The 60948-nt window shown below is 37.2% G+C and overlaps 1 protein-coding gene across 2 annotated transcripts; it reads right to left on the bottom strand.

The window, feature by feature from the left end:
* Positions 1–860: 860 nt before the first annotated feature.
* On the bottom strand, positions 861–30489 carry SNX2 (sorting nexin 2). 2 transcript variants are annotated; one of them, XM_059491984.1, is made up of 15 exons: positions 30365–30489; positions 23354–23471; positions 15937–16100; positions 14652–14718; positions 14408–14451; positions 14185–14326; positions 10929–11007; positions 9652–9727; positions 8291–8404; positions 7970–8063; positions 6101–6306; positions 4938–5081; positions 2337–2417; positions 2158–2229; positions 861–1349 (listed from the first exon to the last, which is right to left on the bottom strand). In XM_059491984.1, the coding sequence occupies exons 1-15, from the start codon at positions 30470–30472 to the stop codon at positions 1299–1301; spliced, it is 1560 nt and encodes a 519-aa protein (XP_059347967.1). In that variant the 5' UTR covers positions 30473–30489; the 3' UTR covers positions 861–1298. The 2 variants fall into 2 exon arrangements, with proteins under 2 accessions (XP_059347967.1, XP_059347969.1); XM_059491986.1 differs by lacking the exon at positions 2158–2229.
* Positions 30490–60948: the final 30459 nt, after the last annotated feature.

Genomic DNA, 60948 nt, shown 5'->3' with positions numbered 1-60948 from the left:
TTTATTGTAAAAATAGAGTATGACCTTCCAGTCGAATCGAGGTTTCCATTCTGTTCAGAAATGGTATTATGTGCTTTTATATTTGACCCCAAACAATACAAATTCATGTGTTCATCCTGCAGTCTTATGATTAGCTGAAAGTAACTGCTTCTCATGCTTTTTTATGTGAGTATATTTGCCTAAAATTTGTTAACATTAATACTAATATATCAACAAGCTCAGTATGTCATTAAAATGACAGGACATCACATCTTACATTAATATTGTGTATTTCAGAAAAATGTTTACGTGCTCTGATTTCATGCAAAAGGTATAACCAGTCCCTTCAAATATATTTTCTACTGAAGAAAATCCAAACAGAATACTAGCTCTTACAACTATCAAACAGTCAGCTAAATTACCCACTTTTTTCCCTCAACTATTACCAGAATTACTGCAAGATGTTTTTTTTCATTTTTGTATCCTGAGATGACAACTGAATACAGCTGATGCAGTGTGTCAGTCCAGTAAGATCAAAATCAGTATTTGACCAAGCAGGTGATTTTAATTCTGCAGAAGCTTTGTAAAAACTTGAAGAAGATTTCAGTTTACATGTCTGTTGCCCAAGCATGTCTTTTGACCCTCTGAATACTAACACAGTAGAATTCGCCAAGGCAGTGATAACTTCAAGTGAAAAGAACATCGAAGAGATTTAGAATTAAAAACCGGAACAGTTTACCATGGGTAATTGTTTGTGCATCTTTAATACCTTCTCCATCACTCTTTGCAAAATGCTGGGTTTGCGCTGGATACATCTTAATTTGCTCTAGACAGTACTCCTAAGAACACCAGCAAGTATCAACAGACACAAGCACACAGTGTTTAACATTTCACAAGGTACATCCCTTTATTATTGTAATCACAAAAACATGATTTTGTACAGGAATGTTTAAGTGAACATTAACCAATGCAATTAAATTTGTTTCATAAAGATCAGGTAAACATACTACAGAACATTGTGTTGTAGAGAACAAAAATATCAGCTTTCTGGCCTTGCAGTGCACGTTTTAGTGCAAGGATTAAGACACAATAGTGTTCAATTCAGCAATGTATTGCAGAACATCATGCCACAGTCCACTTCAAAGAGGGTCAGGACATGCAGCTTGTTAATAAAATGCTGTGGTATATAAAAAAAGCCACATGTTAATTCATAAAATATATAGTGGTTTATTTAGATGATTTAAAGTGATTTCACTGTGGAATTTAGTTTTAGCCAGGACAAACATCCAGAGTGTCTTCTCATTTGGAATATTCTTCTTTTACGCAATGGCTTTGGCTTCAGGTAGGAATGCCTCCCAGTATTTTATTAGCTTGAAGGAAAGGGAAAATCACTCATTAGGTACTAAATGTTGAAAACCACAATGCATACCTACCTCCTCTTGCAGTAAACTTGCCTCCACGAGACAAAGTTAGAATGTAGGTACTTATTCATTAATATTTTTACATAGTGCAAGAAAAAACACAAGTATTAGGTACACAAATCTCCTCATAACTATGGATATGTTGCCACATGTTGAACACAATGTTATAGAATAAAATGCTACAGATTTTTTTGAAAGATCAGCCACTTCTTCTTACCACTGAAGACACTGTTTTTCAGGTTTTTTAAATTAAACAAAGCTGGAGGGTTCTATTCCTGCCATGAGCAGAAAAAAGAGCCTGGACTTTTTCTAGTAACAAGACCCACTTCTCAGACACTGAAAACTGTTTTAATACTTTCCGATATTCAATATTTAATACTTTCCAATATTCAATATCCAATAATATTTTATATTTTTAAAAAAGAGCAATAAACATTTAAGAATCCAAGTCTCTTCAGTAAGTGTAAGTACATATTGACTACAATTTACTCCAATCTCAAAGTAAAAGTACTAATTCAGTTTGAAAAGATAACATGATAACCCTCTGCTTGCCCATATCCCTAAGGGAACTTCTCTGTTGCTTCATGGAATTACAGTTCTGCATGGGTTGGGAAACTGCAATCATTCACCAATACAGCACAGACTAGTAGCTCTTAATGTTTTAGAAACAGCTGAGCTTAAAGCCCATATTTTTCTAACTAAAATAATACAGCATGTATTATTTATTAACTTGTACAAAGCTTAAAATTTATCTTACCTGCTGTTGTGTTTGCACTAACGACTCTAAGTACTCGATAATAACAGTTTTAAAGTCTTTCACTCGTTCCTTCTGTTAATAAATAAATTATGGTGTATTAACTTCTTAACAAATTTTACTTATATTGTTAATATTATGTACAGTAGAACTGTCATTTACTTGGAAAAAATTATACATGCCTCAAATCTTCCCACTTCCTTGCGAATGGTTTTGGAGATCTGTTCAAAATCTTTTTCCCCTTGCTGAACTTTTGTCTCCCACTGGCAAAGGAAAGACATACAGAGGTAAGATTTTGTGTTGTCCATTCAGTCTACCTGTAATTTTTTTAGCACACTGATAGTCACTTAAGAGCTAAAAGGACCTATTTGATTGTTTTGGCCTATTTAAAAGAAAATCTTACAGTAACAATTTCAGCTTTGTGTTTTAGGATGTCATCAGATCAGTTACAACAAAGGTATCTTTAAGCCAATGCTATCTTGTAGATAAAATGTTAAAATATCTTAGTACAGCTATTAAGAACATTTAAAAAATATTATTTAGAAAACAAAATGGATCTGGAAGGCTTTACTTACTATTCCCTTTATAAACTTCATACAAAGGAACCTAAACCTGTCCAATCAAGCTTGAAAGAGTCTCAAGTTAGTTCCCCATACTTTCCTAATTCCAGAAGAGATGAGTAAACCTTCATCTCTGCCTCTGGTCAGGTATTTGATTATTGCTATCATATTTCTGTTGCAAATGACAAGCCTCTGAGGATGTGCTCATCTGCTTTCCAAAGCACAAGCCATCTTTTTCAGTGGCAACTGTTTTCACAGAAAGCTGGACTAGAAACATTACTGCAGGTAAGAAGATCACTAGAGGAAAATTCAGAAGAAGAGATGTTTGTTATGGGTTTATGCCATATTGGGAACATTGTATTCCTGTAACAATATATGACACCAGATTGCTTCTCCTGGTTTCTGTGAAAAGAACCCAGCTAGACAAGAAGAATCAACAGCATCTATGTGGCCCTGTAACTGCTTTTACACATCTATTTGCATTGTTAAGTTGGTTGCGTAGATAAACGGAGAGCCCCACGGCAGGCGAGCAGTTCTTTGAAATGCAACTGTATCTGTTCATCTCAACATATTAACTGAGAACAAATACATTCAGTAACATTCATCATCATCAGAAAAAAGTAGCAGGGAAGCAACATGCTTCCATGTATCATCTGGCTGTTAGCAATCCAGGGGTGCTACTTATTTCACAAAAGCATTTTGTGATGCAGTGTCAAGTTTCTACTGTGGTATGAGATAAACATCATCTATGTTCCAATAAACATCTCCATATTTATATTTTTAGTATATATTTATTCACAGTTCCCTGACTGCCCTTTTAGATATACATTATGAAGCTTTTTAGTAAGTCATAATAAGTATCTTCTTGGAAGATCAGCCTGAACAGTTAGCTAGTAACTAAATAGTATAAAACACAGTTAAGGATTGCCCATACCTTCCTACCACTTCAAACAGAGGTGCCTGAGATTTCTGTGAAAGCTTCCATAGGCCTAATGAATTCTACATTTCAGTTTCATCATGCCCAGGTCCTATGTGAATTTTTACTGGGTAACAGTTTGCCATTTTATAGTATCTGACCCGAGAAATTTCTCATTCAATAAGGTATCTCTAGGACCATCCATTGTCCTTTTACCCACAAAAACCAACTGAGTCATGGATGATGCTCAAGCTGCTTAGGCTTCCACTTTGCAATTCTTCTGCCAGAGGGTCCACTATTACAGAATTCAGCAATTCTCAACACATTTCAGTTCCAGTGAGATTTTCAACTGGCACACTCAAACTGTGGGTTTACTAAAAATGTTCTCTAGTTATCCAATAATGCAGGAAAAATAATTCCTTGAGAAGAAAGTAATTGCTTTAATATCGGGACTGGGAAACAACCACTATTTCCCACTGCTACCAGTAATCAGGAAATTTACTGTGCATCAGTAGAGGCAATCAACAAGAATGTGGTCACGCAAGAGTAATTGCAGGTTTTCTCAGTAAACAAAGGACTTCTTTAAGGAAAAGAAAATCAAGTTAATAAGTAATTTAAATACTGTATGTGAAATATATCAAAGGGCAAAAAGAACAAAGGAGCATGTGGTTAGTGACCAATGACGAAGCCAAACAAAGCAACTGTGTAAAAGAGCTTGAAATCTGCAATAACATTCTTCCATTATTTAATGGGAGAGCACTAGAGCATACTCAGAATGCATTAGTGTTAAATAATTAAGTTGTCCTACCTCTTCAATTTCCTTAGTGAAGCATGATAGAAAAAGTGTATAAATTATGACACTTCAACATGTTAGATTTATTTTTTACTGAAATTACACCATATATACATGCACATATATATGGGTAGAAAAGCTGCATATTTAAGCAAAACATAGGAATAGCTCTCTATTAGCTGTCTTTGCTGGATTTACCCAGTCAGCTTAGAAACCAAGAAATGCTCCTCTGCCTATCCAAGTGAGCTGTTAGCAGTTAAAAGCATCAACTTGTCCATGTTCCCTCCCTCCCATCTCCCAGACTGTAGAGACAGTATTAACTGTCTTACAGATCTTATAATGAGTAAAAATTGCACACATTTAGTGTTTTAAGTAAATTATTTTTTAAAATTTCAGTAAATATGGGAAACAGCAAGTAAGTGAATTGTAAACAAAAATGGCATAAAGCAGCATTAATGCAGAATGAATGAGCTGATGCAGAAAGTCTGACCTCCAAAATAATTGATAACATTACCTCTTTTATCTCATCTTTAGCTTGCTGTAATTTATCAGGTTTGTTGGCTAGTTGGAGCTTTGCTTCAGCTTCACGTTTTTTTTGTAAAGTGACCTGAGCATCTTGCCACTTCTGCCAGCATTTCATTCGATGGTCAAACACACCCTGTGAGAATAGACAAACTTCTTGAACAACTGGAATTGTTAGGCCTATCTAAATTCTCAGTAGGAAAAAAATAATTCTAGCATAAAGCTGAAACAAGTAGTATACTCAAAGAAACCTTAGCGTGTCTACCATGTATTGCATTTCACTTGACATCATGCTTGCACAGTTCAATACCTTCCACAAATGACAGGCTGTTCAAGAACCCTTTTCAGAGCAGACACTTCAGTGCTCCAAATCATTTTATTTCCCTCATTTTATCAAAGCACTACCAAAACAACCACTATAAAGTGCTCTATCATGCAAACAATTCTCTAACTGCAGATACTAGCAAACTGTTCATGCGTATGTATTACATGCATTTTTAGCAACACGTTTATGTTAGCACAGACTAAGGCAGCAGAAGCGAAGTACGCATATAAAAAAAAAAAAAAAGAGAGAAACAAAGTCAAAAGAAAAACATATACTTCCAACAACGTGGTAAGTTCAAAGGTATTTCTGGAAGGAATTCACAGATACCTGTTCTCATGTCTAAACATAATCATGCTGTGCAGCATAGCTTACACTTAAATTGAATATTTTTTAAAATGAAATGTAGATCCACAAATTGAGGTTTTTTCTCATTTAAAGACATTACTGGCTATCTGTTAAATATAGAACACTAAATTATGTTCTCCTGTATTTATGTATGCTTACTGTAACACTAAGTCATCTGAAATAAACAGGTGCTGTAGGCTTAGACACAGTATACAGTAAAGTATCCCCAAATACTGTACAAAATCAGTATTGCTCAAAGTAGATTTCCATTTTTTCTGGATCTAACCACTTCATTCACTTCTTTGATCACAGCCATTTTTATCACTGGAATAACTCCTGAATGCTTTCACTTTACCCTGCTAGAACACCAGGCAAAAACTTAAGTGTGTTACATGAGCAAATGCACACATTAATTTACCCTAAAACTATATGCCGAGGAATGTGACTTTAAATGCTAAATCAGTATTTTTCCTAGTAGTACTCACTTTTACTGCAGCAATCAGACGAATGTAATCACCAAGCAGTTCTGAGAACACATAGAAATCAGCAAAAGCTTGTTCTTGATGCAACTGATCTATCTTTTCCTCAACCTCTGCAAGCTGAGACAAAGCTCTAGACAGAGCAGTGTGGTCCTCCGAGTTACCTAACATGGCAGCACTTTTAGCAAAGGCAGCGGTGTTGGCTGAAAGCTCTGAAACACAGAAGTAATGTTCAGCATGATTTAGTTAATTTATTATATTACTCTGCAGCATATATCAGTGGAGCAGAGGTTTACTTGACCAACTGAAATTAAGGTAAAGATCACAGTAAGATACACAAGGACATCACAATGAAACCACAATGAGGAGAAGTCACTTCAGTATTATCCAATTGCCTACTTCAGAGAAAATGCAAACTGACAAAACAAAAGCTAAGTCACCCACAGAGCAAATTTTCAGAACAATTTTAACACGTTTACAGCACAAATTTTCCATTTAGTTCAGCACAGAAACAAAACCAACCCTTTCACAAAATCACCACTCCCATGAGTGGAATTTACTTCTGTTGGGCTGTTTATTGACTTTAAGTAACTTTTACATGTGCATACTGTAATGCATTGTCACATTCTGACATGCCTTAAAATAAAAAACAACCAAAGCTCACATACTATCAGCATCTGTGGAAGTGAAGTTTTGGGCTTATTTATTAACAAATACTGGTGCAATTGTCTCAAATCCCATGTAAGTAATCCTGTACAAAGTTTAGTTCCATGAAAGACTTTTGAACAAATGTTTGGTCCAAATTACTTCAGGTTAGTTTGCAATTTTGCTGCTCCTGCAGAACCATCAGAACACCAGAAGTGATTGCAGAAGGAAGCTATCTTCAGATATTAAAAAACCTTTACAATTTGAACACAACTCTTAGAAAAAACACAATGATCCAACACTTCTCCAAATCTATAAGGTGTCAAATTAACCGTAAATAAAGATTTCCATTTTCCATTACTTCTTAAATACTCCTTAGCCTTGAAGATAGGTGGCTAAAGATATTCTTACTGCAGAGAGCAATTCTTGATTAGAATTATGAGAAAGCAACTTATGACATTTTCAAATATTTTGGAAGTATTCAAAGGTAGCAGCATATTTTAACATACTAAAATATTATCAGAAAGCACACTTAGGGTCTTCTTGAGCTACAGATTCATAATTGTGGTATGTTTAGGGTTTTTTCTCGTTTGGTTTGGTTTTTATTATGTTTGGGTTTTTTTAATAACCTGATAGAAATCCATCTCTGTCAAAGAGCAGCACAGGTTATTGCAACATAAGCTTACACGTTTTGCTTCTATCAAAAATGAGCAAACAAAAAGCTGATATTCTATGACTACTTATCTTCCCAGAAAAAGTCTACCTTAACAGTAGCTTGAGGGTATATCATTATGCAGACTAAATCAAGAATAAGATATTCCTGTGTAAGCACTTAAACTCAGTTAACAGAGCAATACTGAACCAAAAGATGTTTAAATGGATTTATGCAGCCACTTTTTGTTCAGAAAGAAATTACTCTTGCCATGAGACCTAAAGATAAATTTATGGATGTCTACTGTAGTAGAATCATTTGCTAGGTCTGATAATGACACTGTGCAAGGGAAAAAAATATGCTAGATCATTAGAGTGACTCTAGGAATGACAGATACCCTGGTTAAATTTAAAATTAAAGGCAGGTATACAAAAATACTAGAGCAGTTTAAAATAAAAGATACAAGTAGAAAATTTTTGTACTAAAATACATTGTGTAACTATTTTAGTTAAGAGTTCTGACATGCTCAGCTCTTGTTTCATCACCATTTCCTAAGGTTCATGTAAAAGTAAAGTTACCTTTTCTGTGGCAGACTAATGCTTCAACACTGGCATGAAGCTTCCTAAGTTGCTGATCCAGATTCTCAAATTGCTGCTGTTTTTCTTCAAACCACTGACAAAAGATGAAAGAGTCAAGCATTACAAATTAGATTACCAAAAATATTTCTGGTTCTAAAGAAGCAAATTATCCAGGTACTTCCAGGGTGGTCAACTGATACAGCTAAGAATTCAAGCCAATAAGGAAATTAATAACCCATTTTCTACTTCTACAGCTTTAAAATGCAATTGTTGAGGCTCATTAATTCATCTCATTATTCAAGCCGAAAAATCAGCTCTTACTGCATCCGATTCATTCATCTTGATTGTCATTTTGTTGACAGCGTCGGCAGCCTTGTTCACCATTCTCAATATTCCTGCTCCACTCAGAGCCTGGGTGTTAACTGCTCTCGGCAGCTGGAATTGAATGACAAATAAGGGCAAAGAGACTGGTTAAAAGGATGGAGGTTTAACTGGGCACAGGGGGGAAAGAAAAGGATATAGTGTTTTCTTTAGTCCTATGTGTTTCAATATAGTGGAATCTAATTTCTCAAATTTACTACTTCTACATTCTCAAGAGGAAAACTTAAAAATATAGACTATTTACTTTTCTTCTACATCTTTACATTTAAATGGAACAAACAAACCACTTGTCCAAAGCTGTTATGAACTAGCCAAATGTCCTAAATGGCCACCTATATGCTACAATAAACAAACTGCCACTACAGGAACAGAAAAGCTGAGATTTATAACAAATTAGACAAAGGAAATTCTGTTACACATTTAATTGTAATGCAGCACATGCACTGCATGCTGATAATAAAAGGTTGATGACTTTTTGCTTTTCAATATAAAGCTATAAACGTACCTCAAATATGTTATCTTCTTTGGTACTGAGACACACTCAGAATTAAATTAACAAACTTTAAATTTAATTGATATTATTATTCAGGCTAGATTGTATATGCTATACAAGGTGGTCCCTATGTCAGACCATTTACCCTTCATGTGATGTTTTGTCTGTCAGCAGCATTGACAAACCCACTGTAAGTTATCTATTGATGCTTTTGTCAGTAGGGAGGCCTCTGTGACTTATTAATATAACTAAGATACTGACATTAGCCAAAACACAGTTCAGTATTAGAGTGAAAACACTATGCACATTTATAAAGATATACATTGTATCTTTAACAATGTATTTAATATTGTGAAAGGTACCAGATGAATAGTACAGGCAACTGAAATCCTTATTTACAAAAATACCTAGCTTGGTGAGCAGTACTGCCAGCATTTTCACATTATCCTACCAATATACCTCAAGCTGAATTCCTAGATGTGAGAGAGCTGCTTCCAAGCCAGCTTGGAAGTTTAATTTTGGATCTTACTTAAAAAGCATCAGAACTGATAAGACTGAATCATTTGAGAAGTCACTATACAGCAAATCGCATTTTGTCACTAGCCTGTAGGTTTTACCAGAGCCTGAGGCACACCATTACCTAAGTAGCCTCTGCCATTCTAGTCATGAAGGGTATGGTCCAATTTGATTTCATATTAATTTAGAGGATTAGGTCTCAATATAAAGTGAATATATTGCTTGGTAGGATACCATATCTAGAAATAAATAAGAGAAGTTAAAGGAACTTTAATATAAAGTTCTAAAATACCTCCGAACTTTCCAAGAATTGTCTCAAATCTGGATCCTGTAGCAAGGTTGGGTGCTTTACTGTACGTTGTAGATACCTATGATTTTAAAAATTAAAACATCAGGTAGCAGAACAGATCTAATGTGCCTGACTGAATCTAATACAGTGCCATGCACTCCATACCACAATGTAACATACTAAAAGTTGGGTAGTGTTTCACAACACAGTTTGTTTACACCAGAAACTCCTTAAAGTGGGGCCTGTCATATCTATGTTGCACAGTGGGAAAACAATATGCTTCTTATTTTAAACAGCTGAGTGAGGACTCCTTTATTAACCTGCTTATTCCAGAAAAAAAAAAGAACTTGTTTAAACATTTTTGTGCACTGCAGTGGATAGTCTTTTTGATACAGGTAATTCTGGCTGATTTACTTTAGAATTATAGGGAATATTGGACAAGTTAGTTGATTCTAGTCTACATATAAACTATCTATGTGCTGGATAGACAAAAGTCTTCAATCCATTTAGTTCTCATACACGCACAAATACAATTCAATGTAACTCATTCCTTTTTTTCTTCCGCACATCTGCTTAGACCTCAAGCGTAATTTTTATCCACCCTCCACTAGGTATGTTTACCAGATCCTTATCTGTTTTTTTTCCTGAAGAAGGTAAGGATTGCAGTTAAACTATTTTACACATCAGATTGCTCAACATTTTTCCCTTGTTCCATACTCTGTATGAAGTACAAGTTAAGGTTAAGGTGGCAGTATACCAGGGACAGGACCCCTTCCTGACAAAGATACTTTGACAGTATCAGCTATATATCAGTGCTGGGTGACAGAGATGCAGTATCTCTTATGCCAAAATTCAGCAAGTCACATCAATCTCATCAATGCACATCATCAGAAGCCTATTTGACTTTCAAGTGATTGAAGGCCTCTTCACCTGCCTTTCTGCCCAACAGCTGATTTGCTATGGGATAAATACATTACTCTAAGTGTCTTAATTCTTTCAACCCAAAATGTCTATATAAGATTCTAATGGTAGTTTTATTTATGTACCTCTGCCATCTTAATTTTAAGCCTGAAACATGTCAGCTATAATCTTTTCTATGAATAGAGCTACTCTTCCTGTTATTAATGGGAATTAGTCAATTTCTACTAAAAAATTTGACAGTTCTATACAGTCCCCAGGATTCACTTAAGTACAGATCACCAGTGTTGCAATTACAGAACCCATGTAGTATACTGCAAGTAATTCTGAGCCTAAATAAATTTTAGTTAGACACACATTACCTTTCTAGAGCTGCTCTTCTTTTCTCCACAAATTCAGTAGATGAAGAATCTTCTTTGCCTACTTTAACCTTGGTCATGCCTTGAAGGAAACAGCATCATATTGATTTTATTTTATCACAGATAAATCATTAACATAACTGATGTGATTAGAATATAAGGCTCATCTAGCTTTACACATTTAAATCAAATTACAGTGAAAAACACTACATAGTGTGTTGATTAAAAAAATGAACTGCAAGGTGCACGGTTTTGTGAAAATAGCTCTGTGAAATACTCAATTTCCTGTGACATATTAGTTGCGACTAATAGTTAAGTAAAACTAGGTTAACTTGCATTTATGAAAACAATGTAAATGCTGCTCAGAGTTGTACTGGCAACTCACATCCAGAAAAAGAAAACAGTTAGCTATATAAAGCAGAATACAAAAATGTTCTCAGATTATAAGCCTATTCACTGGTAAGCTTGGTACCATTATTTTCCTTTACTATTTTTTCTTTTAAGTTCTAAAACTAATAGTTTTTTAATTAACTAATGCAAACTAACAAATTCTGAAAATTCTGAACTGAATTGCAAGGAGAACAGAATCAGCAGAATAAAATGTATATAGCCTTACAGCGCTTTCTCTGATCAAGACAAGAGTGGCAACTAGTTATTGATGTGTCATGCCATAGGAAATAAATTCAACCTCAGCAACAGAAGAACTAAAACAGTCAGACTGAACTCACTATTTGTCATGCTAAAGATCTAAACTTGGAGTTTAGCAACCTGAGTCCAATCAAAAACACAGGACGTCAATAATTATTATTTTCTGAAAAACAAGGTATTTTATTATACAAATAATAAAAGGTATTTTAAGAAAAGGTATTGTATTATACAACCAAGATGTCTGTTTTCTAGCTCTAGTATTTTTCTTATCTGTTACTTTTGTGTCTCTTTAGCTAAAAGTTTTGAGATTCTGATGATGTACTCACTGTCAACAGTTCTCTAAGTTTCTCACCCAATCTCCCTTCTGGACACAAAAGTTTCACACAGTAACCCCTGGAGGAGATAAGCAGTAAAGGCCTTACAGGAACAAGACTGAACTCTTAACCTCTCAGCCTTAGTTTTTCCCTCCTCTGCAACATGATGAAAATAAATCTGATAAAGATTTTTTCCCAAAATTATTCTACACAGCATAATGTAATTAAATCCATACGTTTGTCAGTAAAATTGAGTATGTCTTCAAATAGAAGTGATTTAAGTATTCAAGGGAAGTTCGGGTAATTCACATGTCTCATCTTTTTACATTACAGTATTACTATACAATAATATTTTACTGCAGAAAGAAGGAAATCCTGGGGCTTAATAAAAAAGAGCCTTCATAGATGAACTTTGAACAGAAGTTCCTAGGGAGAAACTGAATACACAAACAAATGGCACAAATGAGGAATTCCTACCCTGTAAAAATATCAGTTATTTCCAAATGTCTTGCCACATTTCTTTCTCTACTAATATAAGCCTATTTAAACACCAGTGCAAAGACTGTTTCTGTAGACCAAGCACTCTTCCTTCACAGGAAAAGATCCATGACATAACAGATTACTTTCTTCAAAAATGAAAATGTGATTTTCATACACTTATCTAAATAGTGAAGTACCTTAATGAATGCTAATTCCAGTTCACAATTGACCCATTTTTACCCTTTTGTTCCACAGTCAGTAATTGATGGACTTGAATTTGTAGCTAAGATCTAAAACTCCAGTCTCTACCACTCATCAGCACAATAAAACCAGAGCTTTAAACTCCAGGTGTTACCGACAGTGTAGCAGAATTAACAGACAAGGGACTTCTTCACAACACACACTGCTTAACACTGAATGTATGACATTATGTATTAAGACTTTAAACATAAACATGCATAATGTAAAGACTATAATCTTACTTTCAGTTGTTTCCTCAGCTCTCTGCTTTAAGATGCATTATTTCAAAACAGACCAGAATCAACTCCTCCTTTTCTCCAGAACTGGAAATGTACTGACTACATGAAGTTCAGCTTTAAAGAGGGAGTTTTATGATCTTTTGGAAATATTCTACAGCATCTGAGTTTTTCCAACCTACCTGTAGGTTAAAGTCTCTACACAAGGCTTTGAAGCAGCAGCCAGTGCTCGCTTGCACTGCAGTATGTCCCGCCATTTTACTGTCTTCCAGGTGCATCAATTTTTATGCTGTTTGGTTCAAGTGGTAGCTGAAATCCAGTCTAAGCTGAATTTGACTGTGATGCAAGCACTACGTTTTCATGTAAATGCGCACTGTCATAAATGCCTTAAATTTTGTATCATCCAAAAGACATGATCAGAAACCTCATAAGCCCTGTTAGCATTTAGAATTAAACTTATTTTTGTTACAGGAAAAACTGATTATTACAGAATTACCCATAAACTTGAAGAATTACCAAAAATTCAGGTCACACTTTCAGTCTCACAGGCTTAAAAACACAGTGCTTTTCTATAGAAGTAACATAACGAATTTTCCAAGCCTCTTGCTGCCTACATCTACTCAATCTGCCCACTCCTGCTTACATGAAAAACTGTTGCTCTGATTATCTTTACAGACTAAATTACTGAAAAGAAGTTCTGTCATTACCTACATATCAAACAACATTCTAGATTCGAGTCACTTATTTATATGAGTACCGCAAAATTCTTTAACAAGCTTTACTGTTTTAAATATTTACCTACTTTGAAAGAACCTCTCCTACTTAGAGATCACAAAACTGAAGACTCTTAATGCACCAGGCATGCTTCTTAGCTCATGGAGAAAGGATTTAAGGTGTTCAACTCAAAAGTAATTTTTTGCATTAAAACCCTGCAAAATTTATGAGAGGTTTTGCATTCACCACGACCAAAGAAACAAAAAGAAGTATCAGAGATCTGAAGCATGTATGAACCTCTATATATTGCAAGCAATCGATAACAGCTTAACTTAAAAATAAACTCTCTTTCATTCTTGTTTTGGTAGACTAATCAGCTCTTGAAGGCATCAGCAAAGAAAGAATCACAGGTAAGAAACACAAGGCCATGCATTAGGATATCCTTCTCATTATCAACACTACTCTGAATTTGGAAGAGGCCATTACATATCTTTCCAATTTAACATGAACTTTTAGAAAATACAGAACATGAAGAATATTTGGACCACCTGAGAAGTAAGCAGTATTTATGCAGAAGAGTATTTTGTATTCAGTACTTAAGTGTCACCTTATTGGAATTGCACTTACCTACAATACTTTTTTCTGGAGCTGGAGGCACAATATAACCAATATGCATGTATTTTGTTGCTAATTTGCTGTGCAGGCCAAGAAAATCACTGAATCTTCTTTTAACAGAGAATTCATTTTTGTGGAATATTGAAAGTGATGTCTTAAAAAAAAAATGTTGTAAATTACTGATTCATCTCAGCTACAATACAAAGTATTGACAAAAGTTTGTTGCACTACCTACCTTTGTTGTTACTCTGTATGCCATATAAGCATTCATGCCATCCCCTGTAAGAAAATTAAAATACTTAGGTAGTGTAATCCTGCCATATACTTTTCAGTCCAAAAAAATACATTAAAAGAGATTTCCATTTAGATACTAAAAATTGCCAAAGAAAAACTAAAGAGGAAATCATGCTTATATCTAGGAATAGTCTTCAAGGAATAAGACAGTCTACAATCTGAAGTTTTAGGCTCAAGGAACTTACCAACTTTCTCTGGGTCTGATACATTGATTTCTATATCAAACAAATCTCCATTTGCTTCCTCTTCAATCTAGGACAAAGACAGACCACATTTAACAAGGTAATGAACACCCATATTATCTATGGATACAAGGATAAGAATATAGAGGAAGGAGGAGAAAAAGTCTATGTTTGTGTAATTATGAAACATTTCCAGTTAATATACTTTCTAATGTTGATATACTTTCCAATGTTAATAAACTTTCTAACACTGACTGTGACTGCAACCAAAGTTTTTGGGGTAAACTTGGTAGTGCTAAGTTTACAGTTGGACTCAAATGATCCTAAGGGTTTTTTCCAAACTAAATGGTACTGTGATTTCAGTTTTAAGACCTACTGCAAAAGCTTTCAGTACAAGAGATTTAGGGGTCTGTTCATTGTATCACCTACAATGCCAGCAGACACTGTGGTTCACAACCACTCTCATTTACAATGCTTCCATGTGCCTGTAATCGAAGAACAGACATTCCTTTTCGGTAACAGTATCTGTAGCAGAAGAGCTTGGGAAGGAAAAAGCATCAGATAAAAAATTCTCTGATACTCGTCTGAGTTCCAGAATTTCATAATCCTTCATGTACTATACCTAAGTTTGATAAAAACAGATATCTTAAGAAATGCCATGGCAGAAGGGACAGAACCAGGGCTGAAGGGGGCAAAATCTGAATCAAATGCCATCATGTGGTATCTGGGGAAGCAGGCATCATTGAGTCATGGGTAGGGTCTTATATGCAAAGTTACTGTCTGGTAAGAGAACTCTCTAGAATGAATGGCACTCAGCAATGTTCATGCTTTGACTGGAACACCAAATGTAAACAGAAATGTTAAGAATGAGATTACCCTCAGCTGTTTGTTTGCATGCAGGATAACTCTAAAATCTGCTTGTTCAATTTCCCTGTTAGGAACAGCTTCAGAAATACAAGTTGAAACTGTAACAAGCTAGTTAGAATTATTTTAATTAACAACATTTCTTATGTATCAAGTTCACATCTTACTCCTACACACACTTTAAAAGTATCTGTTCTGAAGGAATAGAACTTCTTATTCCTAATAGTACATATCTCAAACGTAATCACCTCAAGAGTGAATTCTCACAGTATTTCCATAAGTCAAATTCACACTAAACTCTTTTTGCAAAATAAACAGCAAGGTATAACGCCATGCACCAATATTTAGGAGCTGGCATTTTAAAACAAGGCAAAACTTAAAAATCCAAATGAAACATTCACATAGTTTAGAGTTTACAGCATACCTCTTCTCTGGATCTATCAAAAATCACTGGGGCTGTTACACTTTTCGATTCCATTCTGGGAGCTATTAATGCGGTAGGTGTTACAGGAGTGACTGCAGGAGTAGGTTCTGGTGAAAGTATTGGATCTCTCTCCGGACTGTCCAATGAAACTTCTTCTGTTGCTTCTAGATAAACGTATTGAGTTAGCAATAAATTTCCTGTGCAACACAGATGGATATGCATCACAAAGACAACAAACATGCATGATGACAAAATAAATAGCACCAATTTGTGCATGATAACGTTCTTCAATATCTAGCTAAAACCAGATATGGTTTTTGAACTTGTAGTACAGAATGGGTTAAATTAAGACCAGTATTGCCTTTTTTTTGAACACTGTTCAGTAAAGAGTATTTTAAAGCAGTCACAAGCTACAAATAATTTATTTCCATATGACATATTGTTATTTTTTTTATCACAGGAGCAAAGCTTTTTCATCACTTGTTTTGCACTCTGAACAATAGCTGATTTAGTCATATAGGATGGTAATTAAGCAGACTAAGCCATATAACAAATTTGGGAGTATAACAAACTCCCACCCCTGCCAAATACTCCACAAACTGTAAAGTAGCAGTATGAGCCAGTGAGGATTAAGATTATCTTTAGTCTACCTCCATGCTCTTTGGAGCTTAAAACAGCTCACTAGAAACTGAGTACTCCTTTAAACTATGGACAGTTCACCTACCTTTAAAGACAACACAAACCCCTGCTCTACAAATCTCACCGGCCACTGTGAGATTCTGGCCACTGACAAACTACACATTTTCTGGGTATACAGAAGTTCCTGTTCTAGCTCAAATAAACAAACAATGTTGTGTTCTCACTAGACATGCATATTCAAGAATTCCAGTTTCTTACAAGATAACATGGACCACAGAATAGTCATTTGATACCAAAACTGACTTTCCAATAGACCTCAAGTCCTTTCACAAACTAGACTTTTGTGGGTAGTACTTACCTAACAGGTAAAAAGGCAATAAACCAAAGCAGACACTCATTCTGCCTTGAGGCTAACAAAGTTTACTGTCATCATTTTATTTTGGAGCATATCACACAGAATTGCTGAGTTTGGAAAGGACTTTTGAAATCATCTAACCTCCCTGTTCAAGCAGGGCTCTAGCTAGAGCAGGCTCAAATGGATCACATGAGCATCTCCAAGGAGAAGAATCCACCCCTTCCTTGGATAACCTGTGCCAGTGTTTGACCACCCTAACCAACAAGAGGAAAAAAACCCAAAGCCAGCATCATCCCCTCACGCCCCTCAAAGACAAACAAACAAAACCGTAAGATTTGTCTTATATATTATCTGGTTTTCAGTGTGTAGCCATTGCCTCCTGTTCTGGCAGCAGGCACTACTGAGAAGTCCGGCTCCCCTTTCTCCATTCCCTACTATAGAGTACTCATACTCAATATATGATCCTCCCCACCCCAAGACCCTATTCCAGGATGAACAGCACTAGCTTTCTCAATCTCATCTCTTATGCCATAAATTTTGTCCTCAATCATCTTCATGGCCCTGCACTGGACTCCCTCCCATCTGTCCATGTCTCCCTCGTACTGGATAGCTCAAACCTGGACTCAGCACCCCAGGTGTGGCTTCAGCAGGGCTGAGCCAAGTGGAACGATCAATTCCCCCAGCCTGCTGGCATTGCCTTTCCTAATTTCAAATTACATAGTATTTTCACAGTATTTTCAAACTAAAGTAAAACCCAAGCACCTCATTATATTTTCCATTTTTAATATGAATGAAGAATCTACAGCCATTCTTTGAAAACAATTATTTTCATAGCATTGCTTTATTCTTACTGCTAAATCTTAAAAAACATAAGTATCTGCTAATGCTTCCTTTCCTCAAATGCCACAGGAAGGACACTGAGTCTTAATTTAATAAGGAATTTTGATTCAGAACCTAAGATCAGGTGGGAAGTCATACTGAGGCAGTTGCAAAAGAGCTTTTAGATTGGCAGAATAGGAACATTTCAACAAGAGGCAGTTTTCTCCTTTGGTAGCTAACAGCATGCAACATACATGTTATATAAATGAATATTTCACAGAAACATTTCTTGGAAAAATATGCACATACATACGTAACAATGTATACTATATACATGATGAAATGTAAAATACAAAATATTTCTAAAATAAAGCAATTGCACTTCAGTTCTTCCTTTTTTCTATCACTAGCTGTATTTCAGCACATTCAGGAAACAAATCATTAACCACCACTTTCTACTTCTCTATATCTTCAAATTTTAGGTTAATAAAACAAGTCATTAAACAATTCAATCATTAGCTGAGAACACAATCCTCTTACTGTAAAGTATAACTTCCTGAAAAAACTAAATTTAATGTAAGAAAGCAGCAGTGCTATCAGATTAATCAGAAGCACACTTCTTCTCCAGGCTTTTTCAGACTTGCATCCACATACCCTCAGTATCACAAAGTGATCTAGGTTGTGCATCAAATTAATTCCAAGCAGGATTAGCAAATTTTTAAAGCTGCTGCCTGGTGCTTCTTTTTTATTTTCCTGAAGGTATTTACCCACAGAAAATAGTATCTGTTTGTTTGATAGCAGTAAGTCAGTTATTTAAGGAAGAATTGGGAATTTATGCCTTTCTCCCTCTTGTTACTTCTCACCCCAGGTTTGGCACGCCACCAGACACTATGCAAATCTAGAAGCGTGACATGGAAAAGATATGGGGAGGGGCATGATGGGACTCAGTTGGACAGGGAGAAAGTTTTTTTAAAACAAAAATATTTAAGGATTCTGAAAGGAAAAAGAAGCATTAGCTTTATATAAAACAGCAGGCTCTTCAAGCTATTTTACCCCCCTCAGAAAAGCAGTCTTAGAGTACATGAGCTGAAGATCTATTTCTCATGAAATAGAGATGAACTCTGGCATTTATGCTTCTTACATGTCCCTTTACTTTGAGTAATCAGGTGACGAAGTCTGATTAAAAGGTTTTACTGAATAATTCTTCTGCTTATTTTACGGGTGTGCTTTTTCTCCCCATGGAAACATTAATATGGTAGGCTTCACAGTAGAAACTATGGCACTTCCAGAAACAGTTGTTTAATCTATTAATTTTAGATCTTCACCTGAAAACTTAGTATGAAGTTGTGGTTTTGTGGTGTAGTTTATTGTTGGTTTTCGGTTTGAGAGGTTTTGTGTGCTTGTGTGGGGTTTGTTTGATTTTTAAAATATTCAGTATCTTTATTAGCATGAAAAATGAAATCTAGATGTCTTCTTTTCCAGGACAGTTCTCAGGAGCTTAAGTTCCCACTTAAAGAGGCAAGCAACTGCTCTGTCCAACTTTGGGGAGGAAAATAATGAGATCCAACACTTAATATCAGTTATGGGAGTTACCAGAACATATTAGGAACTCCCACCAACCTAATAGTGTAGACTGCTAGACATAAATACATGCTTTACAATCTATAAACAGTCTTTGTTAGGGATCACTGTCAAGTTGCTTAGCTCCAAAAGAACATGAAAGCATTCTGCTGTAGGACACAACTACATATGCTTAATTAACGTTTTACAGCCAACCACAAGTTTCTATCAAAACTCAAGCACAGGCCTTAATCTCAGCATTATACAGAGCTCATTTCTTTATTTTTCACCAGCAGGTTTTGTGAAATACCATCTTAGAAAATGCAAGTTTGCAATTCTTCACTAGCAGCTACCTTTGGCCACATGTTATTTTCACTAGTCACACTTTCAAATGTCAGATCATTCTGATATAGCTTGAACGATTAAACTGGTTTATTATCTTTGAAAGTTTGTCCATGTTAACATATAAATCTGGAAGTAAACTTAAGCAGAAGCTGTTATGTAGAACAGAGGACAAGGTATTAAAAATTGCTTCTCTGGGCACTGCAATATTTCAGAGACTTTATTGAACTGAATTGACTGTAAGAACTACTACACCTAAGTCATAGCCCATTGTCCTTATTTTTATATCAGAGGTATTAAACACAGCCTTAATGAGAACAAGAATAGTTTTAATGCAACAGCGACACACTAATACAACCACCTTATGACTTCAAAACTGTAGGTTCACACGCTTTTGTGCATTTATTTTTTGCAAAATAACTGAACAAGCAGATTCTAAAGAGCAGCAAGGCATTTGCACAAACTCTTCATAGCAGACACATTATATGACAACGGTCTGACAGACACCATCAGCTAGAAGCTTTTCTGTTCAGATGTGCCTGAAGAACCTGTCTTGTCCGGATCGGAGAATTATCACTTCCTTTCCTGTCTCATATCCCAAGAAAAAAACCCTAAAGGGTAAAAACCACAAACCAAACAACACAAAACCCCACTAAACAAAAAAACAACCCAATGAAAACAAACATCACCCCAGCCCCTAGAACAGTGGCTTTTCCTCAGGACACAATAGCTAGACACTTCCATAACATGATCCATTCCCAAACACATTTCTGGCCTGAATAAACAAAATAACAGTAATCTTTTACCCAACAAAAGAGAGGAAAAATTATAGTTTTCCACCTTTTTGAAGAAGGTGACAAAAAACTGATAATACTTTACAGATGAGCTCACCATCTAGTGCTTTTCTATAAGCCCCAGATATAAAAAGCACAGACAACTGTGTCCTTCATGGGCAGTCCATGGCACATTTGTGCAGCTATGCATTGAATTTTGGATCAACATTTTTGAAGACTAGTTCAATACGCAGCTCTTTATGTACAATAGCAGTTTATTGACCACCAAGCTTTAAGATGCATCTCCAAATTCCTTAAGACACACCTAATACTGCCTCATTTGAAGCACTGACCATTAAGGTCTCTGCATGTAAGAGCTCTACGAGGTAAGATAAAGTAATTCTTCTGGCCAAATAATCAACATAGTGACTTTTATTCTGAGGGTGAAAGTTTAAGTGGGTTTAGCAGGACAGTTTGCTTTGTTACAGAACGAAGAACCACAACAAAGCAGAAAAATTTACTCATCTCCAATGACAGCAGGAAAACTAATTTCTTCAATGTTTGAGACCCTGTTTTAATAGTTCAGTTATAAGTTGCCAGAGTAAAGGTAACGAATATCTATATTGCACATATTATTTTGCAGCTGCCACAGAAACACAATAGCAAAGACATTTCAAGCATAATAAAAAAAGCCTAAACCATTTCCCAGGATTCTGTCCTGCATTAAAGCCACAGAGAAAATTTGTACTGCTTCACCTTCTTTTCCATTATGCTGCAATATGAGGTGGAACAATGGAAAAGTTTTATTATGTCTACAATAGCTACAGAGGCATACCATCACAATTTTTAAAAGTCTGAAAAACTATAATTGTTTCTGACCCTGAAGAATGGCAATCACTCCTCTCAGGAGCCACAAACATGATTTCTTTTAACTGGATTTTAAAGCATCTACTAATTCAATATGAAGGAACAACAGAAGCTACAAAGCTGTGGAGCTTCATATTTTTCTTCTCTTCACTTAAGTGTTCCTCTAAGATGTGCCAAGTTAAGATTCTTTGGAAAAGAATCTTAATGAATTGTCAAAGAAAAACTCTGTCACAATCATTTCAAAATTAAATTGTGCTCTCCTAGAAAGCCAGACTTTTGCAAGCATGTTGGGAGCAAGAAATTAGCTATCTCATCTTGCCCTTCTCATGCTGTTTCTATACTGTCTAGCTAAACAGTCCTAAGAAAGAAAAGAATAGTTTTACTTGTGAGTGCACAGCACTGAAACACAAATTCAACAGTTTTTTCGCAATGGCATTTCAGAATAGCAGTGACACAAACACTGAAGTTCATTACTTGAGTTCAACAGCTTTAAACAAACTTTTTGCTTAGAACAGGAAACTGTGAAAAACATCGTATTTTATCTCATGCTACATAAATCACATTTGTTTTTTCCTCTGTTTGAGAGTACTAGACTCTGTACTATAAATTGAACCTCAAAAGACCAGTCTCAGCTGAGGTAGAAGTGAAGTACTAGATGCCTTCAGTTCAGTGCTGCAAGTGCTCAGAGAATGTCCTACATGGCAAAACCCAAACTCATTAAATCAATTCCTTGTGTTATTCTCACAGCATTCATTTCAGTTAAAACAATCTGGCTACAAACATTTGTTCCTTATGTCTGACTCCCCTCAATATTTACTCCAGTCTCCCTTTTTCTTTTCTTAATATTATCCAAAGGAGAATTGGCTTTCTTAAAATATCCACTCCAGATGGCTCTATGGTTATAAAAAGCTGGCTTTATATACTGAAGCTAAATAACCAAATTACGTACTAGTACTAGAAAGCTAAATTGCTAAAGCACTTTTGGTCTTTGTAAGCTATAAGGCAAAACAAATGCAGAAAAAGAGTAAGATCACCCCTCTATCCTTCATTCCTTTTTTCTTTTAAGACACTTTCAGAGGGGTACCAAACTTGTCAATATATTCTAACAGTGTCATGAAGAAACAACTTCAAATACATGGAAATACAAATTATGGAAGTTGAGAACAAATGTAATGGGCATGTCAATATATGCATTTATACAAAATAACACAGAACTAAAGGTTATAAAGTTTCTTTTGGAATGACACATCAGGTAACCAATGAGGATGAGATTACTGTATTCAAAGCAGACTGTCAGCTGACTAATGCAACATGAAGTAATAGGGAAAATGATAGTATTGAGATGTAACATTCAGAACCATCTTATGCACATAATATATTTCAAATATTCCAGCTACTTTCTTGGATAGTTAATGTTCCTACAACTGTAATTGACAGCAACAATAACCCATGTTAGGATAGTTCAAAACCGACACCGAAGTAGCTACTGATTTATGAACTTTTAGAAATGTTCTGTCTTTTAACATATCATTTTTCAGAACTTTCATATCTTTTTCTAAAGCATGCAATACTGTCAACTGTCAGAGACACAATCATGCACGATAGGACTTGTCCCTTCTGCCAGTTTGTTACCTTTCCACTAAAACAAGAGTAGTAAGAAGGAAATAGTTGCAATACAATCTGAATTATCTCTCTCTTTATAACTGGAAAAACGGCTGGGACAGTTTATGCAAGACTATTAAGTAGAAAACAAGAAAGTAACTTAAGTCATGCATTTCCACACCAACAGATTTGAACATTTTGAATCACAAAATTATAAAGACTATTCTTACTAACAGCAGCAGTTAGTGTCCAGCTTAACATCCACACTACACACTGGCAGTACACATGACAGAGAAACTTATAAACAAACTCAACTAGCCACATTTTTCACAAGAAAAGACCTCTACAACACTCTCAAACTACTTTTAAGGTTTCAATCCTCCCTCTCAGAAAAGCACATTTCCTTCAGTCCAAGGGTGAAATGGTTTGTGCAGGCATGCTAGAAGAAAATAGTCATTACCAGCAAAGAGATCTTCTCTGTCACCATCCAGCATGATTTCTGCTGGCTTTGGACCATTGGAGTTTGTGCTGAGGTCTTCGGCAGGAAGACTTGCTGGCTCTGGAGATGAAGGACTTGACTGTGTTTAAAAAAAAAAGAAAAAAGTGAAATGATTATAAGAGAACAAGTTGCCATGTGTCAGTATATAAGAATTATTGCAACACTGTTTCATTGCAAAGAAACAAAAGATTTACAGAAAGGGAACTCTGTCAGCTATTTCCATTTCCCATTCCTAGCACAGCAACAATGAATACAAGACATGAGCAAGTCAACAGCTATTAATTTCTTTCTTTGAGAGAAAAAACAGTCAACAGTTTCTTCAGGTTTATTAATATGAAACAAAAGCTACTACAGAATGACCTAGAATAAGTTTTTAGTGATGCTAAATGTAACTTGATTATTAGGTTTCTCCTGGAAAGGCTTGGATTTAAATCTGGATTTGTACATAGCCAAAAATCAATATGGAAATCTCCAAGTGCTCTGTGATTGAAAAGAACATATTAATGCCATCCAAATAATTAAAGGCTGTTTGGAGCTGTAAGAAATTTTGTTAGCTTTGCAACAGGATTACTGCCACTGAGGATCAGAGGATCACACTGTATTGTACATAGAAGCTGGGCTTATCACAGACACGATTTTTTACTTCACTAAAGACTAGAACTTGCCCTGTTGAAGACACTAAGGAAAACTAAAGCAATATTGAAACTAGGCCACAAATGAGTATGTGTTACACCTCATAGCTGAAGGTTTTAAGCAATTTCACAACTGAGAAGTAGCATATTTCAGAAGAAATGGTCTGTCTCTCCAGCCAGTGCTGCAAAGAAGTGCAAGTTCAAAACCTTGCATTCCAACTAGAACAGAAAAGCATGGAAATGCTTGATTTCTCAATGATTGAGGTTCAAAAAGGTTAAAGTTTTATCAGCAAAAGCAGTTCTTCCCTGAAACATGGTAGGTACTCATTCCAAACCAGTTTTGCTGCTATTTAGCTTTGAACAGCAATCTACTTACATTTTGATAGACTGGAGTTTTAGGACACAGTGGGAGTCTCCCACTGCCACAGATGCAGAATGCATGTAGGTTTGTGCTTGTCAAGTCACTGTCACAAAAAACAGCCATAGGGAAGAAAAGCCTTCCTGAACCTATACAGCACATCAGCAGAGAGCTTTCTGCTTTATCACTTAATTATGCTGTTGCTTAATGAATGGTGGAAGAGAGCCCTTGGAGAATGCTTATACCTTCAAGCTATTCCCTCAGTCTATCCTCTGAGTTTTAGTGGAAATAGCTATTTCAGTTACTAATGGTTATTTTTGACTATACCTGGCTTCTAATCACAAATCTATTCTATCAGACACAAAATTCACTTTGAACACTTAAATCTGATCAACCCAAGGAAAATATCTGCATGCCTATAGTTACAAATTAACCAAAGGTCAATACAGAGGTATTCCCACTTTAAAGAGAGATACAGATTCCTCTAGGAATAGCTATAAATACATGACACCAAGTCCCTTTCTGTTACTGAGCTAGGAAAGGACCTGTACAATGGCACAGAAAAAGCCAATATTTCTGCACTGCATACCAGGCTTCATAGGTGTAGTTAGTAGAGCAGTTACAGGCAGCTCTCTTCAAACTTCTTATGGGAATATTTGCAAACAGCAAGGGCTCAAACAGACCTTATGGGCACCTCAGAAACCTGCAGAGGAAAGCTGACCAGATGGATATCCCAAACCTTGTAAAACCATGCTCAGCAAAGCTGTGGTGAACAAGGACAGAGAGGATATCCAGAGTTAGAACACTTGTTACACTTCTCTCTTCCTGAAGATGGCCAAGCACAGGCCTGCCCATGGAAGAGGTGAATAACTGCAACTTTTATTCCACCCATCAAATTCTCCTCATCTCTGTCTACTGGTCTTCTCGTTTTTACCCTTGCAATTTTTCTCTCCCAGGTCAGGGGGAGTCATGAATGCCAGACAGAAATAAACTTCAACAAGCTGACAGGTGATAAGGTCCCTACTGGTCTATTAATCTTTCTGTGGCTCTTTGGTCCTTTTAAACAGCTGTGTTCTCAGACAAGATTAATTAAGAATAGAACTAAATATATTCACTAAGAGTTGTGACTTTATAAGAAAAAATGTGTAGAAGCATCTTAAAAATTATTCATGGTCTGAACACTGCATTAGCTTGTTTAAGAGTTTTGCAATGAAGTATAGTTTCTTCTCTTCAAAATGGGCATACTTCTCAGAGAACTACAAAAACCCAGCAAGGCACTGCTCTTATGTATGAAAAACTGAGTCAATAATTTCTAATAACCTGATTATTTTGCACAGCCAGTGGGTCAGAAAGTGCCTCTCAAAAACCAAAGAAGCACCCATGCCTGTGAACAATATATTAAGCTGTTTCAGTTGCAGTCTTCTATGGATCAGAGCCAGAAGACAGGACCCCAGCTTTGCTTTTTTATGTCTACAAAATACAGCTAAAATGGCCAATGAAAAATGCCTGTCAAAGGAGTCAGCAGTCAGTGCAGTGAAAATCTCTTTATCAGACAAGACATGGAGATGAGACTAACAAAAACCTCATGGCACAGACAAATAGCATAGCCATTTAGAAACTTCAAATTTACTCGATGCCAAGGATTCACAAACTGTCATAAACACATCCATTTCCTGAAATGTGCACAGCTGTGAAATTTCTGAACAACTCCTGAGCTGAAGGTTTGGTGAAGCTTCCAATAACCAAGATACTCAATAGCCAGGACATGCAGGTATCCAGGACAGTCAGGATCCTGCCATGTTTTTCTTGAAAGCAAGTTTCTGGTAAGATGCCCATGGGCCCATTTACAACATCAGTAACAAACTCTATTTTCTGTTCTTTTATTGTTCCTTACATCTGGAGGCAATAACCAAGTATTTCACAGCTCTGACTTATGAAGAAACAAGAACAAATTCTTGCATTTTCGGCTGGTTGAAATTATAGCTCTAGACATTTGGACATCCTCCTTTCTCTTAATAGCAGGGTACCCCCAAACTAGTTCTGCTTGCATGAGCCCCTCCTCGCTTCCCTCAGTCAAAACACAGAGGGCTGACAGAAGGTGGCCATCATCATATTCTAGTTGTTCAGGTTAACCCAGCTCACTGTCTGAAACAGTGTTACAGGAGCTCACAAATCACAGCATGGGCAGAGACAACACACTCAACGGCAGGACAGTCTCATTTGCACCAGAAAGGAAGATGACACAAGCAGCCACATTGGAATGAATTTCCACATACTTCCATTACAGTCTGGATTTAACATCAAGCAACAAGACACACATTTTCATTGGAATTACATCAATTAATCTTGGATACAGACTTAGCTTTCTGCAAAGGTATAATACAGTATTGAAGGACTTAGTGCTTTTCTCTCTGATATTCCAATGGGAGCTTTACTGCTTCCACAGTAACGGCCACTGTTAAACTGAATGGATATTATTAAAGCCATCTAGACCTCTGTGGCTATCTAGTGTTTTGCCTCATGCACAAAAACCAAATAGATACTGCAGATCTTTGACAAGAACAGATCAACTGGCAATGAGATTATTACACACTCTGCCCTAAATTACAGCCCTTGATAAATTACCACATCTACTGCTTACTAATTATTTTCAAGTTTCTCCATATATTTTTCCATTTAAAAAACCCAAAAACACCAATAAACAGGAGTATGGGAGTGAAAATGTAGGTTTGAATGAGGCAGCCTAGGTTCCTCTGTTCACATGGCAACTTCATGAAAGACAGACCGGCAGTACAGAGATAAGAGAGAAGTTTAGGCAAAGTGAAATAAGAAATGGTGCAATATATAAACAAGAAAGATGACAAAGACTGGTGCATGAAGGAGGAAGAAGGTAGAACTGGTGAAAAGAGAGTAACAGTGACCATTTTTTCAGAAAATCTAATGTATATCTTACACATCTGTCACCAAATTTGAGTTTCATGCAGTTGTTTGTGGACCCTTCTAATGGGAGTAGAGTACACAAACAGCAAATTAGCAGTTTGTTGATTAAACTTTAATATGGAGTGATTCTTCTCATAATACACAATTAACTTCCAGAATTTCTTGTGGTGCAAATCTTGGACACTCTTTTTAAAAAAACAAAACCCAACAATGGCCAAAAACCAAAACAAAACCAAAAACAAACCTCAAAAAAACCCACATCATGAAAAATACAAAAAAAAAAAAAAAAAAAAAACCCAACCAAAAAACACCCAAACAAAACCCCACCAAAATCCATGCACTCGAAATTTTAGCAAGTAGGTAAAAGTCTACCTAAATGTCAGAAAGATATTGAGCTACAAAAACCTGTTACCTAGGAGAGCACTGCAGATGCCAACCAGCACACATGCGTAATAACCAGCAATATCACATGGAACTCACCACTGATTATCACTGTAAAAGCAATTTTGGCTTAAACCATTTACATAATTCATCCCAGCTGTTCTCACTAATGAAAGCTACTCTGGCAGTTGAAGGGAAATCTCTCAGTAACCCTGTATGTAAGAGAGGCTGTGGTCCAGACTCACAATACAGTTGGCACAATGAAAGCAAAATAATCATTCTCAATCTGCTACTCACTGTGGATACCTGACAGTAAAATGAGCATCCCATCAGCTCAGACAACCTAGTTCCCAGTTCACTGGTGTCCAAAGACCATAGGAAGGAAGAGTTCTCATTCTCTGCCATACAGCAAATTTTCAAGTCCTAAAATGTGTTTCCACTACACCTCAGAAATCCCAGGTGTTACAGCTCAGCGAGATCTTTCTACTATTTAATTTTCTACAATTGAGAGAGTTCAATTCAACACATTAACTTTTTTGCAACATGCACAGAGAAAATATTTTCCATTTGAAGCCACTTAAGTAACTAAGCCTCTCTGTACTTAAATGCTACATATTTGCCATTCACACTGTACAATGAATGTATACTTTGTCAAAAGCAACTTAGCCTGTGTTTTCCAAATGGAGACTTTGTTAATATGGAAGCTATTTGAAAGATGCATTAGAAAACACACAGTTTTTCCTCTGCACAATCAAATTATAGACAGGAAAGGCTGAGCACACATTTTGTGAACTGCAAAGAGAATGAAAGCAAGATAAAATAGGAAGGAAGTGAAATTAATCATGCTAAAAGCAAATAGCTCCAAGATAAAGCAGTTGGGAACCCTTTCAAAGTACCAAAGCCCTCATGTAAGTTGGGTTTGGACCTCAGTGTCCCTTGCCACACTCTCACTTCTGGTATCAGCAACCGTATGCATGATTAGCTACAAAAAGCACGACACCATTCTGTTGTTACTATACAACTCCCACTGCCATTTATAATCAGTTTGTCCATGAATATTTACCAGACTAAAGTAACACTCAAGACAAAAGTTTAACTAGGCCTACATCATCAGACAATCGCTCTTCTCTGGACTATGGTATTCTACACACTGAATCCTCCAATTTATATTCAAGCTAGTAAGAAGTCCAAAGTCAATTTTCATCACCTCTCTCTTCCAAATCTGCAGGAAAATCACAAGATTAAGGCAGTTCCCTAAATGCTGATGCCAGAAAAAGCTTACTGACACAGCTTTTAAAAGCTTCTCCTTAAGCAACAAGGCTTCCCCTTTCCCCTTAGAGACTCTATCCCAAACAGACTGTGTACACAAACAAAGCAGCAGAGCAAAATTGTCAGCAGTTGATACAAAGCCCATTTCTTTGCCAACGTCTGCAGTTAGAGGAGTTTCAGTAACTTTTTTATCTCATGGTAACTGTGATCTGGACACTAAATCTATCTTATCTCCTGCAGCTTTAGTTCCAGACCACATCAATAAAAACATTGTTTGTGTTACACTGCAGTCTTTCTCCGGGCACTGAAAAAGACTCCAGTAATACACACTGTGTCACACAGAGATGCACAGAAGTCTACTCATGCAATTCTTGTCAACTGCAGATTCACATAATTTCTTATTCCTTCAGTGCATTTTTCCCATAGATCTTTTTCTACCAATGCACAGATTATGCATCTATAAAAAGAAAGAAAAAAAAAGGAGCTTAACAAAAGGCAAGTGACTTTAACATACATTTAAAACCCTCTTTGTATACTGCAGGGTTTTTTGCTAAGGACAGACAACAGCCAGAGCAAAACCAGAGAAACATGCACCAATCCTATTTCTGTAAATGTCAGGGACAGAAAACTCTTCAGGAAAAGAGGAACAGAACAATTTTCTTCTTAGATGGCCATCTATGCACAGGAAGAATAAAGTTCTTCCAGAAGATACTGGCAAGACACGTAGGTGGAACGTGACCACAACAACGTGCCAAGAAGGCTCCCGCTATAACGAATGAACACATAAGCGTTTCTCATGTCTCCTCCAGCTTCTTTCCCGGCAGGTCCCAGCAGCCGCCGCAGCACAGCACTGCGTCAGCTCCCTTGGAAAAAACCTCAGAGACAAATAAGTTTCTACAAGATCTGCAAACTGAAATGGAGTGAAGCCTCGGAAAGAGGCCAAACAAAGAAAATGGGTCGTTATTAATCCACTCTTAAGGCGGAGACACACACACCCACACTCACACCCACACCCACATACCCCAGCGAAATTGGAAAGAGGTAAGGTGAGAATATTCCCCTGATAGCAGAAGAAAAGGGTAAATGAAAGGAAAACGGAGGTACTTGGAGAAAAGAGGTTTGAGCTTCTCCTGGCAGCAGAACCCCCTTCTCTCCGTGACGGAAGCACCGAGGAGAAGAAGCAGAGGTGTGCGGTGGGGCCGCGACCTGGTGGAGGCCAGGTCGGCAAGGGCAGCGGCGGGGCGGGGGCCCGCGCAGGAGTGAGGGGGGCCTGGGCAGGAGCGAAGCACCGGCGGCGTGCCGGGGAGGGGAGGCTACGGGAGGGGAGGGCCCGGCGGGCGCCGGATCGGCCACGGCGCGCAGGACCTGCAGCCGAGGGCGACCTCTCCTCACCTCCAGGGTGGACACGGTGCTGGTGAAGAGGTCCTCGCCGTCCTCCAGCTCCTCGAGGTCGGCGGGCCGCGTCTCTCCCAGCGGCGGCGGCTCCCGCTCCGCCGCCATCTTCCCCTCCGGCCCGGCCCCCGCGCTCACGTGACTGCCCGCCGCCCCGCCGCACGTGACCGCGGCAGCCCGGCCGGGGAGGGGCCGGACAGTGTCCGTAGGGCCTGCGGCACCCCGACAGCCGCCACAGCCCCTGCCGCATCCCCACAGCCCCTGCCGCATCCACAGCCCCTGCCGCATCCACAGCCCCTGCCACATCCATAGCCCCTGCCACATCCATAGCCCCTGCGACACCCCGACAGCCGCCACAGCCCCTGCCACATCCCCACAGCCCCTGCCACATCCCCACAGCCGCCACAGCCCCTGCCACATCCACACAGTCCCTGCCACATCCATAGTCCCTGCCACATCCACAGCCCCTGCGACATCCATAGCCCCTGCCACATCCTCACAGCCCCTGCGACATCCCCACAGCCGCCACAGCCTCTGCCACATCCATAGCCCCTGCGATATCCATAGCCCCTACGACACCCCCGCAGCCGCCACAGCCCCTGCGACATCCCCACAGCCATCACAGCCCCTTGCCACATCCATAGCCCCTGCCACATCCCCACAGCCGCCACAGCCCCTGTGACACCCCCACAGCCGCCACAGCCCTTGCCACATCCATAGCCATCACAGCCCCTGCCACATCCATAGCCCCTGCCACACCCATAGCCATCACAGCCCCTGCCACATCCCCATGGCCATCACAGCCCCTGCCACAGCCGCAGCCCCTCATCAAACCCCTGCCACAGTCCCTGCCACATCCACAGGCCCTTCTCAAACCCGTGCCACAGCACCTGTCGCATCCACAGCACCTTAGTCTTCCCAAGAAGAGGTAAAGACACAGAATTCCCTAAGTTAGATTGTTTGGTTTTGGGCACTCATTAAGAAAGGTGTGTGAGAAGTTTAACTTCTTTGATTCAATAATGGGCTAAAGAGAACTGTGGACACAGAAACCTATTATAGGAGGGGTTTTTTTTATGTCAGAGGGGACAAGAAATAACCCAAAGATAACTACAGAACCTGGATTTTTAACTAATTGATATTCAGGGTTGAAAAACTGGATTAGTAAATATGTGTGGAAAAAGAACCAAAATTAGAGAAAAGTATTCAAAGAAATAAATTGGAAAATAATGAATGCTGCAGGAAAATTCAATAATGGGCTAAAGAGAACTGTGGACACAGAAACCTATTATAGGAGGGGTTTTTTTATGTCAGAGGGGACAAGAAATAACCCAAAGATAACTACAGAACCTGGATTTTTAACTAATTGATATTCAGGGTTGAAAAACTGGATTAGTAAATATGTGTGGAAAAAGAACCAAAATTAGAGAAAAGTATTCAAAGAAATAAATTGGAAAATAATGAATGCTGCAGGAAAATTTAGAGGGACTGCAAAAAGCCAATCACATATGAAATTGTGATATGTTACTGCAAAAAACAAAACCCCAGTTTAAACCCAAGCCTTATCCTTGTCAGTGTAGATATTAATATGTATGTCATTTGACAAATACCTAAGAGCTACCTCATTCTACTAAGTGAAAATCTAAGAGGAAGGTACTCATGGATCCTAGTGGAAACTACAGCCACCCCTTCCTCTGCAGCCAATAAATCCACCACTGTAATGCTGTGTGAGATGGATATGAATAAAGTTGCAAATCTGCTGAACAGCAGAAGTAGAAATACCAAAGCTAAGTTTACATGTGGAGCTTGTGTATATGCCGCATGCCTACTTTAATTATCTGGTTATGTGATAAGATTTTACAGGAGCCTTCTTCCCAAGGAGCATTTACTACAGTCACAGTTTTCCCCTGTTTCCTAACTGTTCTGCATTCATTTATTATATGCATTCTCAAGTCTACACTGAAGACAAAAGGATTTGTCTTCTCACATCCATCCATTTCTCTGAGGTTTGTCAGGGCCTGTTTCACAGGCATTGATGAATTTTATCTTGAGGGTATGATGCCCATTACACAGGCACTGAGCAGACATGGAAAAAATTTAGCCTAAACTATTTACTGACCTGGATGCCCTAATTGAGATCACAAGGATTTGTGGGTTTTTATTTGCTAGAATACCTAACATTTCAACAGTTTTCACCTAGGCAGGAAGCCCCAGTATCACAGTACTATCCTTACCCCCACCCATTTTCAGGAGCAGCCTTTTATTTCTTTCCTTCTCTATTGTGTCACTTTCTTCCCTTTATTAACCCTTGTCAGGTCCCAAACTTTCTTGATTAGCCTTGGGAGCCATTGAGAACCCTCTGAAAAAGGTAATTTCTGGTTTTGGCCCACCAGCCAATAGTTCCTCCAAATCAATACACCTGCTGCATGAAACTGTCACCGTACCACTCCTTCTTCTGCCCCCAGCATCTGTGGGCTCTGCAAGCCTCCGTAGCCCAGCACTTTAGAGGACATATAGAAGTCAAAAATGTACTCTGCATAAACACTCCTGGGAGCTCTTACACAATAAAAAGCTTCATTGTTTTTTTCCCGCAGAATCAGGTTTCACTCAGGAGTATAATACCCTAGGTTTTAAATTGTTTTTAAAATGAACAGTGTAACAGCGTTAGGGCTCCATATAATTTCCCTGGTTCAGCTCACAGAGGTGCTGAAGCCTTGAGATAGTTACAAGAAGTAATCTGGGTTTAGGCATTATACTTTTTACTACCTTCTGCCCATCTGTCAAAAATGATTAAATTAGATGCAAAATAAAGATGAATATGCTCTAAGCAATGTGAATCAAGGTTTGCAATCAAATATGTCAGATTTTTAGTGTCTTATTTCACTGACTCTATTTTAGGATTGTACTGGTACAATAGCCACTGTAATGTTGTGTTATTTTAGTAACTGAAATATCAGTGAAACTGAAAGAAAAACATGACTCATGACTTAGAAATAGCTGTTTTGGGAGAGAGAGTGATAGTGAATTATGCAAGTTCAAGGTCAGCCTGTGTGGTTTGGATCTGGAGGGAGCCACAGGAGATCACCTAGTCTGTTTGCTGGAAAATGTTTGTAACCTTTTCTTCAACAACTCCAGTGATGAACACTCCAAAACTTCTGCAGCAAAACTGCTTTAATGCTTTGCTCTCTAGGATCAGAAAAGCAATTCCATCACTATCCTACCAGTCAAACATCTTCAAACACATATCAAGTTTAATTTTGCAGCAGCATGACACTGGCCTTGTTCAGTTTGTGACCATATTCAGGACAGCTATTGGCTTCACTTTATGTAGGAAGTGATTATTCAGACTGGATAAAATCTCTCCCTCCTGAATTTTGTATTTTTACCAACATTTACTCCAGTTTGTTTTGATGATTTTAAATTCTTTAACTGTGCTACTACTGTTTTGTGGCACTCGTAAATACAGCATGCATTTTCCACTTTCTATTTCTGTTGAGAATATTTAATTGTATCAGGCCTATGTTAGATCACTTCATTCATCTTTCATTCAATTCATCCTTCCAAAAAAATTGTGATCACCGAAAAATAGCTTTTGACTTTGTTTTCTGCACTGGTTTTGTACCTACTCTATAGTAGATTAACATATATTGTTTAATAAGCTTTCTTATGAAGCAGTCATAAAAGATAAATGTTCTAGAAATACCAAAGGAATGTTTCCTCACTGAGATTTTTCAAGAAAATGGCTAAATACGATGGGGGAACAACAACCACCAGAGCGCATAGAATTAGAGGAAATACATTTTTTGAGATTTTGTTTTTCCCTTTTATAAAATATATTAAAAGGAATATTGTGTTCTTGTATATTGACTGCACTCACTCACAGCAGTAGAGACTTTCTGTGAGTCAGCCTTCCTAAGAAAAATCACAAAGCACAAGTATTTACCAAATCTGTATATTTGATTTTGTGCCCACTAATCCTTTCAGACAAATAAACTTTACACTTCGAATTATGATGACTGTTCTTTTGTTCTGTCTTTCCATCTCAGTATTTAATTGCGTATCTTAAAAAAAACAAACCTTTTCTGTCACCTTTTTTTGCCAGTGAGTGGTCAGTGTTCTCATATATTACAGAAAAATATTTTTAATGTATGTGAAAGAAACCAGTTCTTCTATCAGTTAGATATTTCATTTGCCTTTGGAGTAGTGGCATGTTCTGCCCTCTAACAAATAATGGAATGAGAATTTCTATTCCCTAGTTCATCTAATGTTCCAGTACACTTAAATATAGAGCTCTACTGGCACTAGCTGGGTATGTTTACCCTGTTAGAATGATGTAGAAGTACTTTTTTTTGAAGATTCTTAAGCACTAACAGCAGGTGAGAACTAAGCACTGGTTACTGTTACATATGCTGACCTGCTATTTAGATTTTCCTCCACTGTTTATTATTTACAAGAGAGAGTTTTGAATTTATTTTGCACTGCTAATCTTAGGTAATCCAGGTCATTGCAACTTAATAAAAGACAGAGTAGCCTCTGAGATCCTGATTTGCTTTGGGCTTCAGAGTCCTGCTGCTTGACAACTGTCAAATTTCATGGGTTGTGTTCTGATACAGGAGTCATGCTCGAGACAAATACCAGGATGTTGTTAGCAACATTTTACCTGATGTTTACCTGATGTCTCAGACTAACCTGAGACATCTCTTGCCAAAGTAGAAAATGTGTTTTAAAAGATCCAGAATGGATGGAGATGGGACAATACTTGAAAAAAGCATAATATGCAGCTGCCTGAAGTTAACACTTCTTCAGTGATCTGCTTTTGTCCACAGAGAGAAGCATAGTCTTAATCACATTAAAGGAAACTATGGGTTCCTAAGTGCCAAGTAATTCTGGCATATTCTGAGTTGGAAGAGACCCACAAGGATCATCAAGTGCAATCCTAAGTAAATGTCCTGTGTGGGTATTGAACCCACAACTTGGTGTTACTAGCACCATGCTCTGACCAACTGTTAATCTCATCTCCCTCACCTAGTTTGTCCAGTTACAGCCCAGTTAAATTTTGTGCCATGTAATTTTAAACCTGTGGTGCATGACTAACTCAATTTCATACATTTCTATAACTATAAACTGTCTATAACTGTCTTGACCTGCTTTCCTGCTTTCAGAGAATGTAGCAAAATACTGTAAAATGTGCAGCTTGTCCAATGTAGGGCATGATCATTTGCAGCATTTTATTTATCAGCTTTAACTCATTTTATCAAGGATAAATTTTACAAGGTTTTTTATGTCAAATCACTGAAGTCAACATACATTTTTTACCATTCTCTGACTTGCTAGGACTTTCAGTTAGATATAAGAATATTAGAAGCCACCACTCTCTTCAAAGATTCATGTACAATCTTAGCTGTCATCCAAATGATGTTTGTATCCCCTAATTCTGGTTGCTATTCTTTGACACCATTTTTTTTAGAGCTATCTCTTCATATTTATGCTGTGAGTTGTCTTAATTCTTTCATCCAAAACTGAATGACACAAGAAAAAGGGAACAGTGAGGGAAGGAGTCTGGACCTTCCATACAATGTCAGAGACAAGTCACTGCACAGTATCAGTTGGTGCTGTCCCTGAGTGGCACATCAAAAGTTACCATTGGGAAATTCCTCCAGATAGAGAAGAGGTTTCATGTAAGGGAGGCCTTGATCTGAGCAATTTTTCTAGATCTTTGGAATTTTTTCTGTAATGGATTCATGTTTCTTAAACTGTGGAACATTTTCTTTTCCTCAAATGGGAGACAGGGTCAGAGGCGATCCTCTTTTCTGCAGCTAATTTCTGGTACTACACTAGGAAATGCCCAGTGCCTCCTAACTCTTGCTGCCACCACTTCACCAGTGATGAATGTAACATTGCCATTCAATTTCATCTAATTTAATCTAGTGAGAGCTTTGTGGTCATAACCATAATGAAAACAGTTTCAAGGGGAAAACACCAAATCAAACCAAAACTACCAACAACAAACAAAGCAACAATTCATTTCCAAGTGTCTATTTGTAGGAGAATTTTTAAAAAAATTACCTGCTGAAAGCACACACTTTGAGAAAAAATTTCTGTAACCAGATCTACATCTCATTGTTTCTCTATCAGCCAGCAGTACTATCTCCATCTAGCACAGGACTTACTAAGATGAGAGTTTAAAATGATTTTGTGTTATCACTTGATAGATGAAGAAGGTCTGTACTGTCTTTCTCTTTCAAAGTGTTATGATTCCTGTGCCGATCTTAGTTTAGAAGATTTGAGTAAGGCAGAATGTGAATGAAGTGGAAAATTTTTGCATATTTTTTCTTCATTGGACAATCATGGAAGAAGTCTAAGGGTAGAGAAGGTGGCAGTATAGAAGAAAATGAGATTCGCATTTTTGATATGCAGAAAATGAGATATGCAATTTTTGATATGCAGCAAAAACCAGTATTATAACCACTCCAGCTCACTGCTGTAAACCTTGGCAGAACTGTGCTGTTCCATCAGGTCTGCAATCTGTGGGAAGGAAGCTTATTTCCCTGCTTGCTTGGCACCAAGTATGGGCTGCTATAAACATGTACACCAGCCTACTGGTGTTCTATGGGATCACAGTAATGGGGCCTTGATCCATCACAAGGGGACTGAGAGTTTTCAGGTGTTACCATCAGAATATATGCAAGTTTTACTGATGACAGTCTTTTTCTAAAAGATCTGTGTCCTCAAAATATTAAACTATAGTGCTGGTTAATTAATTCATTCATAAAATGTATGTGGAAGGCAAAGGTGACATTGCTACTATGTCTTTGGAATATATAAGGAATAATATTTGTTATTTATATTCCAGATGGTGGACACAATGTATTTTGTATGTTCTCTGGCCTTTGAAGTCATTGCTAGGGAGTTGCCAAGAGGATTTCCAAAGAGATTGTGGAAGGTCAGCTTTTTGGCTTCCAGGTGTTCCCTTGCTGCAATTACCCATGTACAAAATAAGGGAGTCGTTGCATCAGGTCTTATATAGGTTTTTAGTGCTTTTATATAGTTTGTCCCTCTCAGACTGCTGAGTGTGGTTTATTTGAGATAATTCACCTAGATTTTAAAGCAGAAAGTAAGAGAATGGAAATCTGCTCTCTGAAACCACAGCTGGAATTTTAAGAACATGCATATCCAACACTTCTTTCCAAAATCCTGCACTTCAGCTCTCCCTTAGGTTTTTCATACGCATTTGGGTACAGTTCACATCAAATAACTTCAGGATAAAAGGTAGCAATCTAATGAAAGCTATTCCACTTAATTTGGGCTGTGGCAGGAGATAATAAAAATAAATAGATGATTTCTCAGGCATCCTATCCGTCTTTAACTCCTACACTAGGAGCAATTTAATGATGAGTGCCTATTTTCATTGCCAAGAGAGGAAGTTTATACTTATGTAGAGGCTTGACTTTAGACCAACTGTGATTAGGTGAGAAAATCCCATTCTGCAAAACATATGCACATAATCTAAATTATAAATTCTCCGAGTTGATGAGCCTTAATCTTAAATTTAGCTTTCTGGCTGATTATAGTATTTAGCATAATAAAAATTATAAAGTGACTGCAGAATTAACTTGAGAAAAAATAGTATTAATAATACTCCAAATAGTCCAAAATTAGCCTGAGAAAAAATTTCTACACTCCGTCCAGACGCACTGGTACACGTCTGCCGCTGCTTTAAAAGAACGAGAGCCCTAAAATAAAAGAAAACAAAATACACACTCCAACTTACAAATATCTCTCAAAATGTTTGCATTTGCATGGATTATGAGAGCTAGGAACAAGAAAGATTTGTTTCAAATATTTCCAGTCATTTTTTTTCACAATATAGCCTCCAGTCCACAGAGACTTTTTTTCCCCACTTTTTGGACATACACGATAAAGGCACGTGAAAACAATTTTGCATTGAAAATTGCACAGTGGATATGCCTGGACCAGAATTTGCTTTATTTCAAGTTTCACAGCCCAAATGCAGCTGTAATTTGCATCATTTACAATTTTGCTGTAAACTGACTTGGGGCATCTGTCTACATTATAGCCAAACCAGGCAAAAGATAAGTAGGAAAAATGGAAATCTTCCAGCATAATTGATTTCCACCAAATAGCACTGTCTCTGGTTGTTATAACAATTAGTTTATCAATTTAATGTTGATTATGGCTTTCCCATTGAGGAATAGGAAAGCTTGCAAAACAGCAATGCAGAAGAATCTGGCACTGTTGCCACTAGAGCTGATACTGTATCTAATACATATATTTACTTTTCTTTAAGATATTTTCAGACATGTTAAGCAAAAATCTGGTTTTGCAAGACAATTCTCCTTTGACAAATTTTATTTCGCTCTGCTCTGGCTAATTTTATCCCCTGGAGGCATAAATCTGGGCTTTGAGAAATCTATTTCCTTCAAGCTTTTAATTCAAGTGATAACAGATGCTAAAGACAGAATAAGAAAAAAAAATATTAATCTCTCAAAAGTGTAGAGAAAGTGATCAACATAGTTTCTAAAGTTAATAAACATATTTTCAAATTTCTTCATAAGAAAACAGCTTCAAGAGCTCGGTGAAGTAATAAGTTAGGAGGAATCCATTGATGAATAGATGGGAACTTAAGTAAAAAAGCATTGAAATTAAATTGATATCTTAGAAGGGATTTTTTAAATGCTTGGCCTGCATAAACTACAAATTTAGCTACAGAGAGGGTGTGTGGCTTTCTAATAATCTATCTATTTTACATTGCATCCTACAGTATATTTTATTTGTCTTGATTAATTTTGTGTTGCATATATCAAAAAACAGGACACCAAGCCTCTCATTTCAATAACAGAGGTTACAAATATGATTTGGCAATAAGATAATTAATGAAATCACTGAATCTGCTTAGAAATAATTTTTGTGTAAACTGAAAGTGGTACTAATAAAATTCAGCATGACTATTCCAGAGTAGCCCATAGTGGGACTGTTTTAACTTCAACCCTTAAAAAACCCAGCATCACCATAAGGAAGCTCATTTTATCTTAGGTTTATTTTCACTTTCAGATAAAGACAGATAGTAAAGAGCTTTTGCTTACCTGTTTTTAAGCATGATATTGAATTTCCTTTAATGTAAGTATCCTCAGTTTTATGTTTCCCTTTTACTTAGGAAATACACACCTTCAAAGAGGAGTCCCAATTTACTCTAGATCACCCTCCCTATCTCTTGTACCTCTTTTAAATGACCAAGCAGGGAACTTATAGAAAGTGTCACCTTATCTTTGGTCCTTTTCTTGGGTAGCTGAGGTAGATGTCTACTCTGGCACAAGCTACATTTTAGCCTTTTTAGCTTTGATCTTTTACAAAAATATGCATTTTTTACAAAAATACCCACATGGAAAAATCCACTATAAATCAATACAAGAGAGTGAAAGGATGTGGAGGTAAATATATATCACTGCATATAGATGAAGTACTTATATATAATGTATAGTCTATATTTGTGATGAAGTACTTATACATAGTGTATAGTCTATATTTGTGATGTATACAGAGTATATATATTTTCTCTATATATTCTCTCATTTGAGTACTAGATATGTACACACTCTCAAAATATCTATATATATACTCTTCTGGTATACAAAATATAATTCTATCAATGTATATCTATCGCTGTGTATTTTATATATATATATATATATATATATATATATATATATATGTATATATATAATTCAAAAGATAATTAAATTAAATAATCATTAATTAAAACAAAAAAAGCTTATTGTGGAGATCACCAAGTTGTCTTCCTGGCGTTGCTAGTGTTGTACTGGCACAATAATATAAAGATAGTGGACTGATGTCTCAGTTCCTCCTTTTTTTGCAGTTGTAAGGTTAAAATGGAAGAAGGAAGAGCAGCCTCCCACTTCCTGCCTGATTCTAGGAATATAGATCTGAAACAGCTGACATGCTGATTTCTCCAGAACAACAAACACAACCAGTCCATGGAACTAATTATTTTAATGCATTTGAAATCCTTGAAGATTTGGAATACTTTCCTCCAAGAAACATGCAACTTTCTCTTCACAGGTCTACTGAGTTTCTGCAAAATATGTGCTGTTTTGAAGCCTTTTTTCTTCAAGAGATGCTGAGATCTGTGGTGTCACAAACCTGTTTCCCCAGCTGCTCACCTGGAGCTGCCTCTGGCCACTTGCCTCAGTGGACCTGCCTGATGTGCCAGTGGGAGTGATCACTTTTGGAAGCCATCAGGTGAATGATCAAACAAATAAGATCTACACACTGGGAATCACTTTGTGGCAACCAGCAGTTCAAGGTATGGTTTGGGAGCAGTACCTTCTCTGGGCAAATATGTCACCTTGCTCAGCTTAAGTTTGGCCCAGGTTCTTCTGTGTTAGCAGAGGATGCGCTTGTGCTCTGGGTTTTTTTGCCCTCTCCTATGGGAGGTTAATTCCTGGCTGAACCAGATAGCTGAGAGACATAGTTAGAAATTATTTTGGTAGGCCAGGCAGGATCCAGCTGGGTTTGCACTCCAAAAAGCCTGACTGATTTTGTCTCAGGTAGTCACTTGCACTTGGTATCAGAGACACAGGACTAAAAGTATCATATAAGTAATATCATCAGTAATTAATAAGTAATATCATATAGTTCATAAGTAATATCATAAGTAATATCATATCACAAGTAATGAATAGCACATGTGCATAGACATGAAGAAAACATGATAGTTTTGGAACAATTGTTAAGAATCAAGATTCATGTTTAGAGACTATTTATTACATCATACCTAATGATTGAACTATTTTTCAGTTGCAGCACCTTTAGATCTTTAAAAATTAAATATATATGGCTCACTACTAAAATCTGGATCTAGACATAGTTGTTGAAATTTTCAGAAAGGCTTGGACATTCATGTGGTGTAGTGTCACTCCCCACAAAACCAACTTAAATATTTATAATATTAATTAGTCTTCAAGTTTTAAAATATAAATGATCCAGTTGTTGAAATTTGGAAGATTTACCATGCATTAATTTTGGAGTACAATTTTTTAGTGGTTAGGATAAGACCATAACTTTGTTTGTTGTGGCTGTTGTTCTGATCCTACTTAGAAAGGCAATATATACAACTCTGATTTGCATAGACATGCAGTGGCATCATGCTATTTTTATCTAAAAACTTGCTTAGCATACCCAGGGTCTTCCAGGTACCTGTTTTCTAGTGACATCAAAAGGATTGTTTGTGCACACTTGTGCGGATTCAACATTAGTTTCTTTGACTTTACCTAAACACTCCAGAGAGTTCATGAAAGTGCATACTGCCATGCTGGCAGCAGCACCTGCTGGGAAGGGGCCTGTCTCCATAAAGTTCCACTCGGGGCTCTCAGTGCAGCAGGAGCCACAAGCAGAGCAAGCAGTGCCTTCTCTGTGTTGTCTGGAGAAGTCCTGTCTCCTGCCCAGAAAACAGGGCTGGTTACATTGAGCAGAAAAGGATGAAGCACAGTCCGTGCAGGCACAGGACATGGTGTGCCCCCTCAGGAGACAGTGCTGGTCCCTGTGTGTTGGTCTTCCAGGAAGAGACTTCAGGACAGTCTGTGTGATCCTCACCATCACTGCTGTCCCTGACAATACATTTACAGGGGTATAAATCTGTTAGGTATTATTACTTCATTTTCTGATAGTGGTATGTGCCCCAGCATTTGCTGTCATCCATCCAGTCCATGTGCCAGGATGACTTCTATGTGCCTATTCATCAAGGAAGGGCTGGAAAAGCAATTCTGGCACATACTTCTCTTGCAGCAGGCTGCTGCTGTATCACGGCTTGTCCAGAGGCCACAATGTCTGTAGAAATGATGTTGGCTGGAGGGACTGGAAGAAATGCAAGTGCACTTCTGGCACCAGTGCTTTTGCACAGGTGTTCAGGCAGCAGGAACCTATCAAGAGAGATGTTTGCTGTGCTCTGCAACCTGGTACAGGTTGTCAGGTCCAGGCACAGACTGCTCATGAGATGAGAAGAAAAGATGAGGAAGGCTGAGCATTTCACAAAGAACTGGATCCTACCCCTGCTCAGCACTCGCTTCTGTCCAAGCTCCAAGAAAAGATGTAGCAGGACCCCTTCCACTCACTGGGCACAGATAGGTGGATGGGGGTTGAAGAGGAATGCTGTATCTTGAGGTACTGTGAATTCTTGAGCCTGTACTTATGGCATACTGAGGATACAGCTGGAGCATTCAGGAGATGCCTTGAAAGCTGCCAATAAGAACATAGGAAGGTGTATAAAAATATGGTTATTCACTTAGTTTTTTGCATATCCAATGTGGGATTCAGGGTAGAATTTAAAAATATATAATACATCTTTCTATATGATCTAAAAAACTTATGTATGCTGAGATAAGACCATTATCAGTGTAACCTACTTGAATATTACATGGATGACTCAATTTTTTAGAGGCTAGGGTCATAAATTTGTACTTAAGTCTTTTAAAATATAGGAAATTATAGTAATCTCTGATGTTCTGATGGATAGAATACTTAAATGCTGACATTGTGCTACTTATTAGATCCAAGTATCAGAATATTCAAATAAAGTTGAATGAAAAATGTTAGTGGATTTGTAATTATGACTTCAGAATGATGAGAATGCATTATGGGTTTTCTGGTTTAGAGAGTAAATGTTGTTTCAAAGTCACTTCTCTTAAAAGATTCTGAACGTAAACCATCAGCATTAGGACATTCCCATACTATGTTTTAACCAGAATATAAAAAAAATAAAGAAAATGCTAACTTGGACTAGTGACCTTTTTGTTCTCTTATAACAGCTCTAAGCTATTGCCCACAATACATTTCTTTTTGCCAAGTCTGTATGTTGACATGGAACCTATTACTTTAGATGAGAATGTTACTTCTGGAAAAATTCATTGGTCTCAATCAAAGGATTTTATATTATTCTCTCTCAAGGAAAAACAATGTGTTGGCTTTCATTTTTATCAGACAATTATGTCAAAACTGGCATAAGCAGCAGGTTACTTCATTAATTCAGTAATTTAAGATACATCAACTTGCTTTTCTAACAGAGGTGTTTACATTACACTTGGTAACACAGTTTGTATTCAGAACATACTTCAAGGTTGCCACTCACGTTATTATATTTTGTATTCTCAAACTTCTCTGTAAAATCTATGGTCTGAAATTGTGAAACAGAGCATATTTTGTCCTACATGTGGCACTAGGTGGACTCCATCTGCTGATAAATTCCAACCTGAACAGTACAGGGTTTACCATCTCTCAATGTTGATCAAGTAGCTGCACTGGCAGAGAACTATGTGCACTAAAACTTGCTGTAAAAATAATGTGACTGGAGCCTGTCTTTGTCCCTCTTTACAAAGTGGGTAACAAAAGTCACAAAGATGAACTTCTGTGCACCCCTTAGGTAAAAAATACTTCTCACATTGTCTGTCCCAGATGATGAGGAATATACGAATGAAAAAGGAGTAAAAATAACTTGCAATATTGAAAAAATACAAATCAAAGCCATTGCATGTTACTGAACCAAAACTAAGTAGTTTTTTTCTTTAGAAAAACCATTTCCCTTGATAGCTATGGGTAATTACCATAATATGCATTCTCAAAGACACAACAGCTTCCCAGAAAATCTATCTGAAACTGTTGGGAAGTGGTCATCCCATCCATCTACCACAATAGAGAGTCAAGAAGCCATATCAAAAAGGAATGGTCAACACTTGACCACAAGATGATATAAAGTAAATAGCACAGGTCTTGGCCGGTCCTTCAAATGTGATTTAGTTGATGAAACAGGTTCAGGTTTAATAATTTTATACTTACGCTATAGACAAGTGAAAAACAAATTCTTAAAAGTAAGAACTTGAAAATTGTCTGCTAGAATTTTTAAAAAAGTATCAGTCAGAAAGAAAATATTAAATAAATTTTGCGTATAAATGCAAAACGAGAACTAACCCATAATAAAACAAAATGTCATCTGCAGTTTCATTAAAAACAGCAGCATTTTACATAAGGCATGAGGAACAGATTTTTTTCCTTTTTAAATATTTAATATTCAAACCCCAGGCCAAGAATACTTTGTTTCTGCAGAGGACAGCAAAAAAGATCTACATCAACTAAAAGTACTTCAAAGAACAACAACAAAAAAGACAAAAATTAAATTACATAATCTCTGAGGAAAAACCCAGGAAGCAATGAAAGATGTGATACTAAGGTAATACATGAGAAGTTTTAAAAAATGGTAACAAAAAATGGTAAAAAAGGTGATGGTGAAAAATTTTACATTTCCCTCACAATGTTGCAAGAAGTAAAGTCTTATTTGCATATGGGAAAGTTTGGGACAGATAATAAGAAAACTTCCTAATATGTGCAGTGTTGATGAAATGTGAACCAACTCTTTCAAGAGATATTGTACAGTATTTTGGACATGTTTTTCATGACTATCTGGGTACATGTGGCCTTAGAATAGGGAGTGGATTGAGTCACTTTCTTCATTCTGGGTGGCAAGGTGCCATGTTCTAATGCTAGACCTACACAACTAGGGTACCTTTCTCCAGGGTATGCTCAGTTTTAGACTGTAGGTCCAAATGCAAGAGCATCTGATTTCTCTCATTACGTTGGAGATAACCACATTTTATGGATTGTTGAAAAGTGCTTATCAAGAGACACAGAATTAAACTGTCTTTTTTTCTTGCCTCAGAGTTTTCATAAGAAAGGTGACTATTCGGTAATGCTTGTTGTAAAACTTACTTGTTATGTTTGGCATCTTCTGCCACTGAATGGTACCAGGGAGTCTGGATCTGTTGTTTTTCCTCCTTCAGCCACACTCCACATTTTTTTTTCAACTTTATTTATATCTGAGAAAGAAGCCGCAGGGGATTTGTTTAAAAGGGAAGCATCCAACAGAAAGAGGTGTTCCAGTTCACGTGAAGCAAATAGTAATCCTGAAACATAAACCAAAATCACTTAGATCATTCTGTCACAATATAAATCCTGCACAGTATTTTCTTAAGAATTCTTTAAAGAATGATCTTGTCTCTTTCATTTGTTCAGCATGATCAGTTACTTTTCTCAGTTTGGTATCTGTCTCTGATAACATTCTGCCTTATCATGGGATTGTAGGAGATGGAGTTGGAATGGACCTCAAAAAATTTCTGGTTCATCACACTGCTTTATGTACATCTGTCTCCTATCTGACAATATGAACAGATCAATTTTTAAAATGTACAATTTATTTTAAAATTCTGATTATTGAAAAAAGACCAATATGAAAATTAGAGAGAGAAGTCCTTAACAGCACCTGGGACACTATGGTGATCCTCCCTGTCTGCCTTCCAGCATTCTGCTCTGTTAAATGTGTATCTTGTTTTCCTTTTACTCCTTATGCTGTTTTACAGATTATTTTCCTAGAATTGTTGTTTTCTAGCTTCTGTCTTTCTTTTACCCTTATTTTCTGTTATTTTCACAGATGATGGTACAAAGAGAACTCAGTGAAATGAGTGTCCATAGAAGGGCTGTCAGAAGAACAGTATCTTTTCACTGAAAAGAATAGAAATGCAATAAGCACAGAAATGGTGCTGGTAATTTTTGGTATTCATCTTGAGACATTCCCAGTCCATCTTTCCCTACTCTGATTGAATTTATGTTGTGGTCTGGACACAATGATTATCCAGTGTTGTGTACAAGCAGCTCATTCCCTCCCTCACTTCTTTGGCAACTGCTTGTGGTTTCCTCTGGACATCAGGTTCCCTTCTCTACTGTTTTGGGATGAATCTGATGCCAGTAGCATGATTGAAAGCCAGGCCAAAAGTGATGGCTGACCACCCACCCTTGTACTTATAGGAATCTAATGTGTTGGGGAAAAGCTCTAGGGAAAAGTCCAGCCTGTTTCTTGGAAGGTTCTAATATGCAATGTAAACCTGAAGGTAGGAAATAACTTTGCAAACGAGAATAGTTAGTAATATTATTGAAAAATGCCTGGAGAATAGCATCATACTATTCGACTCTCCATGATGATGAAGTACAGGCGACCCATGATTTGTCAGAACTGTTTAGTTATGCTAAATTTGGATTTCAAGAATATAAATTTTTGCAGAGTTTTTTGCAATCAATTTTCAACCTCCTTTGTGATTCTTTTTCCTTCATGTCTTCCTTTCTTCCAGTAACTGTTGCTATATCTGCATTGTTCTGCAGCCAGTGCCAGGTTTGTGGCCAGCTGGAAAAACCAGTAACACCCTCTGCTGCAGCTGGACTGCTGTTCATTCAAGTACTGCTCTGGAATAGATACCCAATGTTAGCAGCTGGATTGTGAACCTCTGTTTTATAAATTCTGATTAAAATGAAGAACAATAAAAAATTGCGCACAGAGGGAATGTTAAGTGTGTGTTTTTAGAAAATAACTCAATAGGCTTGGACCTTTTTGTTTAATCTTATGCTTTCTTTGCAAGAAAAAGAATTTGAAAAGTTGAAAAGTCTGTTGAATTTCGGAAAGTTTTTTACCTGATAGCAAAGACCCCTTTTCCCTGAAAATAGGGAAGAAAAGAGATCTTAGTGCACATACAGTGCTATAATGCCTATGTCTTGTAATATGACATTTTCTTATATAAATGGAAGATTTGTTGATTTGCAGCTGTTGCTGTTGATTGACTGAGCAGTTTTTTTGGGTGGGAACAATCCATTTCAGTGTGGAATCTGGGAAACACTGACAAAATATTGGTAATTATGCAAATTACTTTTTTTTTCTGAGGCAAGAAAAATGAGCCGCAGCAAAAGGAAACTCCAATAGTTCCATCAAGAAAGCACGTACATCCTTGCAGATGACAAATTAAAAAAAATAAATTGTATTTCTGTGATTAAAAAATTCGCACGAATTCTATTTTTGGGAGCTGTTAGCCAGCTTTGATGCAGGAAAAGGAATCTTTCTTACCAGCTTTATATGTCTTCACAGCATGCACAGAAGGTCTAATATATATGACCTGAAACAGAGTTGAAGAGAAGTGCTGGAGCCTAAGGCTTCACCAATGAAACCGATAAGCTGGTTCACCAGAAGACAGCTAGGAATTGAATTTTAGTGAGTTTTCCTCTAAGAAGCACTCTAAGAGTTGACATGGACTATACTTCAGGACATTTACACCAGCAGTAAATTCAGTAGTGCATTTAGTTTGTTGATAATAAAGTTCAGTTTGGAGATCAGCTCCATCATTTTCTCATTTGCCACTATAGGAAAGTAGATAAACTTGATACACTTTATGTTGTGCAAATAGTAAAAATCTTAAAGACTTCCTTAACTGATGGCCTAAAAGCTATGAAAAAAACTCTTACATTATAATTCCCCTCTTATATTATAATAACAGGAAGTCAAAAAATCAATGTCAGATTTGGATTTCATGAGCTGATTTTCCCCAGCCATATTACATCAATTTCAATTTGTTTTTCCAGCTCCTCGAGCATGATATCTCTTTGGATAACTTAAAGTGTTATGAAATACAGAAGGGACTCAGGAGAAATCTATAGGCTGAGTTCTGCCGTGAGATATGGTGATGTGAGAACCATTTCTTAAAGTGTCTGGATCCCAGCTCAGTGGGGATTCAGAAGGGCTTGGATGGCTTTACTACTACTGAAGATTGTTTCCTTTTGCTCCTGTAAAACCATCATAAGGTGTTATTGTTTACCAGCATCCCAAATGCCTGGGAGTAAATGTTGCAAATACTGGGAGCATACACATAATTTTTCTTACCTTGTGTGCCTTTGCCTTCTGCAGCTGTATCCAGGTCTTTAAGTACTCTCTATAGTATTTTTTCTTTTTTTCATGAAAGAGAATCTTAAATCCTTCTCCTACCCTTTGATTTATAAAAGTACTACAGAGGTGAATATTTTGCTTTCATCTCATTTAAGAGGAAAAATTCTTTGTCTACATTTTGCACTATGAAATTTTTTGACCTCAAAGCAAGAGATCAGGCAAGCACATGTAAAACATACTGATGCTCTATAAAACATAAAGAGAAAAGAGTGACAAATGGAGATCTGATTAGCCAAAATGAAATAATGTGTGGTTTTCTTGGGGAAATAATAGTGAGCACTGTCTGTATAATTATTAGGAGAATTAAAGAAAAAAATTATTTTTTATATATATACTTTGTTCCAGTATAGCTGTATATATTTTATATCCAGTATAGATATTTTCCACAGGAATACTTAGAACATACTGATTGAATACACATTCTGATCCTCAGCAACTATGTGCATTAAGAGTTAGTGACTTTTTGCAAATAAACCCATTAACAAAATTAATCCATGTTTACTACCTACAGTGTACCTATTTTATATGAACAGATCTCTTAGGTGTCCTATTTATGCAATGTGTGCTATGAATTAAAAAAAAAGGCAGTGCATACATGCTGGTTTATGGCACATGGCTTGAGAGCAGCACATTTATCATGTCGCTAGATGGTCACCTGCCAAAATTTGCCCACATCCTCTTATCTGCTTATGTGTCAACAATATGCTTATCCTGGTTGTCTAGAGTTCAATGAAATCAGTCAAGTTTCCAGGGAGTATGGCACAGTTTGTCTGCTATGAGAAGACTGAAAGGGAATTTGAGTGCAGTGAAAGGAGGTGAATGTATACTTTTAAACTTTCTAAGACATTGAAGCCTTCAAGCCTTTTAATGTCAACAAAATACCCTAATTACTTAAACAAAAGGACCTGGAGATAAGAGAAGAACTCAGACACTGGGTAGCATCTAAAACATGGAGCTGCCTAACAAGGTTAATATTTTTTATGTGTGCTCCATCTTACTCAGTATAAATATCTTATCTATAGTAATGTTGTTTGTCACAAAACTAATGAATCTGTTAAAACTCAGGAAAACCATGTGATACATGAAACTGCTAAGACATATTTAATAAAGCCTGTACATTCCAATAATGAGAAACTCTGATGCACTAAGATGTTCCAAAAATGCTATCTGAAAAAAATCCTGGATGCTATTTTTCTGCCAGACCAGGCTGATAAATGCTGTGATGCATCATGCCAGGACAAGCAGTATTTGGAGCAGCTCTGGGAGATGTCCTTGTGGCCTTCTACTCTGGGCAAGCACAGGCAAGGTCAGCAAGGTCCCTGTGGTGTCTGGAGACCACCGACATGCTGGATAGTGCTCTGGACAGATTCAGCAGGGAGCAGTTGAGTTGGGTCAGTGTAAACACCTGCACTCTATCTGACCTGCTAACTTCTGAAGAGGAATTTCTCCTAATTGGTCTTTATAAAGAAAACTAATGTTAAGGCAGGGGGGGAAAAAGCTCATATTGGTCAGATAGTGGGTAAGAACCTCAGTCTGACCCAGCTGCGTCTTGTCTGTGACAAAGAAAAGTGAAATGAATTGCAAGGTCATTGCACCCTGCCTGTATCAGACTGTCTTTCATACTCAATAAATGATGTGTGATTACAGTAAGCAGTTACCTTTGAGGGAGTATATTTGGCAAAGCCTCTCCCCTCTCTCTTCAACACGGGTACCATGGCTTTGTGCCATAGTATCCTCCTACCTGTCAAAAGCCTTCAGTTTGAATGCACTGACTGCTTCCAAGTGAGGGGTAAGCCTGGTGTAAGGCAGCCACTGCTGGAATGCTCATAGCGGTGCAGTCTCTGGGCAGAGAGGCAGAGAGGTGGTCACTGCACCCATACTCACAGGGGTCATTCTAATATCTTTAGGACAGCCTTCTCAAACACAGGGAGGTGGTTTAGGAACTAACAGGTTATTTTGTCTAGATGTCTGGTTCATAGAGAATACAGAAAAGCAATTGTCTCCTTTATTTATTTTTCCATTTTTCCCACTGCAAAACGACTCAGTTAATGTATGGAGGGGTTTTTTTTCATTTGTTTTGATTCTCTTTTTCTTGTTTTTTTTTTGTTTTTTTCCATAGGGGTTGATTTTTTGTCATGTTTTCATTTAAGTTTTTTGTATCTAAGGGTTGATTTTTCTCATTGCTTTCCCTGAAAAGCTCAACACTTGAATTTCTTTTACAGGTAGCATAAACTGAAGACAGATTTTGTTTGCTTCCCTTTGCTAAACTTCTCTTGTTAAAAATGACTGATGACTATTTATCCTTTCTTTTGTGCTTTGTACAGATATCAAATCCCATGCTTTGAGAAAAGAATATAGAAGGGATCATGGATTCATCATCATTTATCATGCACTTCATTGTTCATGTGTGTGCCTGCACTGCAAACCAACACTGCAGATAAATTCGTTTGTCTCTTTGCAGTGAGCTGTAATTAGAGTTCTGACTGGCTGGAAAGTGACAATTCATTACACTGCAAAACTACAGAGCTAGACTAACTTTTTCTGGAGGCTTTTCAAAAGCACCATTTGCACTTTCTGGCATGCACTGAATAATAATGACACAGCGCAATGGCTTCTTAATATTTTGCAATGGAATAGCAAATATGAGCCCATGTCATCCACTGGGAGCCCACTGGGCTAGGTCATGTATAAACACCATTTCTTTTGGCTCCATCTGAAAGAAGTTATGACCAAGTGAGAAAGACTAAGCCTGGGAGAACATGTGTCCTATTCAGTCTTTATTTCCTCACCCCAGAGCAGACGGCTTCCTAAAGGCACAGGCGGAGTGCCTCCACATAAGCAGCATCTGGCAGCAGAGAGACAGTGCAGTAACTCTGGTGCTGGCCTCTCTTTGGCTGATGGCACACAACGATGGGCACTGTTTGTGCCCATAATCTTTGGCTATCATCTCCATCTCTTAGATATGCCAAAAGCTCAGTCAGCCTCAGAAGATAACAGAAGAGAAAACATTTAAGTGCCTGATCCAAAACTCCAAAACGTATGGGTGACTTAAATGAGAGTTCCAGTTCCTTTGAAACACAAAGGTGTTCTTCAGACACAGCCAAGAATTTAGAACTTTCTATCTAGTCCTTAAAATAATACGGATAACCTTCCAAGACTGTTCTGTTTATAGCAGATGCAAATTTCTGTTCCCTTGTCTGCGAACATCTTGAAGCAGGAATTCTTCTAGGTCAAATGAATTACTTAGCAGCCTTTAATCTGAGGTGTGTTTTTCCCTGTAATAATGTCGGATTTTTATCTTTTAGGCTGGAATATGCTGTTCTTTTAAGAGGAGTCAGTTTTCTTTAAAATTTGAACAAAATCGAGGCATGTTTTTAAAGGAGAATAAAAGAAAATTGCATGTCTGCTGCTAAAGAAAAAAGAAAAACACAGGAGGTTTTTTTTTTTACCATCTTTAGTACTGAAGCCTAAAAATGTAGAAAATGTGCATCTGGATTAGGAATGTCTTTGAAATTCCAGTAATAATTTTTAATGCTCAGATAAAATTCTGATAAGATTCTGTTTTGATCAATAGGGTTATCACATTAAATAAATCTGTGTATATGTGAAACACAGCTGCTAGGGAGTATTATTTAATTCTGTTTTCCTTGTGGTCCTTGTTTATATAGATACATTGAATGAGTTTTGAATCATATTAAAAATCAACAGAGGGAAGTTTTGGTTCTCAATGGGTAAGAACTTGTGTCTATGTCTAAATGACTGAAGGGATGTAAAGTTTAAATCAGGTTATTTAGCACAATGGAAGATGGAGAGTTGTGCTGCAAAAAGTCTCATCTTTCTCCCTTTACCCTTTTTTTGGCCATTAATTCTGTATACTGCAGCACTGGCCCCTTGACACCATCCAGAGGTGTTCTTTGATGTCACCAAGTCCTTTGGAAAAATATTTTTTTAATGTTTCTGTTACTGTTTTAATGTTTCATGTGTACCAGGCCTACTGTACAATTTTGTTAGCCTCTTCCATTTGTTTATCTTGCCTATTGTTTCTTTACCTGAATTCTTTCCTTTAGATATCTAAAGGTAGTGGACGTCCTTCTGTGCTGTACTCATCGTTGGCCAAAAGAGCTGTGAGTTGTTCCTGTGACTGGGCACCCAAAGTAGTAAGGGATACCTATGTGGAAGTTTTGCTGTGACCCATGTGGAAGATTGTTGCAGAAGCTTCTATCAGAAGGACTGCTGTGCTACACTGTGGAAGTGACTCATTCCTTCTTGAAAATTATTAAAAGGATTATCAAAACTAATCTGCCACCAACTTTAAAACTTGAAAAAAGGGGCTTGCAAGGAAACTCACACGGTGAGTGCTGTGATTTCTGCTGGAGGAGAGAAATGCTATATTTGCACTCCAATTGAGTGTTAAGATTAAAACAGTTTACCAATTAAAATGAAATACAATATAATACCAATACTAATGATAGTCATAGTAGTAGTAAAGAAAAGTCAAGAGAAAGAGGAATAAAAGTCAAGAGAAGGTGATGCACAATACAATGTTTACCACGTGCTGACTGATGTCCAGACTGTTCCTGAGCTGTAGAATCACAGAATCAGCTAGGTTGGAAAAGACCTTTGACATCATCAAGTCTAACCCAAGACTTAAAACTCCCTTATCAACTAAACCATGGCACTGAGTGCAACATCCATTCTTTTTTTAAACACCTCCAGGGACAGTGAGTCTACCACCTCCCCGGGCAGCCCATTCCAGCGCTTAGCCATGCTTTCTGCAGAGAATTGTTTTCTAATGTCTAGCCTGAATTTCTCCTGGCACAGCTTAAGACTATGAGCTTAAGATCAGCAGCTCCTGGCTGACTCCCCACAGTTTAAGTACTGGACAAGGCATTCTATGGTACGGAATATCTTTCTGGCCATCTCAGATCAGGTGTCCTGGTTATGCTTCCTCCCAGCTTCTTATGCTCAGTGCCAAAGCAGGGGACACTAAAAAGTGCTTAATTTAGGGTAACCACTACTTACCAATGACTGAAACATTATTGACACATTTCTCATACTAAATCCAAGACTCAGCACTGTACCAGCCACTAGGAAGAAAATTAACTCAATCCCAGACAAAACAAGGACACATTCCTTGGTGGTGCAATGCATATGCATAAAAATCTGTTTATGATTTAAAAATTACAAAACTCACTCAAATAGAAAATTCAATGTTAAAGGTGCCACAAATAGAGCAAGTGATTCCTCAAATACTACTGATATAAGGAATCTCTATGTCACTGACTGATTCTTGCCACAGAAGAGTAGCAATCAGGCTTAAATTTTATTTGCAGATGACAGAGATAGGAGGAATTAAAAATCTCTATTTCCTTTGTTATGGTAGGAAAACCAGCAAAATCTAGACATTCAAAGTTCAGTAGCTTTACCAGTTTTCCACTGAGCCTGATCAGAATGAGTTCCTCATTCTTAATTTTGCTGGTTTTAGTGACTTGCTCTGTAGCTGGATTTCACATGCAGCATCACATAATGTTACTTTGTGCTGACTCTGCAGTAGAGCTCATTCCTATCCCTCAAGGACAACACCAGCTGTGCAGCTGCAACACAGGCTCGAGCACAGTCCCATGAGGAATGCTTAGCTGATTAATCACAGTATTTGGCAGTGGTTTAAACTAACACCCTTGCACTGAAGCAGGGTGCTAACACTAAGATGGTAAGGCACTGTTCAGGGAGAGCTCCGGGAGCTCTTTTTGCCACTCTTGAACTTCCAGGTGCCTGTGCAAAGGATTGCAACCTGCTGGAGTTGCAGCCCCAACCGGTTTGCACTCCCACAGTCAGGGCTGTAGGCTTGGTTTCACAAACAGCTCTAATCTTAGCCTCTTTTTGGACAGCTTTATCGCAGCTTAATTACAGTTCACACACATGCGGTGCATGTTAAATACCAGACCATGTTGACTGATCAGCTGCAGCCTTAGCAGATCAAGGAGCCAACATTACTTTAAATAAACTTCCTATGTCATGGAGTTGGTGCTGTTGTTTATATTTTTCAGTGAATATGCCCTTCTTGTTGCTATTGCAATTCAGCAGTCACAGAGAAATCTTTCTACTTTTAGGGAGAAATATTAAATAGACTTTACCAACTAGAAAATTGAATCAATTCACTCATAGTTTATTAAATATTTTTTTTTCAGTGTGTTTTTTAATTTGTGTGTCAAATTATCCTTGTTTTATCAACAGAAATACAAATTCTGGAGAAGGTACATATAACATGAAGTGCTTTGGGGTAGCACAAAATATGATATGAATGTGAGTAACAGGTTTGTCATCTTTATATTTTTCCAAAAATGATTTCTTTTTTTTTACTCTCACGAGACTTTGAAAAGCGTTGAAGGAAGTTCCTTAGATATTGAGTATCCTTTCCATTAATAGCCATAAGTAAGCATGAAAAAGCAGTTCTGAGTCACAAGAACTGGCTTTGGACTCAAAATATGTCTTGAACACACTGAGAGCTTAAATTTTTGTGTGGCTTCTAGACAGGCTTGTGCTAAAAGATAAGATTAACTTGCTTTAGATCTAAACATGACACTTTGCTGGGCATTCTATATTTGATTTTGGAAGATTTAGTACATTTAGTTCTTTGAAATACCAACTGATCCAAAAGAAAAAAAAAAAAGATTTTAAGGTCAGATGTTAAAATTTTGACATATTAAGCATGAATATATTCATATCTCTACACTGAATTTAGGCATTTAAATTATTCAATTTGCAAGTTAATTCAAGAATTCTCATCCCACCTTTCATAACTCAAACTTTAAAAGTCCTAAAGTTATTCTTACCCCTGATTTTCACAGCCCAAAATAGTTTTTTTCCAACTTAATTTAAATAGTAATCTCTTTCTCAAAGACCCTGTTCTGTTCAAGTACAACTGTGCAGTCAAATGAAGGTATGGCTGTAATTTGTGGTAGTTTTTCCACACCAGCCTCATAGAGCAAGCACTGATAACAATAACAATCATGGCATCAGGGCAGTCTTCAGATTTTTCAGAAAAGAAGCTCTCCAGGGACCCTTAGTTAAATTAAAAGCAATATACTGGGATATGGTACAGCTGCACTTTAAGAGGCAGGCATATCTTTCCTTTCTCATCAAAATTACCAAGAAGGTTAGGAGCACAAATCTTTATTGACCAGTGGTAAAATTTGTTATACTAACTCATTGAGGCACTTCATATGTCTTCTTCTAACTTATCTTCACAGGCTATACATACCAAAAATATTATTCTTCTGTTCAATCAATCAATCAATCAATCAGCAAATGAGGTTGTTTGAGCTAATGGTGAACTAACAATAGACTAATACTTCTCTCTGGAAGAATATGCTTCAGCTTTGTAATAATAATTGTTCTTTTGCTCTGAATTTGATAAGTAGGTAAAATATACTACATGATATCATGCTCTAAGAAAATACCATTAACTACTTCTGTATTGATAGGGGTGGTTATTAACAAGAATTTTCTGCAGTCATCTTTCTTGCTGCATTTTGTTCTGCTGTTATAAGAGCCAGTAAATAAGTGTGTGGCATTTGCAGCAGTACAGCAGTAAGTGTAGATCTCTGCTGTTACAAACTATAGTACATAGCCATTATTTTTAATCTAAGGGGAGCTTGGATCTGTATGTATGCATGTATACTGTATTAATCTCAAAATAACTTCTCCAAAGCAGCCCAGCTTGCCTTCTTTTACTTACATGTTCTTTATGGCTCTGAGTTCTGTTTTGTGCTGGTTCAAGATATAATAATATTATGTTAAATTCACTTCCTTCTGAAGACTTGCAACAGCTTTCAAAGCCTGACATAAAAGCATTTATTTAAAAAACACTCAGATACTGCTGATCTAATGTCCAGAGACGTTGAGTAGCATAGCTGTAGGAATCCCCTGTTGCAAAGGAATAATAATGTAGAAAATCATGGCAAAACCAGTATTTTGAGCCTTAAAAAATATCTCCAGGTATAAGACATAGGCTGCAGACATGCAGAATATTCTTAGAGGAACTTGCAAATACCATTTTACACTATGCACCTAAATGAAATAGGATTTCACATTTCATTTAAGACCTGAGGTTTTTGTCTAGAAGATGCAGAAAAATCAATCTGAATTAACTTTTAAAATAGATTGGCTAAACCATTTTAAGTTTCTGCGTAGCCAACTCTCATTTAGAATGTATTAATTTACTTTGGAAGTAAATGTAGTTAGATTGAATTAGGGCCACTTTAATTTTGAATGAGAATGTGCACTTAATGCAGTTAAGGTAATCACAACTTTAAATTCACACCTTTAGTTAATTTGTATTAGTTTTCTTGAATGTTCCCAGACATATAAACTCTAAATCTCACTGAAGTCAATAAACATTTCTTCAGATGTGCATTGTTACGTATCCAGATAGAACAGAGCAAGCAAGACAGCCTAAAGGAACATGTCCTGACAGCCAATAATGCTGCGGACACGAGGTGAAGGTAGAGTTTCCTATCTAGCAACAACTATGGTGAAAGCAACTGTATCTTGTGAGTGGTATGTTCCAGTACCTGAATGCTGAAAACATTTAAAATCACCTACTGTCAACATTTCATTACAGCTGTGATAGCCAAATTTTTGATAGGCAAATAATGTTATCAAAATTGACTGCAGTGGGTTGCTCCCCCTTGTCAGGCAACATCACCCATAACAACTGGGAGGGATTTAATGAACCGTGGGTGTTGATTGCACATGCCAAATTTCCTTCTTTCCCTGCAAACTGCGCGTCTTAATGACCTGGTTTGCTGTAGGCCTGATGGCCACCCGCTGGCGGCTGTGTCTGCACCGCGCACAGCTCGCTCCTTTCAGGAGCTGCAAATGGAAAAGCCTGAAAGAGCATTTATTTGAGATACTGAAAAAGCACTGGGAGATGTGAAAGAAGAAGACAGGGGCAATACAGTCTCTAATAGGTCCCATTTTTACTCTTGCAGCGCAGATTAAAACTTACATGACAACAATCCACGCACCAAGTAAACTACAGGATTTCTGCCCAGAGTCTCTGCCCAGAGGTAACAAAACTCAATGGCTGCATGACTGAGAAATGCCAAGGTAGGAACATGAAGAAATTCACTTGGCAGTAGCTGCATAGGGATAGCAGACTGTGCTGAGAAGTGAGAGAAAGCAGATGTCTGGCCATCAGGGCTTGTTTGATTGAAATTTGCTTTTACGCATGCAAATTGAAAATATGGTAGCACTGTGAATCTCAAAATTTAAACATTAAAACAGGATGGCTTGCAGTGAATTTAACTTATTTCACTAAGAGGAAAAGTTATCAAAATACTGTTAAAAAAATTACTAAGCTGCAGACCCTGCTGTCACTGATTTTTTTGGAAGAAAAGTTGAAGGTAAAAGCAATTCTCATTAAAGTATTTTTAGCCCAGCTAATCTGCTTCAGTTGGGCTTCATTTTACTTTTAAAGGTTGTCATTTTAAAAAGTTGCATGGAAATAGTCAAAATTCCTCCTTCCAACACACGCATCAGATTTGTAATGAGGAGAGATTTTTTAAACTGTATTAGCTTCTGTCCTAATCTTGCATCATATGAAATAAAAATCCTAACATTTATATTTTTAACAAATACAAACCACCTGACAATTTCATCTTAACATTAAAGTGTGCACCTACAGTTAATGAAAATTCATAGCAGGTTACCATATTAATAAAAAATAACATTCTAAAGCCACACTTAGACATTTAAATATAAAACAGTCTTCTTTTAGAAGAGCAGCATCATTATATTTGTAAATAAAAAAATCACAATGTTTGGTATCCATGGGCCTATGCATAATTTTTTTAAGTACACCAAGCTTGCTCATACACATAAGTTATTAGTGAGAGATAGGAAAAGAAAGAAAATATAGCTGATAGAAAGAGGCGTGAATATACAGAATGCAAGGCATGACAGATTAATTTTTTTGCACTTGTAAGATTTTTCAATTTCTACTAAGGTGTCATTTTAATTACGCTTGGAAACTAACAAATGTCAAACCAATAACAAATTTCTCTCAGCAGCAAGAAACAGACTGGGGACATGAACTGCAGCTTGCTCTTGAGTTTTTCAAATCTGTGATCCTATTTTATAGCTCTAGCCTAGTTAAAAGTGTCTTGTAAGCCATCAGAAGTTTTGTGTTTACGGGAGTATGAGCTCCAGTCAGCGCTGAGCCCATGGCATCCTTTCAAGGTGTGCGTCCCACTCTCTTCCATGGAAACTGGCCGATAGAATTGATCCTCCTGGGTTTCCGTTCAGCAGTGGAAATGAAATAGATTATTATAAAGATTTCCCCTGATTTGACTAAATGTTCTTTATACCACCCTCTTCTTGTGAGCAGTTTATCAAAAGAAAATGTTCAGCAATCTTTTAATTCAAAAGCTGCATCTCAAAGTTGAGGAAACTTCATGTACTCCAGGGCAAATCATAATGAAAATTTGAGGTTTAGAACCATCATTTTAATGGCAAAGTACTTATTTTACCCTTCCCTATTTCATTTAAGCCATGGGCTTTCTATTATGATTATTTATGGTTATCATTTTGGCTGCTCTGAGCAGCAGTGTCTTGGCTTACTTGTCTTCTCTGCTCAGAATGAAAAATGAAGTTTGAAAGAATGTTCATTACCTTCACGGCATGTGTTGACTGCGCTGATTCTTCATCTGCCAGACTGCATAAGCTGGCTTCTGGCTCATCTGGAGACCTCTGGAACTAAAAGTAATTGATCAAATTAATTCTAATATAATCCCACACAGACCCTGCTACCACTGCAGCTTGTTAACCTTATATGCAAACTGTTTATTTAAACTATCTGGATGACATCATGAAAACTACCTTCAATACATCAAAAAAGTATGAAATAAAAGCCCATTTTAATATTTTTTTCAAAGATATGACTTGTGTTATGCCACATTTTCTCTAAAAACAGAATTTGCAACCTTAGCACTTACAGAATTAATTTCAATTCAGTTGGCCTTACTTCCCAAATAACTGGATTTTCACCAGCTTTTTAAAAATCTGAACACAACTTTCAAATGATCAAGTTTATCACAGTAGCTTTGTACAGAGTGTGAAGTAGCAGTAGAAGGATCCAGGCAGTGATTTTCTGAACTGCGCATGGTTTTCTGAACTGTGCCCTCCCTCTTATGTGATATAATCACAGAATGGCCTGGGCTCAAAGGCACCTGAAAGTTCATCTAGTTCTAGCCTTGGTGCCATGAGAAGGATGGTGATTCTTATTCTTGTATTTTGTGGATTTTTACATCTAAGTCAACTCCCTGATAGGTCCATATCCCACCTCACAGACTCCAGTCCATTCACTACTTCCCTACAGCAGCTACAACTTCTGGTTTGGCAAAACATTCCAGCAGTTCTAATAGACCCCTTTGCAATTGTTTCCACCACCCTCTGTATTTCCTACTTTCATGCTGGCTGCTGGAGGCAGGGTGCTGTGGACACCAGCAATAAATGGTGCCCTTTGCAATGACCTGCCATAATGTGTCTGATGACTCTGTTACAGCACAACATATAATCTGGTACAAAAGTAACTATTCATAAACCATCAGAAATGCCAAGAGTACCTAAGACAACAGAAAATGATTCTCATAACAAAACAAGAGGGAGGACGTAAGTGTGCATGCACATGATTGGGAGTGATCTATAGGTACAGAATCCTCCCCACTGATTTGGGATCCCAGCTTCAGCTAGACACAACATGGTGAATTAAAGGTGGCACAGCAGGCTCAGCTTGAAGATTTCCTATCATTTATCACTTTGGCCCAAGCACTTAGCCGTGATGAAGTCATGTACATATATACATATATATATATATATATATATGTATATATATAATATAATTACTTTGTATAATATTGGAAAAACCCAAAAAGCAATTTTTAAATGCCATAAATGTATTAAGAAGATCATCAAAGTATAAAGTATGGTCTTTCAATCATTTGCTTTCATCACTAGTGCTTAGTGGGGTAGCAGCTAAGAACATGTTAGATCTTACAGTACTACCGCAGGGTAAATATTTAAAGCTTTCTAAACACGGTTTCTGAACAGGCACAATGAAGATTATCATGAGAGCACTCCTAGGAGGATAATATATTATAACCCTGCCCTGTGATTATTTTTCTGCTTAAAGAGCAAAATTGTCCTTTGCAGGTAAGCCAGGCTCATTCTCATAGGCTTTCATGACAGCTTTTTAAATTCTCTTGCCTCTAGCCCAGTAGGTAGTTTTCCCAAAACACCACAGATGCAGCAGAAAGGATGTAACACTCATTAAAGTTCATTTCTTGTAGAATTGCTCAATGCTATATACCACAATCTGTATCTACTTAGGGCTAAAGGACAACTTTTCATTTTAAGTTTTTTTAGCAAATACTGAAATGCAGCCTTTTTACAAACATGGGATTTCTTTTTCAGATTTAGGATAAATCTTACAGTCAAAATGAGTGCTAAAATTCTGAAACTATACTTCTTGTGTGACACATAGGAGTTCTCAGTTCAAGCCCACACTCTACATTACTTCTCCTGCAGTAACGGAGGAGTACAGTTCCACACTTTTAACAGCAAAGAAAGGTAACATAATGATTGAAAAAAATTATTAAAAAAATTCAAAACACACTCATTTCTTGTTAGTCATGCCAATAGCTGCAAAGAGAATAAGATACCAGGCAATACCAGTATGCACAAT

This window comes from Ammospiza nelsoni, chromosome Z (genome assembly GCF_027579445.1).
Source record: "Ammospiza nelsoni isolate bAmmNel1 chromosome Z, bAmmNel1.pri, whole genome shotgun sequence".
NCBI lineage: Eukaryota > Metazoa > Chordata > Aves > Passeriformes > Passerellidae > Ammospiza > Ammospiza nelsoni.
Note: the sequence above shows the minus strand (reverse complement) of the source record. Positions and strands in the feature narration are given on the sequence as shown.

Excerpts from the sequence above, each read along its gene's own strand:
- SNX2 (XM_059491984.1), bottom strand. The coding sequence starts at position 30,472 with ATGGCGGCGGAGCGGGAGCCGCCGCCGCTGGGAGAGACGCGGCCCGCC. Across the intron at positions 14,719-15,936 it reads TTGATAGATCCAGAGAAGAG|ATTGAAGAGGAAGCAAATGG; the intron begins GTATGCTGTAAA and ends TCTTTGTCCTAG. Across the intron at positions 14,327-14,407 it reads CATACAGAGTAACAACAAAG|ACATCACTTTCAATATTCCA; the intron begins GTAGGTAGTGCA and ends TTTTTTTTTAAG.